Below are 61,426 nucleotides of genomic sequence, written 5' to 3'. Positions count from 1 at the left end.
GGATTTAAGGTGCAGCTTTAGAGTTGCTACAACAAGCCTGTGGTCAGTATTGAGGAACTGAGCACTCCGGTAGACCCTGCAGTTCTGGATCATCCTCCAACGACCGTCACTGAGGACATGGTCAATCTCCTTTGCCACACCGCCAGCGTTGGAATACCAAGTCCAGCGATGAGCTTGCGGGCGCTGAAACCATGAACCAGCCACCCTAAGTCCATGACTTCTTGCAAAGTCAAGGAACTTAGTGCTATTCTGGTTCATAGTTCCTGACCCATGGGGACCAACACACACCTTATAACCATCCCTATCAGTTCCAGTCGATGCATTGAAATCCCCCAAGACTAGAAGTGTATCTCGTCTGGGGCACTGATCAACCACAGACTCGAGTGTGGCGTAGAATGCATCCTTCACGGTGAGATCACTCGCCTCAGTCAGAGCATAAATAGAGACCAGGGAAATGACACCAAAGGAGTGGCGAATCCTTAATCTCATAATACGCTCGTTGACCGGTGTTACCTCAATTATCATTGGGGTCAGCTTATTGGACACAGCTACAGCAACTCCTTGGGTATGGTAACCATCAGAGCGACCAGACCAATAGTAGGTGTAACCACCCACCATTATCTCGCCGCAATCCGGTCTCCGAACCTCAGAGAGAGCTGCAATCCCGATGTCCAAACGCTTGAGCTCAGATGATAACAGAGACAGGTGATCATCCTCTCTTCGGGATAGGACATTCCAGGCACCCACCCGAAGGGACCGCCTCAGGTTAACCCAAGGAGACCGCCGTCTGGTGGACGACACCTCAGCACCACTCCGACACACTCTCCCGCAATCTCACCCAGGGATGTTACCCCGTGGTTTCCCTCCTATCAAAGATTGGGGGTCCCGAAGGCTTTGCCCCATCCGGTGATCCGGATCCTGTCATCCGGTGAGCTGCCCTGCGAAGGGAAGCTGCACAGGAGGTATTCCCACGGAGTGGGTTTTCAGATTTTTTGCGTTTTTGCGTTTTGCGGAATGAAGGGTTTTACGGTGGCCGGAGTGCAAATCCTGCCACCAACCTCCTAATAAGAAGTAACCCAACTGCAGGAGGACATCCGCAGACACAATTGGGCACTAGATATGGATGGCCGTTGGCTCACAAGGAGCTCCTCCGCCCTTTGACGGATAAGATGCGATAAGGGGCAATCTTGGAATGTGTCGTAGAGGAGAGGGATCTGGGGGTGGTAATAGATATGGGAGCGGGGGTAAGCAGACTGCGCAGTGCCAAGGAGGTAGGGCAAATAGGGTTTTTGTTTGTATTTACAGAGGGTTAAATTATAAATCAAAAGAGGTGGTTTGAACATTGTATCAGAGTTTAGTAAGGTCTCATCTACAATATTATGTGCACTTTTGGTCAACACATCTGAAGAAGGACTTTACTGCCTCAGAGAAGGGTCAGTGTACAATGACAATATTGATTCTGTGACTCGACCGACGAAGCTATGAACAGTGAATGAAGGAGACAGGAATTGAGACATTATAAAAGGAGATTACAAAGGGATCTCATGAACATTTTACTTGTTTTCTGCACAGGAGCAAGGTCAGGCTCAGACAAGAGCAAGGTCGGTTGAAGAATGGGACAAATCAAGGCAGAAAATAAAGAGAACAAGAGGAAAGGGAGGATGGGAGGACACACTGAAACGAGCAAGAAAAGATGGTTGGGAATCAGATAGGTCATTTATGCAGGAACAAAACTGGGCCCAAAACACTGCCTTGGGGAACTCCAGCCTCCATTGTAAGAGGGTCGGAGAGGGTTCCATTGATTTCAACCCACTGACTGCATAAAAGTCAAGAGTCCAGGAAGGAAGGTGGCCTCTGATACCAAAGCCAGAGAGCTGTGCAAACAATGCAGAATGACAGACTGTTTCAAATGCCCGAAAAATGTCCAGAGAGACGGTCAGAATTATAGATTTTGCACCACCAAGTGCAGCTCAGATGGGAGAAGAAGCATATTCAGAGTTGAGGGACCAGGATGGAATCCAAACTGATGGTTAGAGATCAAGTTGCTGAAAGCAGGGTGGACTGGACCACAGCAATAATGATGGATTCCATGACTTTGCTTGCAATTGTAAACAAGCTTACTGGCCATTCGTTGGTCAGGTCTGTTTTTATCCCTTTTTGTGGATGAGAGTGATATTTGCTGATCTTGAAGCAGAGGGGAGGGTGCCAAAGGAGAAGGACAGACTGAACAGTGCAGATAGAAAGGAAGCAACACCAGATTTGTAGGATTTGAGAACATGGCCACCGATGCCATCTGGACCTGAAGCTGAAGCAGGGTCGAGGCCAGAGAGCACTTTCTCTGCCTTCGCGGGTGAGTCGCGTACAAAGTCAAAGTGAGGGTTGGTATGTCGGGGTGCCACAGGGACAGAACAGGATGGGTTTGGGACCCAAGATTTGGAGGCAAAGACAGAGTTTGGACATTCTGCCCTTGCTTCAGCAGTTACACCAGTTGAGGTGATTGGGGGCATGGAGGGGGGGTGATAAAAGGGGAGCAAACACCAGAGAAGACTTTACAAAGAACCACCATGACTTTGAGGAAGGAGATGAGCTTGAGAGTTCAGCCTTGAGATTTGTAACTTCATGATTTCGAGCTTGGCCCAGGATGGATACATATATGTTGCAAGCCTGAAGGAATAAATGAAAGTTATCCTTCATCAGATGAACTTTCCAAACTGGGAAAGCAAGCTGTGAAGAGAGGGCAGATTGAAGTCCCATCGTTTGGCCAGTGAACAACCATATCCTGCATTGGTTGAGGTTGCTCCCTTATAATAGCCAGAAAATTATGAGCCTTGAAAAGAAAGTGAAGTTAAGTTGATAAACTGTTTGATTGAATAAATTGATGTGGTGCAGATGTTGTGCATGGTTAATGGACTGAATTTCCTCCTTCTGCATCAAAGTTCCTTGTGTTTCTTTGTTGTGTGTATCCCAGTGAACAAGATTCATTGCAAAGAGATTCCTCTTCAAGCAAGTCAATTCTCCCAAATATTTAGAAAATGTGATAAAACGATACGTTTATGACAATTGGAATGGAAAAGAATATCCACCTTTGAAAGTACATGCTTTAAGAGAGTCACAGAAAGGATCAAATTATGATCAAATCATGCGTGCACCAACTTCTGAAAATTACTTCTCAATTGTGACTGAGTTTCCCTCTTCCTGCTTTCATGGAGAAAACACGGCTGTCACCGAAATTAACTCCAAAATGGATAGTGGGTGAAATAGCGCCACCTCTGGTGGAAGTCGGTGTTACACATCCTGTTCATTTATCTTATGATTTGTTGTGATCATAAAAATTTCTTACAAAAATGACAAAGTGCTTTTTCCAAGACTGTGATGCTGTGCATTACCCACCCAAGGTGGGCTGAGAAGGGTACTCTGGCTCAAAGGGCAGGAGTGCCCACCAGTATTTCCAATTATGCATCCATCGAAAAACCTAATGAGAGCACGACTTACCATTGACGCCGTGACATTGACCGTTGTTTCTCCAAGGTGTTCCTGGGAAATTGTGACACCATGGGTGGTCCAATATTTCCTGAAGACAAAACATTGTGCAATAAAGTTTCGGAATCACAGAAATACACCGCATTCAGGGGCTGTCACACCTTGACGATTCATGAAAAATTTGCCTGATACGCTGGCACACGTCGAATACGTTATGGGTAGGTTTTGTATACCTCAAGAGCACGCTGAAAAACACTGCCATAAGTCATACTACACTGGCTTTAATCGTTGAACTTTGTGGTTTTTGTCAAATTTTCGTATGCTTAAAATTTTACGACGTACTCGGCGTTTGGCTCACACGTTCTGCTACGCTGGCCATAAGGTTTAGGAACGTTATGCGATCGTTGACACACATTATTTCTCTGTTACTCATATGTGAAAACACGTTGAGGTAACATTTGCGTACCCAAAACTTATTCAGAAACTCAAGGTAACGTTTTATAAGCACGCACACAAACGTTGTTCACAGCTCGCAACGCGCTACGAGAAAGTTTCTCCTGCATCGAAACACATCAAAGTAATGTTTAGGGAACCCATGACTTATTTATAACCTACGAGTAACGTGTTTGGGAATTAGTTGTCGAGCATGTCGTACGAACAAATACGTATGTAGATGTATTTGAAGTCTTCAGGATGACCACAGAACTTACTGAACGCGTTTCTAACAAACAGCTGACGTAGAATGACGTATTCGCAGCGATTTGGGGAATTGGTTTATAAAAAGGGCCTTCGCAGGAGGAACCCGTCTTTTTTTAGACTTCCTGGTGAGTACATGTTGATGTCATTCCGAGAGGTGGAGGATACGGCAAGGCTGAGACGACAATACCTACCTGTCCTCGAACATCAACATGACCTCATCGAGTTGACACTGCACCAGTTGGGTGCCAATAGAGCCGGGAGAAGAAGACGTGAACGGAGGAGAAGGAGCTGGGTCAGACCATGGATCGGGAGGCGACGCCATTACGGCATATATGACCAGCTCATGGTGGAACTCTGGAACGAGGACCATGCAACCTTCATCAACTTCCTGCGAATGCCCCCAGCGATGTTCGACGAGCTGCTAGCCAGAGTGGGTCCAAGGATAACTTAGCATTATTATGAAATCATTTCAATAGTCCAGTGGAAGCAATTTAACTCGTTCAATGGAAACGATTTCAATTGCCGAGCACCAGCGTCCAAAAACAATAGGCGAGTGACAGCAAGTTAACTCGTTCAATGGAAACGATTTGAATTGCCTTGCACCAGCGTCAAAAAAATCGGCGAGTGACAGTCGTTTATTAAAATAGTTTATTGGCAGTCAATGGATAGCAAACGTCACGTAATCATAAACGATGCGCTCCCACGTTATGCATGCGCTCGACTATCGTTGGGCATAGGCTGTGGACGCCTAAAACACGATAAGCAATCGTTGGTATAACTAATCTATAAGTTATCGAAGCGTTCTGTGTTCATTACTGTTACATTATGCATTTGTCAAAGTCTTTTTAATAATTTCAATAGCAAAACAAAGAAATATTTCATCTTCGGAATGAGGAAAAAAATTAGCCCTTTCAGAACATCGAACAATGGTGCAAAGTATTCTCCTATTCGTTGACGCAACGAGGATCCATCATCCCCCACAGCCTCCACATCACGCTCACATACTATTACTGACATAGACATACAGCTACTACCAATGCTACTACGACGACCACTACTATTATTACTGTCATACACACCTACTACTAGTAATAGTACTGCTACTATTGATACTACCGGTGTTCACGTCTACTCACCATGGAGTCTGGAACAATGATGGGTTTTTATTGTGAAGCCCATTTGTATATAACAATTCACCTAAACGCTGCCAATACGCCAGTACACGGTAGAAGTAAGTTAGAAACACTTTCAGTAAGTTCTATGGTTGTCCGGAAGACGTCAATTTAATTCGTCTACATACGACAATGTGCGTTTTACATACGTCACAAATAGGTTCATAGCATGTTACTCAAAGGTTAGAAGCACGTTTTACTTAGGTTCAAAACATGCTACTCATAGGTTAAATGCACATTACTATTACGTTCATAGCACGCCAGTCATTGGTTCAAGGCCAGTTATACATCGTTTCAATGCACGTTACTCATAGTTTCCAAGCACGTTAAACATAGGCTAAGCTGACGCTACTCATTTGTTCAAAGCACGTTACTCATCGATTAGAAATTTGGTTTCAAGTATGTTGGCCATTACCTTTACGTGCTTCGACTTATGAGTAACCTACAAGTAACGTGTGTTCGCCGTGTTTAAACGATCGCGGAACGTGTTAGGAACAGATGCCAACGCATGCGAAACATGTGAGCCTTACGTCGAGTACGTCTTAAATTTTTCAGCATGCTTGAAATTTCACGACGTATCAAACGGACTAGGTAATATGCCAGCGTACTTCAATGATTTCCAGCATACTCTAAACGTATACACAACTTACCTGTAGCGTATCTGACGTGTGCCGAGCATTGTAAACACATTTTTCATGGAATGGCATATGCTGGCAAAATCGTCAAGGTGTGACTGCGATGTTGATACTTCAAATTCTCAGGCAGTTTTGATTTCAATCGGCGTCCGGCAAGTTCTGAACTGGCTACGCCACGAGTTCGCCGGCGATACGTATAGCACGCAAAGGGGAAGTTAAACTCTCGTTTGTCATGGGTTTTGAACGCCGACCACAAGGTAAGCATTCGTTGGTATAACACAACGAAACGTTCTGTGCCCGTTACTAATATGTTATGCTAACGATCAGCACGTTATGAATACACCAAAAACTTTAAAAAAAAAACATCAAAATTTCAGCGTACACCAGCGTTTTACATACATTTTGAAACGTGGCCATTGCTGCCTAAAACGTCAAGGTATGACAGGGCCCTAACACTGCATAACATCTCAACCCCCGAAAAATACCACAGCAAGAACACAACACAAGATCGGCGGCCCAGACCGTACTGCTGAACTCGTTTGTGGATTCAAAATAAAATCTCCAAAACTGCTTGTCATTGTGGTCACCGACCTGCATGGAGATCCTCATTGCTGCATTCTCACAAATCATGGACGACAAGAGGGAAATGCATGATTTGCTCAGCATTGCTGGAGGGTGGTATGGCGTTAACGCTTCGAAGGGTGACTGGATTTTCTGTAATGAGATGGCACAGGTACCAAATTATTGATCGTCATCCATTGGGAACGGTCACACTCACCTTGAGCAACAAAAAAAACACGACACAAGAAGCCACATTCCAATGATATCCAAGATTATTTTCAAAGGAAAACATTTAATGTTCTCTTTCTGAAAAATCTTGGCTCAAGAAAAACTTCACTCAGATGGGAACAAATTGGGGAAATTAAAAAAATATATAATTGAGGAAATTAATCAAAAGGAAGGTGATAAGGGTTAAGGTTCATCCCACAGATCAGCAAGCAGCAGCCTCTTCACCCTCTGCAGATGTGGATAAAATCATAAGGTGGTCCAACACGTGGAACATGCCTTTCAAGCCTGAAAAATCTCACACTCTCACAATCTTTCTCTGAAAGGACCATCTGGAAGACCCCCCCCAACCCCTCCATCCAGTTTCTCAACAATGCTCTTGAAGAAGTCCTTTCATCAAGCTTCTGGGTCTCACGATCTGCCATGACCTTTCCTGGGAAAGCCACATTTCCAAACTGGCCTTCAAAGCCAGTCGCCGAATGGGCATCGTCCGTCGTGCAAGCTCCTTCCTTGGCATACCTGAGCTCTTGACTCCAAACAAACCTTTTGTCTGCAACCAGAGAGAGGACTGCTCTCCCCTCCAGGCTGGTGCTCCTGCTTCTCACTTTTCTCGGCTTCACGCTGTGGAAACCAAGGCGATTCGGATCATTGGTATCTCCCATGATGAGGCAGTCATTGGGCCTCTCACTCTCTCACCACAGGCAGGTCGGTGGTCTTTCTATCTTCTACCATCTCATCTCCAACCTTGCCTCCCACCCCTGCTCTGTCAGAGATATGATCCCCCCCCACAACCCTCATTTCTGCAGGGTGCTCAAGGTCTGCCAGCAACCCACTTCTGGTAAGGCAACCAAAATCAAGAATCGCTGCTCATATTCTCTTTCATTCCTTCTTTTCCTGGCTTTGGAAAAACTCCCACACTCAATTCAACCCCTCTCTTCCCTCCAGGTCTTCAAAATAGCTGTTCACCACCATCTCAAATCTTCTCCCATCCAAAACCACGATTTTTTCTCTCCCCGCTCATCCATCCCAAACCCACCTCCTTCAAATTCCCTGCTTTCCTTCCTGAAATTACCTGTCATGTGGGGACCTGAAAGTTCCTGTTGTGTCCATCTTGTTTGCCCTGTGTGCCCTGCCCCATCCCTCTCCCTTCCACAGATCTCCTCACATCTGTTCCCCACTGTGTTTTTCCTTCCCTCACCTTTCCCTCTTCTCTCCTGCTCCCCTTGTTGTATGGTCGGAGCATTTAGGGAAGGAAAGGGAATGCGGTGAAAATTTTGCCTCATTTTTGGAAAAATTAATACATTGGACAAGGATGTCTTGAAACATAATTTAATTCAGAACATTTAAACTTTAAATATACAAAGCAGAAACAATACTGCTGTTTGGGAATGAAGATGTTTTTCACGATAAATATTGCGACGGTTGGAAGCATGGGGGGAGGATAGTTGGGAGGATTTGTTTACACTTCAGGACTTGTCTCCTCAATCCACCACCACTGATATGATTTCAGCCTGGGAATTCTTCAACAGAAAACTGCTCTCTCTCATATGCACAGATTAATCCCATCTTGTCTTCAATTATCTTACCATCCTCCCGCTCGTGCTTCTCTGAATCCTTTGGTGAGGCCGTTGCTTTATTTAAAACAACTTGCCTTCTCCTTTTGGAAGGCAAATCCGACTGAATGCAACCTCAGATCAATCCACAAAGCCCACAACAAGTGTGTGTATACCCTCAGGAGAGCGAGAAAACAACATGTGTCCAATCTCGAAAATGAACATTCAAACTTGTTTTCCTCTAAAACCTGGTGGCACCTTGTCAAGTCTATCTCTGGTGTTTGCTCCCGTTCCTGCCCTTTCCTCTCTTCAAATGGCACCACAGCCGATTCCACTCGTGAGAAGGCTGAATGCCTCAAAACCTATTGTCCGGAACCTCTTCCTCTCTGAACCCAATGAAGATATAGCGTGTTAATGGGGATAAGTGTGCATAGCGAATGCGAGTCAGACCAAGTTCGTGTTCTTTCCTTCTTTGACACACCCATCTCGAACCATTTCCCAGAAAAGATGAACAAAGACACATCACGATGTCCCCACATCCTTCCTTTCATGGAGAAATTGTGGAGAATCCCGCACAATCGGCTCGAGTAAGGAAGAGAATATTAAGACGACGTGCCAGTTCCCCCCAAATGGAAGCTATCCATCCAATCTGACAGGTGAGCACATATCTCCTCGCCGCTCCTATTTCCTGGAAAAAATTGCCTGTAATGTTCGCTTCACAAATCAGGCACTCTCACTGGGTCGAAAGATAGGAATCGACCAATGACCATCTCGGAGGATCTTGAACACCCCGCAAGTCCTGCACCAATGAAGAGTTGTGAAGCCGAGGAGTAAGGGAGGGGTGGGAAAAGGAATAAAAAGGAAGGAATGCACAAAGCACAGAGAGAGAATTTTGGGTACAGTGTGGTACAGCTTTTCTCTCACAGACCCTCTTCCACACTTGAAAGAAAACTTTTCCTTACACTTCTCTATGTTTCGACTTTGCCAACTTTCATTCCTCCACATTCTTCCGATCTTTTTGACCTTCCATTCCCATCTTCCATACTTTCCATGGCTTTCACCCAGCCACTGACACACACTTCAAACCCGGCACAGATTCACATCATTCTGGTGTTGCCACGGGACCACCACATGAGATCGAAACAACGCACGAGATTCCTGCCGACCATGCCGTCCATCGTGTTAGATCGAGGGAACATCCAGCTACCCCCACGTGACCGAGACCCTGATAGATTGGAGGAAATAGTCCAGGAGGGAGTGTGTGGAAGGCAAGCCTGAACCCCTGAGCAGAGGTTGACCACAGCTTCAAAGAGGATTGCAGAAGGTGTGTAGAGGTTCGTAAAAGACCTCACACTCCTTCTTTCTCACCATCATTTCTCACCCTTTTCCTCGCATCATTTGCTTTCCTTGGGTGTCTGGATCCATTTCACATAAAGGTACAAAGTAATTGTTTCAGGCATCTAAGGGAGGGTATATCGCACAGTGGATAAGAGGTCGTGTACAAGTTCCTCTAAATTTCTGAATTTTGCTTGCCTTGCCTTTCCTGAAGTCTCCCACCATTTCCCCATTTGAATTCCCAAAACACCATTTTTCCCACCAATTTTCTGGTTGTATAACAAGTTAATGAAAGACATGATATCGTGTCCTGACTTTTTGACTGCTGGAGTTTGATCTGAAATAGCGCTCCTGGGATTGGACCAAGTGAATAATTGGTCTGATACACGCGAGAGTGTGGCACATAATAATCATTCGCTCAGTCAATTGGTCGTCATCACACAGTCGCAGTCGCGGTTCCCCATCTGCTTCATTCATCTCACAAGTACGGCAAACCAACCCTGAGCACAAAGATATAGCCGGAGTTGAGTGTTGGAGACGGTGTTCCTGTTCTTTTGATGGACACGTTGGGCTTTCAAAGTTTTCCGACCCATGTCCGTAACAACATAAAGGAGGAAGAAAATGGGTCAGTGACATTTGGGAGGTGGGGAGTTGTGGTGTGCAGCCAGCGTGGTTGTAATTTCTGTATCGTCTTTTTATTTTGAACCACCATTGGAGAGTTTTGGGGATCATTTACATTTCCAAACAATGTCAATGTCAATGTCAGAAAAATGTTTCTGGAAAATGAACAGAAGCTCTTTTTGTAAATGAAGGAGAGGGGGGAAGGGAGGGGAAGGGGGTGCAGAGATGTATAATTGAAGAAAATAAAAATTAATGAACGGAAGAAAGGGGTTTGGACGGAAAAGTGAAAATAAATCAAGGGAGGTGAGGGAGGGAAGATGTTTGAGAGGAGTTTTGAGGAAGAGAGAAGGGGAGAGGTCAGAACCAACAAAAATAATAATAATTTAAGTTACAACATTAATGATGGTAATGATAAAAAATCATGATGAGAGGAAATGTATAAATGCTCACTCGTAACTCCTTCTTGGAAAAGGGATATTTTTTGGTGAACATGAAGTGGAGCACGACTCCAGTTGCCCAGACGTCAATGGGAGGACCTTCATAATTTCTTCCTCTTAGGATTTCTGGAGCCATCAAAGTCAGTGTCCCTATTTTGCCTCGAAGCCGCTGACCCCGGACAAAACATCTGGCAAGACCAAAGTCAGCCACTTTTAATACTCCCACTGGGCTATAGAGCAGGTTTTGGAGCTGGAGAGAGGATAAAAACAGAGATGGCTTTGTTAAAGTGGTTCGATAACAATTCGTAAAAATCATACCATAACGATGAAGACATAACCAACCACAAACAGACACAACCCAGAGATTCTCTTTCACGGAATGTTGCTGAAGCCGGCAAAAACCATGTCAGAAAATTGGAATTTATCCAACACTTTTCAAAAGGTTGTGTGGCATCTTTCACATCTATAAGTAAGAGTTGGCAGATGGTGCAGCTCGGTTGAGTTCTCCTCTGAAATCACAACACCTCAGTGATGTAACACTCCTGGCAGAGAATTGGGTTGATAGTGTGAACGTGGATCCACTTCAGTCTGTGATCAAAGCTGCCTGGATGTCAGCTCAATTGGACGTATTGTTACCTCTGAGCTATGTTGTCAGTTCTTTAATTGAATAAAATTGTGCAGATTACTGTCCAAGTTGCTGTAAACATGACACTTTCAAAAAAGGGCGGAGGAGCTCCTTGTGAGCCAACGGCCATCCATATCTAGTGCCCAACTGTGTCTGCGGACGTCCTCCTGCAGTTGGGTTACTTCTTATTAGGAGGTTGGTGGCAGGATTTGCACTCCAGCCACCGTAAAACGCTTCATTCCGCAAAACGCAAAAACGCAAAAAAATCTGAAAACCCACTCCGTGGGAGTACCTCCTGTGCAGCTTCCCTTCGCAGGGCAGCTCACCGGATGATGGGATTGGGGCAAAGCCTTCGGGACCCCCAATCTTTGATAGGAGGGAAACCACGGGGTAACATCCCTGGGTCAGATTGCGGGAGAGTGTGTCGGAGTGGTGCTGAGGTGTCGTCCACCAGACGGCGGTCTCCTTGGGTTAACCTGAGGCGGTCCCTTCGGGTGGGTGCCTGGAATGTCCTATCCCTAAGAGAGGATGATCACCTGTCTCTGTTATCATCTGAGCTCAAGCGTTTGGACATCGGGATTGCAGCTCTCTCTGAGGTTCGGAGACCGGATTGCGGCGAGATAATGGTGGGTGGTTACACCTACTATTGGTCTGGTCGCTCTGATGGTTACCATACCCAAGGAGTTGCTGTAGCTGTGTCCAATAAGCTGACCCCAATGATAATTGAGGTAACACCGGTCAACGAGCGTATTATGAGATTAAGGATTCGTCACTCCTTTGGTGTCATTTCCCTGGTCTCTATTTATGCTCCGACTGAGGCGAGTGATCTTACCGTGAAGGATGCATTCTACGCCACACTCGAGTCTGTGGTTGATCAGTGCCCCAGACGAGATACACTTCTAGTCTTGGGGGATTTCAATGCATCGACTGGAACTGATAGGGATGGTTATGAGGTGTGTGTTGGTCCCCATGGGTCAGGAACTATGAACCAGAATAGCACTAAGTTCCTTGACTTTGCAAGAAGTCATGGACTTAGGGTGGCTGGTTCATGGTTTCAGCGCCCACAAGCTCATCGCTGGACTTGGTATTCCAACGCTGGCGGTGTGGCAAAGGAGATTGACCATGTCCTCATTGACGGTCGTTGGAGGATGATCCAGAACTGCAAGGTCTACCGGAGTGCTCAGTTCCTCAATACTGACCACAGGCTTGTTGTAGCAACTCTAAAGCTGCACCTTAAATCCTGGAGAATGGTACCATCCCAGCCTAGGCTGGATGTTGCCAAGCTCAGGGATGAGAGAGTAGCTGAGGAGTTTGCGAACAGGCTGAGTGGACACTTGGGGTCTGGGTGCTTTGGGGGTCCTGAAGAGTTGTGGAGCGCCTTCAAGACCACCGTCCTTGATGTTGCCGGTGGATGCCTTGGAGTTCACCGCAGGGCAAAGAAGAATTTTGTCTCTCAAGGGACACTGGATACCATTGACCAGAGTCGCAGGGCCAGGCTGAATGGCAGAGCTGAGCTGTTCAGGGAGCTGAGGCGTAAAACTGTACGTGCACTGAGGGTGGACAAGGAGGCCTATGTGCGAGGAATCTGTGAGGGGGTAGAGCATCACCTGTGGACAGGTGATTCTCGTCCCGCTTACAGGGGAATTCGCGCATTACGTTCATCCAAGCCCATCCCTCGGAGCACTGCAGTTCGAGCAGAGAGTGGTAGGCTCTTGACAGAGGAGTCTGAAGTGAAGGCCCGCTGGGCCGGTTACTTTGAGCGGTTGTACCAGGCTGATCCCCAGCTGTCGAGTTGGACGTCAAGGGTGTTACAATCCCTGTTGCTGACCCTCGAATCAACTGTGGTCCACCATCGCTTGTGGAAACACGAGCTGCGGTGAACCAGTTGAAACGGGGCAAAGCTCCAGGGATCTGTGGCATCCATGCTGAACTTCTCCAAGGCTGGTGGAAATGCTGCACTCGCGTGGGTTGCATGCAGTTTTGTGCTCTGCCTGGAACACAGGCATCATCCCAACTGACTGGAAGAGGGGCCTTGTTGTCCCTCTCTGGAAAGGGAAGGGTGATCGCCAAGACTGCAACAACTACCGAGGGGGTGACGCTGCTCTCAGTGCCGGGCAAGGTCTTTGCTCGGATAATTCTTGATAGGGTTCGCCACCATCTGCTTGAGCACCAGCGTCCAGAGCAGTCAGGCTTTACGCCAAAGAGGTCAACGATTGACCGTATCCTTGCTCTTCGTGTCCTCACTGAACGCGGGCGAGAGTTTCGGCCGGGGGGCTGCTTGCAGCCTATGTTGATCTCTGTAAAGCGTTCGATTCAGTGAATCGGGATGTCCTCTGGAGGATTCTTGGTCTTCGTGGGGTGCCACCGAAACTGATCGATCTGATGTCTGAACTCTACTCTGGTACTGAGAGTGCTGTGAAGTGTGGTGGTACCGCCTCTGACTTATTTCCAGTTGTTACTGGAGTTCGTCAGGGATGTGTACTTGCCCCCACACTTTTCAGCACTTGTATGGACTGGATTTTTGGGAGGATGTCGGAGAGATCAAGATTGATGCATCGTTTGGCAATGTCAAGATCTCGGACCTTGATTTTGCAGATGATGCAGTCATCTTTGCGGAGACTTTAGACATCCTCTTGGGGGCCCTCGAGGTGCTGAATGAGGAGTCGGAGCCGTTGGGATTACGGATTTCTTGGGTCAAAACAAAGATCCAGGCTTTCAGTGACATCTTGGATGCTGCTGTACTGTCTGTGTCTGTTTGTGGTGAGGATGTTGAGGTCGTGGAGAGATTCACTTACCTTGGCAGTGATATTCATGTCTCCGCAGGTTGTGAGCCGGAGGTCAATAGACGTCTGGGTCGGGCCTGGGGAGTCATGGATTCACTGGATCATGGGGTGTGGCGCTGCCGGTACCTGTGCGGGAGGACGAAAGTCCGAGTCTTCAGGTCCTTGGTACTTCCAGTCTTGCTCTATGGGTGCGAGACTTGGACTTTGACCAAGGATCTGAGACGGAGACTTAATTCCTTTGGTACCAGGTCTCTTCGGAGAATCCTTGGCTATCGCTGGTCGGATTTTGTGTCCAACGAGCGGTTGCTGAGAGAGACTCGGATGAGATTTGTTACCTGCATAGTCCGTGAGCGTCAGCTGCGGCTGTATGGACATGTGGCTCGTTTTCCTGACGCTGATCCTGCTCACCAGATTCTCTCAGCGAGGGAGTCTCATGAGTGGAGGAGGCCAGTGGGCCGACCACGTGCCTCATGGTTGCAGCAGGTTGACCATCATCTCAAGGAGATGGGGATGGGCCTGGCATCTGCCTGGGGGATGGCCAGACGGAGGCCCCTGGAGTACCGGCGGAAAGTGGACGCAGCGACGCGCTGTTCTGGCACATGCTCCCATACCTGACCTGACCTGGATGTCAGCTCAATTGGACGTATTGTTACCTCTGAGCTATGTTGTCAGTTCTTTAATTGAATAAAATTGTGCAGATTACTGTCCAAGTTGCTGTAAACATGACACTTTCAAAAAAATTTCACCATTCTGAAACTTGTTTGAGCTCGAGATCTATCCGATGAAGGATAAAAGGAGATATTACCCAGTAGGATTTACAAGCTGACAGGATGGCCTTGAGGTATGCACACTCGCCTCTTCATTGCCGAGCCTGGGTTTGAATCCTGACCGACCTTTCAAATGTCATCCCAGTGTTTCACTGGCAGAGTGATTCATCAATGTATGTGCTGTCCTTCGGATGGTCATAAAACATCAATCTCATCTGTCGGTCTTCGATGGTGGACATTAAAGACCCGCGGTGTCCTTCACAAAGAGTAGTTGAGCTATCGCTGCACCCGGAACAAATTCCAAATTCCTGCCCCAACCTTCAGAAGGGAGGGATTCAATCAGTGGCACAGCCATGTCCTCAGTCATGATGCTGCCCGGCAGCCTTGTGCTGGATATAAAAGAAGAAGGTGGATTTACAGGGTATCTCACCAACAGCTGCATGGTTTAATATGATCCTTATAAACTTTAATGTACATACCAGGCTACTTCACTGTGGTGTCAGATTTTCATTACATATCAGCACACTTAATGTTCAAAACGTTCCTCGAGCTTTTCAAATCGACCCAGAAAACATGCTCAATTTCCTGAACTCGTCATACCAGGGAGTAAAATATATGGTGTCATTGAATCATTTGCAGGACTGTGCAATGTCGACAGGTTAAAATTGCAAGTTCCAAAGTAGTGGAGAGGAAAGCAGACGTCTACGCATGTTTTTATCAACAAATATAAAAATACATTCAGAGAGTTGGTGAATTTTCATGTGAAATATGATCATTTTCACTTCCAAATAACATTACTACAGGAAGTTTCATTCCTGATCCCCTGAATACTTCAAGTGATAAAATCCATCGAATCAAAACTCGAACTTTGAAATGATCGATCAACATGTGACAAACGCTCAGAATTGGCCAGACTTGCAGAAGTGGATCTGGGTGGATGAACAATGCACCAGATTCCTCAAGGAATCGCCCACTCTCCGTGAAGGAAACCATCGGATCTTTAACGTCCACCAACTAATGGCAGCAGACGGGACCCCCAGTTTAACGTGCATCTGAGGGATGGCATGTACAATGATGAATCACCATGCTTGTGAAACACCACGATGAGAGATTATACCTGGGTTAAAATTCAAACCCAGGCGAGATGACTCAGAGGCTAAGTGTCGGTATCTCGAGGGCACCCTGCCAGCCCCAAAGAATATTGGAGTTTATTTAATGAATTCCTGTTGAAACGCAGCACCACCAAATACAAGGTTTACATTACGAGTGAAAATGTTCCACTCAATCAACAAAGATTAATGAAAATGAAATTTCAATGTTCAGATGATATTGATGAATGGTGAACTTCCAGATGTTGCTGTTGTTAAAAGTAACGTCTGTATGTTCAACATATGAACTTAAGTTTTGTGAATTTCTGTGTGTGTAGGAATCAGAGATTTGAGAAAAAAAATCCGTGAATTATGTGATGAAAATACAATCATGAAATGAACCGAGAAAAAAAAACATCTCGGTGTCTGGATTCTTACCTTAATGTCAGAATGAACAATGTTTTGATCATGGATGTGTGCAAGTGCAGAAACAGTCTGGAAAAGATCAAAAGCACGTGATGAGATTCCTTTTGAAAGTAAAGATCAAATTCGTTCACAATTATCTTGTTTCCTGTTCAATACAACATTTCGAACCGGACGTGTGCATCACACTTGTGAACACGATTCACTCACCTGGTATATGATCGGCAAAGCCAATTGTTCAGACAGAGGGTCATTTCGAGAGACGAAATCATGGAGCGTTTCTGCACACAAAACTCATCATGAAACTCTTCACAGAAACAAGTAAATACAAGGAATGTACAAGTTAATTTAGAATATACTGTATTCAGTGATTCTTCACCATTGAGTGATATAATAAGGGCAGAAACAACATCCACATCGAACAATACCTCAACAAGTTATGGACGAATTCAGACAAGACTTCGTGGATGAGTTAGGGAGGTGACAAGAACAAGCCGATTCAATTTTGGTTTGGTTCCGGATGTGGATCCGGCCGATCATTGGGATTCAAATTGTAAACGGTTCAGCCTGGCGTCGGTATGTCCTCTACAGAGTGCCGTTCTAGTTTCTTTATGTCATCCAAAAACTTCTGACGTGAACTTCAGAAACAATTGTGGAGAAATAACTCACAAAAACGAGTGAGTTCACAGAACATGATATCCCCTGTAGTGTTCAAGTATATTCTTCAATTTAAATAAAATAATGATTTGAAAGATCGTTTAAAAATCCGCAAGTTTATCACTCCTGAAGCAGTCTTACACATCACTCTTAAACACTGAAATAAGACGACATTGAGTCACAGTTTAGAATATGGAGGCTTCATCGATCACCATAGATTGGAGCATCAATCGGCTTCGGACACAGCCGTGTGACGGCCTCATCTTCACCCCCGATACTGCACCTCTCACATGCCGTGCCCTCATGCTGTGTATCATGTTTTTGAGCATGTTTCTTGGAAGTATTTATGAAGACAATTTGCATTCTTCGGTGTTCAAATATACAATTAAATTCCAATAAAGGTTCAGAGATGTTTAAAGGAAGATAAAATGATTAATTCTGGATTACACCACCATTTTACCGAGTATCGATAACATCATCCTGTCTGACATGTTATGTCAGTTCGTTGACCTTTTGTTTGTGTCCTTCATCATGTCCTTAAAAACACTAAGTTTCCTGTTTGGAATGATTTTCAATTTTGTTTGAGTGCCAGGCAGGACGGCAGAGTAAAAAAGATCATCTCACTCCTCTCGACACATGTGTGATCGGAACAAATTCAGAGCCAACGTTCGACAAAACGACAGACTTGTCTTCACATTGATGTTCAGATTCGTGTTCAAAATAAAACGTTCAATTTAAATGAGTTGTTCCTCCTTCATAAATGACGATCATAAACTGATGAGGCAGACAGATGGACGGACATGAACCAAATGCTTCACCCTGCTTTTCACATTTTGTGTGCACGGGGTAATTATTACAGATTTTAAATTGATTACGATGTTCAAGTGTGAGAAAATGAACACAAACATCACCACATAACAGAAGGAGGATTGAAAAAGCCTTACCCCCATCAACAAACTCCATTGTTAAGGCTGCGCAGTCACTCAAAACTTGAAAACGAAACATTTTCACTGCACGGGGACGGCGGGATGGAACAGATGAAAACAATGTTGAAACGGGTCATCAGAACACGAGACGAACTTGGTCCATGTTACCCTTGGTGTGGTTTATTTAATACCAGCAAATACAACCCGTCACGTTGCTGAGGGGGAGATCAAGTGGGAGGGAGTCAGGAGAGATGGGAGGGAGGGGATGGAGGATGGAGAGAAAGAGAGAGGGGAGAGATGGGGAAAGGGGAGGGAGAGGAGAGAGAGAGAGGAGGGTGGGGAGGGAAAGGGAAGGGAGGAAGCTGGGTTGAGGGAGGTGAAAGTAAGGAAAGGAAGGGGAGGCAGGGTGAGAAAGGGGGCTGCGGGAGGGATGCCTCACCAAACGTCACAATACACTCCGAGTAAGGGTGAGACGAGCAGGATGGCAAAGAGAGGAGGGGGAGGAAGTGTGGAGGGGTTTGGGAGGAGATATGCGTGAGGGGAGTTCTCGAAATGCATTTGATAGTGGGACTTGTGGAGAAGGGGGGAGGGGGTAGTCAGAATTGATCAACATGGGATACGCCAAAACAACACGTGAACACAGCAAGCGGAAACTACCGGGAGATGTCAGGGTAATGGGGGGGTGGAGAGGGGAGGAGGTTTGGAACCAGGTAAGCATGAGGGTAGGGGAAGAGAAGGCAGCGTGAAGAGAGGGGAAGAAAGGCAGGGTGAGGGGAAGGGAAGGTGTCATGGGGCAGGGAAGAGAACACAACATGAGGGGAGGGGTAGGGAAGGGTGATAAAATGTGCCCAAACAGCAACATCTTCTTTTTAACCACCTGGTTTCATATAAAACCAGGTGGGAGCATTGAAATTCCATTCTATCTCCCTGTGAAAGGTCTGCCTGAATGCATGCATGCTGACACATGCAGCGACCTTTGCACCCCTCCGGTCGGCTCAGTCTTATTCTGATTTGTGCACGATACATGGTGTGTGTGCCATTTTAAATTTAAAACTAAACCGACAGTCCTTAACAGTCTCCTGAACAGAGAGGAGGGGGGGTGGGGGAGCAGGGTGAGGGGTGAGAGTAGAGAAGGTTGAGAGTCGGGGAAGGGTAAGAGAGACAGAAAGAGGGGTGAGAGAGGGAGAGGGGAAAGAGAGGAAGAGGGGGAGTGAGAGGGAGAGAAAGGTGGGGAGGGGGAGAGGAGGGGATTATGGCAGATGTGTCGTCCAGTTTAACTTCCATCCAAGAGACGGTACACACATTGATGAATTACCTGACCTGTGATTTGAACCCAGGCGAGACAGCTCAGAGCGAGAGCATGGGTATCTCTCAGCTCTCCTGCCGTGATGTGGCAATTCACTGCTTTGTATAATAACTAAAAACATTTTTCACTCATTGTAATCATCTCATTTATTTTGGCTTCCTCACTCCGGAAATGTCCCCAAACAGAACCGAGCCGACAGATCACCAACAAAGCTTGAAGAGCGCTCACCAAATGCCAAAAACACTCGAGCAACGAAACAGTTGAAGAAACTTTTAAAAACAAAACAGTGTTTTATAATTATTTATCTCTGCTGAAGTGAAGGGTCGGAAATGAAAGAAGATGGTACAAATCGGGGAAATGTGGTGTAAAATAAAATTTCACATTTTCAGCAAATGAATCACCACCCGACTCACCGCCCGTGGCAATGTTCAGTCAAAACGCAGATGAATAAGCCCTCAACTGTGTTCAAGTTGATCGATATATTTAGTGACGGGGAGCACTCTGCAATACTCGCACGAAGTGGCTGAAGCACTCAAGCAAGCACTCCAGCGAAATGGTTGATGAGTCATGGCTGACGAAGCAAGCGATTTCCGAATGGTTGTGTCATCACCATGCATCCGGAGACGATTGGAATGTCAAGCGATGTCCGAATTGGACAAGTGAACACTTTTTTTATCAATCAAAACTGCTGTTGAAATCAATAAAAAAGTTTAAATTTTGAAATTCGGTTTAGATTAAGAGATTTTGGAGCTTTTGGCATGTACATAAATGAAATAAAGCCACGAACGTTTGCATCTCTGGGTGTTGACAAGCATTGCCATGTATCCATTGATTTGTAGGTTTGATGATCGGGCATTCAATGTAATGTGAGTGAGGAAAGTGAAAAAAAAAAACTTTCCATTAACAAATTGTTGCAGCCTATTCCAAGTCGAGGCATTGTTGAGTAGGACAAAAAATATGGCGGCTTCAGACTCTTGTGAGCTGCAGAGGGCTGACCAAGAAGGCACCCCACTATTTTTGTGAGGCTTATTTTGTTTTTTGTTGTTGTGATATTTAGTATTTACCCCATAAATTATCTTCAAAAGGGGTGTTTAAATTAACCCAAACACCCAATTTTCATTCATGTATTCCCTACAAGATCCCTTCGTGTGCATGCAAATTTGGGGCCGTGAGGTTTCATGGTTTTGGAATTATGGAGGAGACGGGTAGACGAACTTGTGAACACACACTGACATTTATTATTATAGATTATTGGTCAATGGTTCCTCAAACTGTGTGAACATTTGCTCTGTCATTCATTGGGTTTCCAGTCTCGACGACTCAGCAAGACCTGTGCTGTGTTAAGAAACAATGAGAACAAACTGCACAAGTCAGAGCCATCACCAAAATCGATGTAAAAGCTCAAGGAAAGGATGCAATGCACACACTCACCAATGTTTGGATGATCAACCTGCAGTAACATTCTCCCTTCATCAGAGAGCTGAAAAACAAAAACAAACATGGATCAAACTTGTCAATAATAGGCAATCATTTTTTCAATAATTTAATTTATCTCATATAAAGTAAATGAACCAGTTAAAAATTTACAGAAGGAGGTGCTGAGGATCCTCCGGGAACAGGAATCCCAAATATCGAAACTGATGATCTTTCGTGGCAGAGACTCAGAAACATCCACCATTTTGCTGCCGTTTCCGTTACCTCTGTACATTCTCACATGATTACGTGTGGGTTTAAACGTCACAAACAGCCTGTATAGTCCCAATGGCCGGTGGGGTTCCATGTAAATGGTCCTACATTCACCACATTCCCAGAAACTCACCATTTTCCAATTTTTTCTCTTCATGCACTTCACTGCAACCTGGGGAAGGAACAGCAAACATATGGAACAATTGCTTCACGAAAAAAATAAGTGACCACTATATTCGTTATTGTTGTCTGTCTGTCTGTCTGTCTGTCCCGAGCATAGCTACATGGGTTTTGATCCAATCTTGACAAAATTTTGGTGGGAGGTTTATATTATGATCCAGTTGTGTTTTCCTGAAAATAAGCATGGTGCGCTCATTATGGGTGGAGCCACGCCCAAAAAACATGTGCTTTTAGGGGGTAGCCGATTTCAATTTGCATCTTCTCCGAGGGGGTTTGTCGAATCCGGCAGGCGTTTCGCTATTTGGTTAGCCCCATGGCACCTGCATGGCCCTACGGAGCTCGATTTTTCATTTTCCTCCCAAGGTCAAGGTCACAAGGTCACGAACTTTGAAAAATCGCGATTTTGACAAAAAAATCCATCTTCTCCGAATGGTTTGTCGAATCTGGCAGTGGTTTCGGTATTTGGTTCGCCCAATGGCACCTGCATAGCCCCACGGAGCTCGATTTTTCATTTTCGTCCCAAGGTCAAGGTCACAAGCTCAACACCACAAGGTCACGAACTTAGAAAATTTCGAATTTTGACATAAAAATCATATGACCGCCCAAACTTTGAGAGCTCGGATGACAATATTTGTTATGCATAATCTTGAGGTCATTCCGCACCTAAAGACTTGAAACCATTTTGCTCTATCTCGAACACTTGGCCCGTGGCGCCCCCCTTTCAAGTTTGTTTTTACGCTGATTTCATCAAAGTATGGACAATCCGAGGAGTGTGAAATGCCATATAGCCTATATGACGTTATATTGTTCCTGGAATGTTCCAGCGGAAGTTTTGCACCAAAGGTCATAATCCTTGACCTTTGACCTTTGAAGGTCACAAAGGTCAAATTTTCAAAGTTGTGGGAATTGAACCGGGTTTTCGACCTTCTTCGTCGAACTAACTCCAATAAGCTATCGCACATATCCTCTTTCCTTATTTTAATGTCCACAACATTGTTTTGTGAGCTTTAAAGGTTTTGCAAAGGTCAAATTTTGAAAGTTGTTGAGCGAAACCGGGTTTTCGACGTTATGCAGTGAATAACCCGTCACTCATGATCAACATCATGTTGATCATTTTTTATAAGTTGGTCAAAAATTGTCACATTGTCTCATCCTTGACTTCTGAAACAATCTACATCGTCAAATACCGCTCGTGAACCATCGTCGTCGTCAGACTTGTCTCATGTTATAACCTTTCAACAGAGCATGAAAAAGCAGGAAACGAGCACAATGTTGGTCTATATTGACATACAATGATTGTAAATGTCCACCGTATGTTACGATGAATTGGATCAGATGATGTTATCCTTCCATCGTTTCAATGGTGTTGTTCAGTTTCAATCAGTGTTTGTTCCAGAATTAAGCAGTTTACCATTGCACACTCAAACATGCTCGAGTTGATGTAATCTTTCTTGCAACCATCGATTCGGACTCTGCTTTCGTGGAATGTCAAGTCGAGTGTCGTGGAATTTTGATGAAACACTTCTCTGTTATGATTGTGGTAACCAGTGTGATGTCACGAAGTTTGGATGAAAAATGCACATTAATGCTCCGCCCATGTCTTGACTCATGCATATTCATGTTTTGCTTCATGCACATTTACGCTCTGCTCATGTGTTGCTCATCTCTGCTGGGAGGAGCGTAGTGGTTGGCTCCTCCCAGTCTGGTGGAACGGTGGTTGTGTGTGAAGAAAGCACGATTTTTACCGTCACACTTGGAAGTTAACTGTTTTAAAATAAAGTTAAAAATTTTTAAACCTCTGAGTGTTGGAAAGCTGCCTGGAGCATTCTTTCTTCATGTAATCTCGATACAGAGGCCGTTCCAGGATAACCAGAACGGCACCCGGTGGAGCGCATCCCTCCGCCTGGCTGAACAGTTTACGTGTTGTATACCACTGATAGGACGGATCTGGATCTGGGCATGAATCAAAATCGAATCGGCTTCTTCTCGTCACCCAACCAACTCATTCACCAAGTTTTGTCACAATCCATTCACAACGTTTTGAGATATCGTGCTATATTTCATTTTTGGCCCCATCTGTCAATGGTGAAGAATCGCTGGAAAAAAAATTTCAAAAAAAAATTCTTGTGTCAGGATGTACAGTGCACCTCCGTAACACTCGGACAAACACCCCGAACACCCTCCCACTCCGTAACACTTGGACATACACCCCGAACACCCTCCCACTCCGTAACACTTGGACATACACCCCCAACACCCTCCCACTCTGTAACACTTGGACATACACCCCCAACACCCTCCCACTCCGTAACACTTGGACAAACACCCCCAACACCCTCCCACTCGGTAACACTTGGACAAACACCCCCAACACCCTCCCACTCCGTAACACTTGGACATACACCCCGAACACCCTCCCACTCCGTAACACTTGGACAAACACCCCCAACACCCTCCCACTCGGTAACACTTGGACATACCCCCCGAACACCCTCCCACTCCGTAACACTTGGACATACACCCACAACACCCTCCCACTCTGTAACACTTGGACATACACCCCCAACACCCTCCCACTCCGTAACACTTGGACATACACCCCCAACACCCTACCACTCCGTAACACTTGGACATACACCCCCAACACCCTCCCACTCGGTAACACTTGGACATACACCCCCAACACCCTCCCACTCCGTAACACTTGGACAAACACCCACAACACCCTCCCACTCCGTAACACTTGGACATACACCCACAACACCCTCCCACTCCGTAACACTTGGACATGCACCCCCAACACCCTCCCACTCGGTAACACTTGGACAAACACCCCCAACACCCTCCCACTCGGTAACACTTGGACAAACACCCCCAACACCCTCCCACTCTGTAACACTCGGACGTGCTCCCCCCTCTCCCCATGTGCTATGTATTTTTGAATGGCCCCTTTCCCCCGCTGTTCTGTCCATTTCGTTATTTTCCATCGGATGAGGATTATCTCTAATCTTCGTGGGGATCGTGTCGGCTTTCAATGTCTTCAATTTACTCTTCCCAAACTGGGAATACAGGAAGGAGTGGAACGAATCATCTTCAAACTGGGTGCTGCAAATTCCACTTCAACCAGTCTGGCCGTGCCACGTTCCTCTGCTCAGTTTCACCTCGGTGTCCAAATTCTCCTTTCAGTTCAATGTTTTGGTCCAACACGGATCCTCACAACATCTTTGATAGTTTTGCTACAACCAACAACAATACATCGTGCTGCCATTCTCAGTACTTTTTCACAGTTCAGAGCAGATGAACACCGCACGTAAATGTCGGTCCTGCAGGAAAAGTATCCTCGAGATGATGTGGCGTTAAAATATCCGTTTCAAGATATTTATTCAAGAAAAAAAACGATTAAATGTGAAGTGGAGACGTATTTATTTATTAAACCAAACTTGATTTTCTCATTCTGTGGACGGAACTTGAAGCACTCAAGTCAGCACTCCACTCCAAACCGTCCAGATGGAACGGCAGGCTTGGCAAGCGCTCGCTGGGAACTGAACACACCGTGGTTGTCCAGCTTTGTTCATTCCATTGTGACGTAGATTGACTGATTGAAAGATATCTTGGACAATCAAAACTCAACAAAATTACAACACGTGATCATTTGTAAACCTGTTTCATTAATAAATATCCGAATATTTACAATTCAATGTTTGTTCTGTTCATTTGACCTTTACATGTGAATTTACACCAATAAACCTCGAGACTCTGAGAGACATTTAGTCCAGTCATTTTAGCCTCATATTTGGCCAAACTTGGAACAAATTGCAACAGAATATTTTCCACCACAATGCATTTCTTTGAGGTCCCTAGAACACCATACTAAAAGTCCCAAAAAATCCCTATAGGGGAAAGACGTCTAATTTGCATAAATCCAAGATGGCTACCAAATTCAATATTTCAATATATTTTGGCCTCTAGGTGATTTATTTGATTTGTTTAAAGTTCGCCACTCCTAAAGTTTTGGTCCACTTTAGTTTTGGTTTTGGTGATTGAGTGAGAGGCCCAAAGACTCAGCCTCATTGCGGGAGATGCCAATGATCCGAAATGCCTTGGTTTCTACAGCGTGAATCCGAGAAAGGTGGGAGGCAGGAGCACCAGCCCAGAGAGGAGAGCAGTACTCCATCAGGCTGTAGACAAAAGCTTTGAAAGTGGTCACGAGCTCAGGTGGGCCGAGGAAGGACTTTGCACGACGGAGGATTCCCAGTCGGTGACTGGCTGCAGCTGCCGTTTATCACAGCCTTCGTGTTTATTTCCAGATAATGCAGTGGAAAGGAACAAACAGAACTATGAAGCCAGGAGAATGGGGCTGGCATGTCGTAGATGGTAAATATCTACCTAAGCAGACTGACAAATCTCCAGCACCAGCTGAATTACTGAATGTCATATGCTGTGGCTGCAAGACTCAATGCAGCACAAACAGGTGCACATGTCGTCACCACGGCCTCCTCTGTAGTGATGTGTGCACAGAATGCAGAGGAATAAGCTGCAGGAATTCTGAAGCACCAGACTTAAGTAACAATTGATAGATATTACCTGCACATGAGGTGTAAAGAACAGACATCCTACGGTAAGGGCAATCTAAAAACCAAAGTATAGTTACAGGGGCAGGACTTCAAGGGGAGCATCAGAAGTGGCTTGAATTAATAAAAATAAAATGTGGTATTAATAAATTATAATTTTTGTAATCCTTTTATTGCAATAATTCATAAAATGTGGACACCAAGCCCAGGTTTCATGTCTTTCAACAAGGTACAGGGCATACATTTAATTGATGTAAGAATGACTCAGAAAGAAAACAGTGACTAACTTTTTTATACTTAATTAGAAGTGACATTTTAGTTGATAAAGAGTTCTTTCAATGTACATCGATGCTTTATTAATCGATGTGCCCACTGTCCATGTTAAATATTGTATGATAACAGGGTGACTGATGATTCTACAATGCCTTTGTATGATTGCTGTTGTACATTCCACACCATACTTCGATATTTAATCATCCAGTAACCACCGAATCCATTCATAACATACAAAATTGTAAAATTTTAAATTCAAGTAAAAACAGTGTCGCACTTCTTTGGTTGAAATTTCTTTGAAATGATTGTTGTTAGTTTTCATAGAGTTTCCCATATTTAAATGAAAATAATTATGATTGCTATAGCGCTCTCTAACCCACAATATACTGAAGCTCCCCTTTAAATCAGATGATTATATCTTATTTCTAGTGGTCTCTTTATATCATCATGCCATGCAACTCTTTTGGTGCCATAATTTGCTGAAGTAAAGAGATTTTCTTTAACTAAAAATTAATTTAAAGATTATTTATAATTAAAACCAGCCTATAATAGGATCAGCATATGCATTCGGCGGCCATTTTGAAAATATGCTAATTAATATGCAAATGAACCTGTCATCAAATCAAATTGTAACCTTTTCCAAATGAAAGCCCAAGGGCAAAAACCCCACTCTAGAACTTTAAAACATTCAAATTGCCCTTCTACAAGTCACATTATACCAAATTATTGAATTTTGGCGGACATTTTGGATTTATGCAAATTAGCCATCTTTCCCCTATCAGGATTTTTTGGGACTTTTAGTATGTTGTTTTGGGGACCTCAAAGAAATGCATTGTGGTGGAAAATATTCTGTTGCAATTTGTTCCAATTAAAAGTTAAAATGACTGGACTAATTGGTTGGTTGACGACTCCTTGTATCTCGACCTCATGTCCTGTCAGTCATTGGAATGAATTACACCGGGGAACGAATGAATTACACCGAGGAACGAATGAATGAGTCAAACCGAACAAACCGCTCACATCCTTACCTGTTTCCCAGATTCCAGGTGTGTCCCTTTGTATACCGTCCCAAAGGCTCCTGCTCCAAGTATCTGGAAAATTTCCAGGTTCGGAACCTGCAAGGAAACATAGAAACCTCATTCCACTCCGAGAGGACTTTCTGTCACAGGGAAGGAAACAATAAAATATAAAAATAATATTTCACATTCTGTCCTTGTGGAGGATGAACCTGGGGGTTGTACACAAGGTGAACATGAACACCTGGGGAAGAGAATCAAGAGGAAATGGAACATCTGGTTCACCTTGGGCATCTCGTGGGGATAACCCTCTTCACGTCTCCAAATATTCACCTCCTGCTTGAAAGGAGATTTCTCCTCGTTTTCCAATGGAGACTGAAAACTAATTCCCTGAGGTAAAACCTCAATTAGTCTCATTGTCAAAATGCACTCGAGGATATTGGAAAAAGAGAGAGAACGTTGGAAACGTGTTATCACTACCAACGTCTTCACTCGAGTGAAACAAACAAATACAAAGTGACGTCATTCCCTGGGAGCGAATGGGAACGCCCCCTTCATTGTACGTCATCATGGGCCGTTAAAAATTGAATAACGGTTCTGGGGCGGGGCGAGACGGGGTGTGGGGCGGGGGCGAGACGGGGTGTGGGGCGGGGCGAGACGGGGTGTGGGGGCGGGGCGAGACGGGGTGTGGGGCGGGGCGAGACGGGGTGTGGGGCGGGGCGAGACGGGGTGTGGGGCGGGGCGAGACGGGGTGTGGGGCGGGGCGAGACGGGGTGTGGGGGCGGGGCTTGTGGAGGGTTTTTGAACTGGAAGTCGAGAAATCAAGGGAATGAAATCACCTTCATTCTGTGGGAGCGAAATTCTCGACTTCTCAAGGTAATAATTACATTACCATGGAGAGTATTATGTTATTTCCCTCCTCTGTCATGAAATAAACTGATGTGCGAACAATTTACATAATGTTAATCGCGGTAATGACGTCATGACGTAAATCAAAAGTCCATCCGGGTGAAACGAGGGAAGAATCGAATCCGCATATCGGAATAAGTGAATAACACCCCAATGTCCCACGGTTTGTGCTTCTGACGACGAAAATACGAAAACCTCCATATTTGTTGTTATTTAAAATAAAAAGGGTATTTCCGTGTTCATGTGGAAGAGTTTCACCCATGACCAAAGATTTCTGGTGATCTGAAGACGACGGCACTTCAAAGTTCTAACCAATGACAGGGGAAAATAATGTGACGTCAAAGGAATCGATTCACCACAGTAAATACAGTACCTACTGTACACTGCACTGTACAGTGTGTACTGATGGTAACTTGTAACAAGTAAGCCATGTCTGCTTTTACCAACACAGGTCCGGTGCTCAGTAAAGCCATGAGAAGGAGCGGCGGGAAAAAGAAACACAGAAAGGCTCTCGTACTATGTTCCATGTCGGTGTAATTAAGAGCAGTATCTCTCGTTCAGTGACAGGAGACGTCGTGTTCCACAAGTGAGGGAAACAATTTGTGACGAATCTCAAGGTGGTCCCGCGATTGATGATATAAATGAACAATTTCTTCGTGGAATTGAAAGTGAAGTTCAGAGAGATGGTGGATCACAATCACAAGGCCATCAACTCTCACAGAACATTGAGAGCCCCTCAAATTCCAATGTGTAAACTATGACGTCACCAAATCTGAAATTCCAATGAGTAAACTATGACGTCACCAAGTTTCTAAAATTCCAATGTGCAAACTATGACGTCACTCGGTCTCTGAAATTCCAACCCAGACAGAAGAAGAAACCTGTGAGAGAGAGAGAGAGAGAGAGGAGGCCATCAGGAATATCCGAAAGAACTTCCTTCTGATGGACAGGGTCACAAATTTCACACAAATATCTTCAGTTCCAAAATGTCGAACGGTGAAACTGGCCCAGTCCTTGATGAATATTATATTAATAACCCATCACTCCGTCTGTCTGTCTCGTTGGGACGTTGTGTGGACGTCACTGTCATGGCCGATTCTTGCCTCGTCCTCCGTTGTGCTGATTTGTGTTTCCACACTCCCCATTTCGTTCCTGTGTGTTCGTGTGTTTTTGTTTGTGAGGTTTCCCCGTGTTTCCCCTGTGTGTTCGTGTGTTTTTGTTTGTGAGGTTTCCCCTCTGTGTAGAAGAGAAAAAAAAGAGAAACAGAGAGACACAGAGACAGAGACAGAGACAGAGACAGAGACAGAGACAGAGACAGAGACAGAGACAGAGACAGAGACAGAGACAGAGAGAGAGAGAGAGAGAGAGAGAGAGAGAGAGAGAGAGAGAGAGAGAGAGAGAGAGAGAGAGAGAGAGAGAGAGAGAGAGAGAGAGAGAGAGAGAGAGAGAGAGAGAGAGAGAGAGAGAGAGAGAGAGAGAGAGAGAACGTCGCGCTGCAAGTCACGGTATCGTCGGTTCCCTGTTCGTCGTTTCGAAATTCAAAAACTTTTCCCTTGAAACCTTTATTTTCCTTTTTTATTTTGCTTTTCTTTCCTTATTTTGTTCAGTTAGCGCTCCCTTTCCCAAGGTTCCGGAAAGGTTGGAATATATTGGTAACTTCCTTCTCCTGAGTGAGGAAGACGTGGAGCGTCGTGTGTTGAAACATGGCGGCTGCTCGCTCGCAGCGATATGTCACCTTCAAACGGTTATCGCGCAAGAATGGCGTCACAAGCTCCCCACCGGAGGGTGTTTCGGTGAAAGCGATTGTTCTCGCGATCGGGAACATAATCGGGTTTGGTGAGGCACGTGTCGCGTCACGGATGAATAAACGAGTTATCGTGTTTGTTTCTGACGAAGAGCACGTTGCTCTCATCGTTCAACAAGGCCTGTCCCTCGACTCTGGAGATACTCCTGCTCAGAAAGTGGTTATCTCAAATGTTCCGCGATTCCTGAGCAGTAATGTAATCCTGAGAGTGCTGCAGCGCGATGGACACTGCGTGTCCCCCCCTAATAAATGTTACCAATTTGGAAGCTTGCTGCACACAACAGCCAGAGTCCGTGTTCCTCAGTGATATCGGAAAGTGTGTGTTCCTAGTTCGAAACCATCCCCTGTGTCTAACGGGAATTTTGAACGTGCGCTGTGGGTTATTTTATAGATCGGATTTTTTACATTTTACATCAACAACGACAACAACGACAACCCTCTGCCCGCGGCATTGTCAGCGCTCTTTGCGAGGTCCCTGGGATGTGGGTGTGTCTGGAATTCCATGCCCCAGGCCACCAGGCGGTGTGCGTTTCGGTGTGGATTTCGCACAGTATATGGGCATAAAGCGTTTTGCTTTGGCTGTACGCCAAATAAGGGTATGCGTCATTTTCTGCCCAATGGGCGACGAGCAGACCAGAGTCGGGGCGGTCTTTAACAAGAAGGCGGAGACGCGACACGCCATCGACCTAATGGGAGCAGGCCACGGGTGCAGACGGCCCAAAAGAAAAGCGACAAAGGCGATTGAATTGCGTCCAGTCTGCTCGAGTGCGCGTCTCTGTCCGGGTCTGCGGCTGACCGCATCGCGTGGATCCGAGGCGTCTCATCTGGCGCATTGCTGCGAGCGGTCGACCATCTCAACTTGGGAGATCATCTCGTGTCGCCTGAATGCGAGCCGGAGGAGCGTGCCAACAACCGACGCTACCCTCCGTCCCTGATGCTTGGACTGGCCTCGTGTTGCGGGTTCGAGTAACGTTACCCCAAGATCGTCGAGAATCACACAAGGTGGACAGGTCCAAGCTTGCTTCTCTTCCCTCAGCCTGTCTTCCCTCTGAGGTGACGGGGCAATAAAGACCACGACTTCCATCTCTTTCTGGGAATTTGTGTGTGCGAGTGTGTGTCCTTGGGCCCCGTCAAAAGTAAATAAATAAGAACAGAGTTCAATTTGTTCGACCACTTTATTGGCGTGGAACGACAATAATCAAACAAGTATTGAACAGGTTGAAACGCCCACAACATCTCTGGCTCCGGCTCAGGCTGCGCATGCGCACTGGCACAGGGGACCGTCTTTATGTCGAAGTACCGTAAAGTACAATGTTCTCGAGTAACAACTGTGTCAGTGCTTTCTTTTCTCATCGTACTTCGCATTTCTTACAGTCATGATAACTCTGCTCTTTGTGTGCTTCCCCTCCCCGATTATTGTAAAATAAATTCCCCTTTTGTTGAATGTCCCAGCGCGTCCTTGTCCTTTCTGCCATTGGTTTGCCACGGTGCGTATTGGGGATGAGGAAGGCTGTTGCTGCCGTAATTGTGCATTTGGACCGACGGACCTCGGTAACCATACACTCGGGTTTCGCACAGAAACGACTCGTTCCGCTCGAGGCCTGCCGAGGGTGTGGTTACCCTGGAGTTGGACTGCGTGGGTATTTCGGTATATTGAAGTTGCCAATGAACCATGCGACCCCATGCGGTCGATGTATTGGCGACCACGGGTCCTTTAATTGACCCGTCGGCTCTGGAGTTATCCGGGGTGACGACCTATAATTTTGGGTGCACGGAGCAGCCGACTCGACTGCTCCATCTTGCGGTCGTGCTCGCCACCGAGACCCGGCCCCACAACAATAATGCTCCTTTTGGGCTGTAAAGATGCACGTGCCAGTCACGTGATGGGTTTCCGGAGACAAGTATTAATGGTACTCAACAACAATTATCCCTCTCTGAACGTCATTTTAAAGTTCACTGGAAATCGTCATGACGACCAAGTAGATGTTAACACTGACTCGCTGAAGTGCTTTGGTTGTGGTTCAGTGAGACACGTGAAATAGTTTTGCCCTCTTCGAAAAACGCAGCTTTCCAGTAACAACGACTCACATATTAATGTTTACGTTTCTCTTTCAACGAACTTACAGGACAAACCGGCTGAACAAGTGGACACGCCCCCTCCCAATGACGGACAAGATAAATTAACTGAACAAGTGGACACGCCCCCTCCCAATGAGCCAATGGACAGTGTCGGTGATTGGTTCATTCCCTTCTCAAAAGTTGATAAACGTAAACTCCTTGCACCACGTGTGTCACCTTCTGGTAAAAGAGAAATCAGTGAAAATGTAATTAATGGAATTCCATGTAATAACAGATTTCCCTTTCTGGAAGAATAAAGTAATCCAGAATAAAGTAAAGGACGTTCCTTATGGAGACTGATCCCATATTCAACAGTCACAGGAGCAGGATAAGCTTTTACAGACTCTCTCTAAAAAAAAACAATGAATGAGACAAATAAGGACACCGAGGAAACAATGGAGGAGAGTTTAAATCCTCCAAAGGAGAGTGACACTCATGACCCGAGCCCCGTGGCCGTGTCACGGACAAGCTTGGGGAATCTCTTACATTCCCAAGAATCCCCAGACGTAACTCCGATATATAAGGGGCCGAAGAAGATTCCTTCATTGAAACCGAACAATCACGTGATGCTCACATTGAAACTGAAACACCTCTGGATTCCCCATGTGAGGAATCTCATGGTGAAGGTCAAGATGAGTCCTCTCAGATCCTAAAGGCTGAAATCAGACCTTCGGATGACGAGCTTCGGGACTTCTTGAGGGATTCCTATCGTAAGAGAAATATTGATCTGAAAGATCATTTCCCTGATCTTCCGGTGTTAATTCCGAAATTGAAAGAAATTGTGCGTAACCTTGTCACCCGAAACTTCACGGAGGCTCAGAAACACAGGTTAAAAAACATGATCCAGAAAGCTCGACAGGACCTTCTCAAGTCAGGTCCTCATGGTGAATTTCTCTTATTTATTTGTTTTTCTTCTTTCCCTTTCTAAACACATGAATGTTTATTTCGAAGTCTAAACATTAATGGTGGTGCTTGAAAAGAACGCAAAGTTCAGGTAAAAGATCTGACACGGCGTTTACACCTGGACGTCTTGTTATTGCAAGAGACGCATGGAGATCTGACTGCGCAAGCCCAATGGAGAAGGATCATGAAGGGTCAGTGGTTCTTCAGTGATATCAATTCCTTCACTGCCAGGATTCCTTTCTTTGTCTCTCCTTCATTAACGCTCCAACAAGTTCATTATAATGAAATAATTCCTGGACGTCTGGCTTGTCTTCAGTTCATTGCCAACAATCAAATCTTTATTTTTTTATAAACATCTATGCCCCCAATGAGAATGCTGAAAAGTATCTTCCTCCTTCTCCTTCTTCCTCCTTAAACTGGAGGCCTTTCTAAGCACAATTGACTTGAACTGTTCCTTTATAATGAGTGGTGACTTCAACTGTACCCTTGATCCTGCTTCAGACAGAAACAGTGTGGAGCCACATCCAAAATCTGCCAAAACTTTGGGAAAAATTATAAAAACTGTGGGACTCGTGGATGTTTGGCGTATCCAACACCCCAGACAACGTCAGTTCACTTGGTTAAGATGTGTGTCCCAGAGACACACTCCAGCTCGGTCAGACAGAATGTATGTCAATGCCACAATGTTTGATTAGATATTAAAATCTGATATCGTGCCTTCTCTTTTCTCTGATCATCTGGTTACAACATTCTCCTTTAAGCTTGCTCTGCAGTAACATGGCAATCCATATTGGAAGTTTAACGTCATGTTACTGGAGAGTGTTACTTTTTGTGAAGCCTTTGGACTCGCAGGGGTTCCCAAACTCGGGGTAATTACCACAACTGCTGTAAAAACTGCATTTGGCTGGGGTAATATCAGTGGCACAGTGAGGGGGCCCACCGTGTCATGCCCCCCCCCCTTGACGTCAGGTGAATCATCACGCTTCACGAAAGGGAGCGGGTCCCAAGTACAAAAAAAGCTAAGGCCCACACCAGTTCTTCGTCTACGTCATTTTCGCGCTTCGTTCCACACTGTACCAGAAATACAAGGAACCAATAGGAAAGCGCGAAGCCATAAGCACCAGTCGAGGTGTGTAGCTGATGCTAATCCATTTTTAAAATCGAATTTGTGCTCAAAACGAGTGCTTTGGCATTCTACGAGAGGTCAGCTCAGCTCAGGTTCGGTTATGTTAGTTTAGTTTAGTTTAGATTGGATGAGTTCTTTGCCGTGCTGATTCAGGCCCCATTTCTCCCGTGCGACTGCAGTCAAGTGCACATCTCCATCTCAGTGTCGGCATTCATTCCTGCACGGTAAGTCGACATGTCGGGTTTGGTTTTTTCACGCTTAGTATCCAGTCCCTCACGAAGATCATTGCGCCTTGGCAGTGGTTTTGCGCATGATGGTGCGGTGGTGTGGCCTCTATTAAAGTGAGGTTGTACATGACTTCGAGGCGTCAAGTTTGCCAAGTTTGGCAACACGTGAAGTATTCGCCGCAAGTTACCACCAGTGAGAGATTTATTTAAATTGAGTCAGTTTACTGTCCGTATCACTCCAGAAGCCACAGTGAATGGGTGCGTGTTGTGCAGTGACTCTGTGATTGGAGGTAACGAAAGCTTGATCACATTGTAATTTTCATAGCACCCAGAACTATATTGGTGAAAACAATGAGTTATGAGCTAATTTAAACTTCATTGAATTGATAAGAAATGTTTGTCAACAATGTTTGTTTATTTTTCAGCTGACAAGGAGATAATTTTTGTTTGCGTGTTTATTTTTCAGATAAGTAGGCCGAGTTGGTATGACCAAACACTTCAGCCCCAAGAATAAGACGGCATCGAATAAAATAAAGTACACACCACGTGACCGAAAGTATCTGGAAACATATCTGCAGTCTGGCTTCACTGACTTCAATGACAAGGAAGGGCGTGTGGCCACGGTGTGTGTTGTCCGGAAAGATCTTGTCAAATGAGAACATGAAGCCAGGGAAACTACGTGAACATCTTCGTAACGTTCAGCATGTGCATGAGGGTACAAGTTTGGAGGAATTTCGGAGACTGGAACGCACTCTCAAAGCTCAGCGGTTGGATTCCTTGGGACATTTTGCCGTCACACAAGCCAATACAGTCCGCGCATCTTACGAAGTTGCATATCTCATTGTGATCCAGAAGAAGCCCCACACTGCAGCGGAGGAGTTGATCATGCCTGGTGCTGAGATTCGTGTGTGAAACATGTGTGGCGAAAGTGAAACAAAGAAGCTTTCAAGAGTTTCTGTTTCTAACAACACCTTTCGGTGCCGGATAGATGACATGGTGGAGGATGTTGAGATGCAAGTTGTTGTCGAAAACAAAGCATCGATGCACAAGTTTGCCATTCAGCTGAATGAGTCAACTGATGTGTAATTGTGCTCCGCTGATCTGCTTTGCTCGCAATATTGTTGATGATCAGCTGAAGGCTGAATACTTGTTCTGCCTTCTGCTTGAAACAACAACCACGGCACAAGACATTATTGATATGGGATCAACCAACTTGGGAAAGCATGAAATACAGTGGTAAAAGCTGGGAGCTATTTGCACGGATGGGGCACTGGCAATGCTCAGAGTAAAATTCGGGTTTGTTGCATTGGCAAAGAAGAAAGCACCTTCGCTCACCAACGTGCATTGTGCCATTCACCGCCAAGCTCTCATGACCAAAACTCTTCATGACTCGTTCAAAGACGTGATGACCTGTGTTATACGAGTGGTCAATTTTATAAAAGGTCGAGCACTTTACACTCGTTTGTTCAGAGTGCTGTGTGAAGAATTTGGTTCTGAACACGTGCAACTTGTTTTGCACCCTGCGGTGAGATGTCTGTCTCGCGCCAAGGTTTTGGATCGAGTTTTTGAACTGCGATCAGAAATAGCAGACTTTCTTCCTGCAAAAGCACACCCTGACAACACTGCTTTTCGTGACGACAAGTTCATCGCACGCCAAGCTTATCCATCGGACATCTTTGGAGAGATGAATGTGTTGAATTGCTCTCTACAAGGAAGAAAATCCTCCATCATCGATGTCCCAGATGAGATGAATGCCTTCTGTCAACAAATAGAACTATGGCGCAGGTGAGTCAATGTCAACAACGTTGCTTTGTTTACCAGGCTAGACCAATTTCTTCAAAGTAGCGAGGTTCCGTGCCCGGCGACTGACATTGGTGAGCATCTTCTCAAACTCAAGACGTCAATGACAAAATATTTTCCCGAAAGCGAGGTTTTACAGAGGAACACTGCATGGAAAAGCAGCCATTTCTTGTTGCAGACGATGTCATTTCTGACGCCGACCCTGCAAAAGACGAATTCCTGAAGTTGAGAAATGATTCCGTGACCCGAAGCACATTTGACACTGTTGAAGATATTGCATCTTTCTGGCTTCAGCAAGGAGCAGTGGGATGCCCAACTCTAATGGCTCGGGCTATCAATGTACTTCTTCAATTTCCCATGACCTATATGTGTGAAATTGGGGTCTCGACAATGTACCACGTCAAATCCAAGACTAGAGACTGGCTTGTTCCAAGCTCAGATATGAGGCTGGTTCTGTCAAAGATTAAACCATGCATCCAAAATCTGGCGTCAACAAAACAACTTCATCCATCTCACAAAGTCGAAGTCTCGAACAGCACTGTACAGTAAGTGCTGAATTGTACTAGAATTGTGCATTTGTGTTTTGTATAATACACAATTTTACGTTGGAGTAATACGAACCTATCAGAGTTTAAATCAGGGTAAAACTGGAAAAAAAAAAGTTTGGGAACCACTGCGTTTGGAGTGTTTTGGAATAGCCTCATAGAACGAAAGAACAGTTCAAGTTACCCTAGATTATTGCGGGACTACGCAAAGGCACAGATTGCTGTCTTTTGCCAACAGTTCAATCACTTCTCATGTTTTCGTGCAAAAAGGAGAGGATTGTACTCTAAAAAGAAATAATGAAATTACAATCTGATGTTGCAAACAACCCCAGCACAACAAATAACCAAATGCTACTGGAAAAAAGGCCCTTCTAAATAAATGATCTTGTTGACTACCAAGTGAAAGGTGCAATGATCAGATTAGGATGGATCAGATTTATAATTTGGACTCGCCAATTAAATTTTTCTTTCATTTTGATAAAAGACCACCCGTCAAAGGCAAATTGAAACCCGAAAGCTCTCAACTGGGGACATTGTGACATCACAAGATAGCATAAAGAGGGAGATCTATCACTTCTTCTCAGACGTGTTTATGGCAAATGATGTTGGCAATGATGCGATCTGATATTTCACGTCTGATCTCCCCATGTTAAGTGCTGCTCAAAGGGATTAGCTTGATTCCTTACCTTCCTTGGAAGAACTTACACTCTCGCTTGCTTCTCTGCTGACTGGAAAATCTCCTGGACGAGACGGCCTCCCAGTCGAGTTTTACAAATCCTTTTGGTCTTTATTAGGTCCAGAGCTTTTGGAGGTCTTTCCGAGTTCTTTACAATGTGGAGAATTGCCAATGATCTGTCATAGAGCAGTAATTAGTTTATTACCTACAAAAGAGCATCCTCAGCTTATTGGCAACTGGAGCCCAATGTCTCTTTTTACTTCAAATATAAAATATTTTCCGAAGCTTCAGCTTGATGCATCTCCCCCCTTCTGGAATCTTTGTATCCCCTTCGAGAACAACACCCCCCACTTGGTTGTCTCAACCCTGGAAACATTCCCTCTTCCACAACAACAAACTCAGCATCAGAAGATTCCGACTCAGATATGTCCTCCTGATGAACGGCAGGATGTTTCTTCCCTAGATTCTCCTGATGAACAGTACACCTTCTTGGTCCTGGGATAGGTCCTGCACAGGCCCTCAAGTTCACCCAACGCACTCTTCGAACTGGCCCTCCACCCACAGGTTCAACGGCATTGGTTGTGCCCTGCATTTCATCCACCGAGTACACTGCAGGTCCCCAAGCATATTGAATTTTGTTCATTCTCAACACTCTATCTATTTGATAGACAAACTGATGTCGATACATTTTTATCATGATGGGTTTGGGGATGATAAAATATATTAATTGATGATAATTAAAACTTGATATTAAGATAAAATATTAAATCTGAAATCGAAATGTACTCAAATATGATGATTCTTTAAAGTGTGTATCCATTTTGGAATTAATATGATTATATTTCTCCTTTGTACGGAAAAATCATCGGTATATTAAAAGTGTAAACAGGTTGAACTTTGCCAGTAAGATGAATATAAAGAAGAATTGCCTGTCATTTTAAAGCTATCTTGAGGGATTTTCTATAAAAGACTAAAGTTGGAATGTGGATTTCAGAAGATGTCCAGATAAGATATTTTCGCTACGCTTTAGTCCTTCAAGAAAATATATCTTCCCAGTTTCGAAGAAGTCGAATGACCTTTTAACCTACATCGGATGGAAACTTGTTTTAATGGCCATTAGAGTTGGCGTTTGACATCATTCTTGCATTCTGTGCGATTAATATGTCCAGATTTGAATTTGTGTTCCAACCATTTAAGCAGGAGCTGTTTACGAAGACTGAAGATAAGGTTCACCTGGAAAATGTCAAGATCAGACGAACTGGCGCCAGTGCCAGAAAATGATAAACTGTGTCTCACTGAAAACGATATGAAGACGAAGATTCTCCACTTGTATTTGAGTGATCTGGAGTGAGTTTGTTTGTCCAGAACCTCCTGTACACGCACATGAAATATGTCTGTTTGTTCAACAAATGTTGTAAATTGTACTGAAGTCCTGTATTTGTTTCTACCACTGACCCACCTGTAAAGATGAGCAGTGCATCTTTTCCTTCTGTGCAGCAACCCTTTTAGCTGATTTCTTTTCAAAATACTCCCTTGCCTTGGTATGTGCTTCCCGCAAACGCTCCTGATGCCAAACTAGCCAGTCATGCCTCTCATTCACCGCTTCTTCCTGCCCAAACAAAGCGTCAATAGGAAGATGGAGATTTACACCAAACAACAGAAGGTATGGTGAGCAACCAGTAGTGGCCTGGGGTTTCACGTTGTACGCATGAAGCCACTCAGGCAGATGCTCGGGCCAGTGTTTCCACCAGCCTCGCCCCCTCCCCCCCCTCGGGGGAAATGTGCAGAGAAGGTCGTGGAGCATTCGGTTGAAATGCTCGCACTGAGCGTTTCCCTCAGGATGATGGGGAGTGGTGCACGTTTTCTTAACACCATACAGCTTATACAGCTCAGCAACAACATCACTGTCAAAATTCCTTCCCTGATCAGAGTGCAATCTTTCAGGTACATCATACTTCATGAACCACTCCCTGAACAGGATCTGAGCTGTGGTGTCAGCCTTCTGATCTCTTGTAGGAAAAGCCTGAGTGAATTTCGAGAACACATCAGTAACCACCAACGCATTCTCTCGGTCATCAGTACTTCGTTCCAAAAGAGTGAAATGTATTGCTACCACCTCCAATGGTCGTGACGCAGACAGTGTGCCCATGGGTGCGCATATCTTTGGCTGTGGCATGTTGGTCAAAATGCACCTTTGACAGTTCTTAACTGGTGTTCTGCATTATTGCACATTCCCACCCAAAAACACCGGTGTATCAACAGATTCAATGTGCACTCTATGCCTTGGTGCCCCATGCGATCATGCATACTTTCAAGCACTTGATCCTTCAAACACTCAGGTTGCAACAGCTGTCAACATTCACAAACGTGAACATCATTAATAACCCGGTACAACTCATTCTTCTCTTGTACATGGTCCCATTCTTTCAGCAATGACACAGTAGATTTTGAAACACCCTGTCTTTCCTCTTCTGCAGGTTTTCCCTTCACATCCCAAAACTTCCAAAACACAATGAGTGTGGGATCAGCATCTTGTAACCTACGCAGTTCCTCTCTGATGTAACCCGGAAAAGTTGGCGTGTTTCCCATTGGGACAGAACCACCATCCTCTCTGATCTCTCTGGTTCATCCTCCCCTGCCAACGGCTGCCTCGAGAGGGCATCTGAGGCAGCATTACGATACCCAGGGCGATATCTCATATCAAAGTAAAAAAATTGCTTCATGTGCAACCCATCTTTGCACTATTGCCCCCAACTTTTCAGTTTGAAGATGACAAAGCGGGTTACTGTCCAGAACCACTGTAAACTTAGAGCCGAAGAGGTACTCTCAAAACTTCTCTGATACAGCCCACTTCAGAGCGAGAAATTCAAGTTTCACACTGCTGTAATTTTTGCCACTCATCTCAACATTTCTCAACCTCCGACTGGCATATGCTCGGACCCTCTTCTTGTCCCCTTATTTCTGATAGAGGACTGCCCGAGACGCCAGTTGCTGGCATCAGTCTCAATGATGAATGAACGACCGAATTCCGCAAAGCCCAACACCGGCACACTGATCAACTTCTCTTCTAATTCCTTAAATTAAGCATGACAATCTTCATTCCACCGATCATCAAACACTTTTTTAAACTTTGCCGGATTTCCTTCTCTGAGACCCTGATTCACAAGATCATGAAGAGGACCAGCAATCGTGGAAAACCCCTGAAACAAATGCCTGAAGCAAGTACAGAATCCAAGAAAAGACCTCAGCTCCTTCAATGTACTGGGCACTTTCCACTTGCTAACAGGAGCAACATTTTGTGGATTATTCACAATACCCTTGCCAGAAATCTGATGTCCCAAGAACCAAACTTCCTTCTGTAGAAAATGAAGCTTTTCCAGCTTTCACTTCAGTCCTGCTTCCTTCAGTCACCTCAAGACAGTCTTCAGTCTTTCTAGGTGCTCTTGAAACATATTTGAGTAAACGAATGTCATCCAGGTCCACCAGCCAAAGTTGAAATGTCGTCATTCATTGTCTCATGCATGAGGCGCTGAAATGTGGCTGGTCTATTGCATAAGCCAAATGGCATGTGATGCGAGTATACTCAAACAAACCAAATGGTGTGGGAAACGCCATCTTATGCAGGTCTCTCTCATGTATAGCGACCTGATGGTACCCACTTGGGAAGTCAATTGTCGAGAAGAACTGTGCCCCGTGCAGTGCGTCAAAGGACTCATTAATCTGTGGTAATGGAAAAGCATCCCGTCTCGTTTTTGCATGCAGTCGACAGTAGTGCACACATAGACGCAAGCTCCCATCAGCCTTACGTACTAACACTTCAGGAGAAACAGAAGCGCTTGTGCTCTCCTTGATAACTCCTTTACTGAGCAGATTGGAAATGTGTTCTTTAACCTCCCTGTACTGAGTGGGGGGAATCCTACGAAATGGCTGAGTTCCCAGGATCTCGTCCACTGAAGGAATCTCATGATGTACCTTGTCAGTGTAACCTCGGACCTCGTCCTTCAGAGAGAAAAACCTCAGCATGTCTGAACAATAATTTTTTCAATTCGCTGTCTTGTTCAGGAGTGCCCCCTACATTGGCTCCATCGAGAATCAACCTGTGCTCCCCATCAGTCATTTGTCTTCTCGAGCTGTCGATGGTCACCTGCTCACACTGGCTGAGATGCGTTGAAACCGTACCTCACACAGGTGATTACACTCACACAGGTGTCGTGTAGCCCGAGACAGTACACCAAACTGTCTTCCTGGATGAAGCCAAACATCCTTCTGCAAAAACGTTGGCAACCTGCACTGGGAACAAATATTGGTGAGTCCCGATGAGCAACGGAATAACTAACAGCCCTTCCGCCAGTGGTGTGCTCCCTGGCTCCAATAACATCCTGTTATTGTCCCCTATCATATTGCCCAGTCCTCTTGCCATAACAAACACTATATTCTCTGCCGGTACATGCACAACATCCTTGCCTGCAACTCCAGCCATAGTACTCTTTTCAGCAAGCCCACACTTTTCTACCAACAGGAACAGGTCTCTCAAATCAGGCAAGAGTTCCTCCACATTTGAAAATGAGGAAGGGTTTGAAACAGCAAAGGGCTTACCTTGGGTAGCCTTTAATGGTTGCTTTATGCAGCTTCTTCAGCAAGAAAAGCATGGGAGGAGTCGATTTATTGATATAATGCAAGCCACCTGGGTTTAATTGCTGAGTTGATAGCAAATTGGTCATTCGCTCCATTAACAGATGAAAGATGTTGATCGGTCTACGTTTTTCATATTAATATATATATATATATATATATATATATATATATATATATATATATATATATATATATATATATATATATATATATATATATATATATATATATATATATATATATATATATATATATATATAAATATATATATATATATATATACATATATATATATATATATATATATATATATATATATATATATATATATATATACATATATATATATATATATATACACATATACACATATACATATATATATATATATATATATATATATATATATATATACATATATATACATATACACATATATACATATATACATATATACATATATATATACATATATATATATATATATACATATTGTTGTGGTTACCAGATTCGCAAACCACCATTCAGGTCCCTTTGGTGAGGTATCTCGGTAAGTGCATGTGTAGTTAGGCCCAAACCCGTTGTCTAGTGGGAATACATGTCATTTATACGTGCTGCGACTCTTCAGGATAGCCGTTTTTCTTTTACTATCTTTATTTTGGACCAATCGCCACCATCACAACCACAACAACAACCACCAACCACAACGCCGCTTCACCACAACCGCCATGACCTTTACCGTCACAACTCGCCACCATCGCATCACCGTCATCTCGCGCCACTCATGGGCACCGATGCTGGACTCGTGTAGGGCGCACGTTGAACAGCGTGTACAAAATCACGGATTTTCTGCTTCAAAAACGGATCAAAAACGACACACGCCCACTTTTTGCCGTCCAATCGGTGAGCGAGGGGCGATTTGGCCCCGCCTCCAGAACGATCGATATATGCAAACTTGTGGATCAAAAAGCCTTCACGCCCACTTTTTCTCGGGCCAATGGGGAGCGAGGTGAAAGGTCAAAGGGAGGGGGTCAAAGGCGAAGTTACGGGGGGATAAAAGGACGGTGTTCGTCAGTCAGAGGAGAGTCGCGAAGGAGAACGAGGGAGAGTCGCAAACGAGAACGAAAGAAGTCTGGAGCCCGAAGCCTGCAGTGGCTGGAGAAGCTGAAGAGAGTCGGACGAGGGGGTGCTCGCGTCGGTGCCAGGAGCTGCACGCCCGAGGGAGGCCGGCAGCGCGACCTGGCCGAGGTGGAGACGCACACCAGGGATAATAAAGATCCTCCATACCCCGAGCATCAGCAACCCCCTCCTGTTTCCCCCCGCGCTGAGATAGTGCGACCAAGGGGGCCCCGTTCCCACCCCCTGCCAGGCACTGTCCACGAGGCCCGCGGGTTGCGGGGCCATCGCCGCTCCGCGTCTCATCACCAGACGGGTAGGCCCGACCCGGTCTCGGCCTCAGGCCTGCCCCATTCTTGGGGGATTTCTTTTCCTTGGTTTTGGGTATGTGTTGTCGGCGCCGTCTGTGAAGTAGAATTGTATAAGTGTTGCCGTGTGCTCGGTAGTCGGTATTAGCTCTGCACTGTGTTTTCACTTTTATATTTGCTTTTTGTGTAAATGGAATTGTGTTTTCTTTTTTTGTGTGTGCTTTTGGTGGAATTGTATTTGTGTGCTTCCCGTGTGCCGAGAATAAATGTGCTTTATTGTTGAACTGTTCTCCCGCTTCGCTTCGTCTTTTCCTCCATTGAATCCTCATCTTGCTTCACGTAAAGGGTTGGTAGTGGGCTGAATACGCCCGATAATTAATCGAACCGTCGAGGTCGACGATAACACCGCTCGGTTATTCTGATAGTACGGAACGGGTCGCTTAAGTGGCCCGTGTCCGAAGTCGACCTGCGGCGAGGTGCGATCGCCCGGTCTACCCTCCGCGTGGGTACTTAGGTAGGTCGAATTTGGCGAGCAACCCTATCCCACGCGGGGGCTGATTGGCTCGATCGCGGTGAGACCGAAAGGTCCACCCGTGACTGGTTCCCGGCGTTAGTCCGAGAGGGTCACGACTGGATTGTCCGTCCGGTGGGCGACGTGCCGCGATTCGAGTTACGTGGCCGTCAGCACGCCGGCGGGCGCGAATCCGCAACAATATATATATACATATATATATACATATATATACATATATACACATATATATATATACACATATACATATATATACATATATACATATATATATATATATACATATATATATATATACATATATATATATACATATATATATATATACATATATATATATACATATATATATATATACATATATATATATACATATATATATATACATATATATATATATACATATATATATATATATATACATATATATATATATATACACATATATATATATACATATATATATATATACATATATATATATACATATATATATATACATATATATATATATATATATATATATATATATATATATATATATATATATATATATACATATATATATATACATATATATATATATATATATATATATATATATATATATATATATATATACATATATATATATATATATATATATATATATATATATATATATATATATATATATATATATATATATATATATATATATATATATATACATATATATATATATATATATATATATATATATATATATACATATATATATATATATATATATATATATATATATACATATATATATATATATATACATATATACATATATATATATATATATATATATATATATATATATATATATATATACATATATATATATATATATATATATATATATATATATATATATATATATATATATATATATATATATACATATATATATATATACATATATATATATATATATATACATATATACATATATATATATATATATATATATATATATATATATATATATATACATATATATATATATATACATATATATATATATATATATATATATATATATATATATATATATATATATATACATATATATATATATATATATATATATATATATATATATATATATATATATATATATATATATATATATATATATATATATATATACATATATATATATATATATATACACATATATACATATATATATATATATACACATATATACATATATATATATATACACATATATACATACATATATATATACACATATATACATATATATATATATATATACACATATATACATATATATATATATACACATATATACATATACAGTCAAAGCTCGTTACTATGCCACCCGTTGGCAACGAGCAAAAGTGGCATAGTAGCGAGAGTGGCATAGTAACGAGATTTTGTAAAAACGGCCTTATTTTCTCAAGTTACCCATCTGTAGTTAATCTTTAGACAAAATTTATTCCAGCAAGTAAAAGGCACGACTGTTGTATAAGCTAAGCGAACGGAGAACATACACACACTAACAGAGTTCACACACACATACACGACACACGTATATATAAACACACACACACACACACACACACACACACACACACACACACACACACACACACACACACACACACACACACCGGCTCATTGTGCTTGCCTCACCAGGCATCGCTACATTGGGACAAAACCGCCACATAATACAAAACACCTCACCGCCACATTATTAAAAAGACCTCATCACCATGTCACCACCATGTTATTAAGAACACCTCACCTCCACATCATTCAAAACAACTCCCACTGTGCGGTTCAAAACACCCCACTACACGTCGCGAGAGAGCGTCCAGTCGGTGTTTATTGGATGACCAGAAGAAAATGGATTTCAGACATTATTTTGTTTCCATCTTCACTGTTATTCTCTGCACAATCATTTTGATGAGACAGTGTGAATCATAATTAATGTTCCACCGCACGTCTGCCTTCCCTTCCTCTCACCTCGCACTGTCTTCTGTTCCCCCACCCCTCCTCGCTCCCCCTCCCTCCTTTCCAATCTCTCCCTTCTCCTCTCTTTTTCTCTCCCCCCCCCCACCTCCTCCATTAGTATTCCCATCAGTGAAGCGATGAGTGGTATTTTCTAGTACTTGAATAAAACAGTTATGTATTGTAAAGCTTCAGAAATGTTGATTTTTATATCCAGGTCAAACACGATTCCAATTGAAATTTTTTTTTTATGAAGAAGGGTGGATAATTTTTTGGAGAATTGAACCTTGGGGATATGCTATTGTTGCGGTTCTGCTAAACCGCATGCCTCCAAAGCAATGGCACCAACATACAGTGATCCAAGGATGTATCCAGGATGTGTATACAAGGATGAAAGAGTGGTGATTGGAGCAGATTTCAATGGGCAAGTTGGGGAAGGGAATAAAGAGGATGAAGAGGTGATGGGTAGGTACGGTCTCAACAAGAGAAATGTGGAAGGGCAAATGGTGGTAGAGTTTGCAAAAAGAATGGAAATGGCAGTGGTAAATACGTATTTCAAGAAGAAGGAGGAGAAGGAGGACGGGGAAGGCGAGTCCAGAGGCAGTGGGAGAGGGGGAAGGGTAGAAGTGTGGAGGTGAGAGTTGGAACTCTGAATGTTGGGACGATGACTGGCAAAGGGCGAGAGTTGGCTAATATGATGAAGAGAAGAAAGGTGGACATACTGTGTGTACAAGAGACTAAGTGGATGGGGATTAAGGCTAGGAGCATTGCAGGTGGTTTCAAACTGTTCTACCATGGGGTGGATGGGAGGAGAAATGGTGTTGGGGTAATCCTGAAGGAAGATTATGTCAAGAGGGTATTGGAGGTGAGAAGAGTGTCTGACCGAGGGATGAGTGTGAAGTTGGAAATTGAAGGAGTGATGATGAATGTCATCAGTGCATATGCCCCACATTTGGGGTGTGAGATGGAATATAAAGAAGATTTCTGGAGTAAGTTAGATGAAGTGGTGGAGAGTGTATCCAAGGATGAAAGAGTGGTGATTGGAACAGATTTCAATGGGCATGTTGGGGAAGGGAATAAAGAGGATGAAGAGGTGATGGGTAGGTACGGTCTCAATAAGAGAAATGTGGAAGGGCAAATGGTGGTAGAGTTTACAAAAAGAATGGAAATGGCAGTGGTAAATACGTATTTCAAGAAGAAGGAGGAACACAGGGTGACGTATAAGAGTGGAGGAAAGTGCACACAGGTGGATTACATCTTAAGCAGGAGATTCAACCTGAAAGAGATGAGAGACTGTAAGGTGGTTGCAGGGGAGAGTGTAGCTCGACAGCATCGATTGGTGGTCTGTAGGATGATTTTGGAGGTGAGGTTGAGGAAGAGAGTGAGGGCTGAACCAAGGATCAGATGGTGGAAGCTGAAGGACGAAGACTGTTGCGTGGAATTTAGGGAGGAGGCGAGACAGGTGTTGGATGGTGGTAAAGATGGGTGGGATGATTGGGCAACGACAGCAGAAGTGGTGAGGGAGATAGCTCGGAAGGTACTTGGTGTGACATCTGGACAGAGGAAGGAAGATAAGCAGACTTGGTGGTGGAACGAGGAAGTGCAGGAAAGTATAAGGAAGAAAGGGTTGGTGAAAAAGAAGTGGGATAGTCAGAGAGATGAAGAAAGTAGGCAGGAGTACAAGGAGTGGCGGCGAAAGGCAAAGAGAGAGGTGGCAAAGGCTAAGAAAAAGGCATATGACGAGTTGTATGAGAAGTTGGAATCAAAAGAAGGGGAAAAGTATTCATACCGATTGGCCAGACAGAGGGACCGAGCTGGGAAGGATGTGCTGCAGGTTCGGGTGATAAAGGACGTAAATGGGAATGTGCTGATGAGCGAGGAGAGTGTGTTGAGAAGGTGGATGGAGTATTTGAGGAGCTGATGAATGAAGAAAATGATAGAGAGAAGGTTGGAAGAGGTGGAGATAGTGAATCAGGAAGTGGGGTAGATCAGTAAGGATGAAGTGAGGACTGCTATGAAGAGGATGAAGAGTGGAAAGGCGGTTGGCCCAGATGGTATACCAGTGGAGGCATGGAAGTGCTTCGGAGAGATGGCAGTGGGGTTGTGAACCAGATTGTTTAATAAAATCTTGGAAAGTGAGAGTATGACGGAGGAGTGGAGATTAAGTGCACTGGTTCCGATTTTCAAGAACAAGGGTGATGTGCAGAGCTGTGGAAATTACAGAGGGATAAAGTTGTTAAGCCACACCATGAAGTTGTGGGAAAGAGTAGTGGAAGCTGAGATGAGAAGAGAGGTGACGATTTGTGAGCAGCAATATGGGTTTATGCCAGGAAAGAGCACCACTGATGCGATGTTTGCATTGAGAATGTTGATGGAGAAGTATAGGGAAGGACAGAAGGAGTTACATTGTGTGTTTGTGGATTTAGAGAAAGCTTATGATAGGATGCCAAGAGAGGAGTTGTGGCGTTGTCGGAGGAAGTCGGGAGTGGTGGAGAAGTATGTGAGGATCGTGCAGGATATGTATGAGGACAGTGTGACAGCGGTGAGGTGTGCGGTAGGAATGACGGACCGGTTTTAGGTAAAAGTGGGATTGCACCAAAGATCGACTCTGAGCCCTTTCCTGTTTGCAATGGTGATGGACAGGTTGACGGACGAGATCAGACCGGAGTCTCCATGGACTATGATGTTCGTGGATGACATCATGATCTGCAGGGAGAGAAGGGAGCAGGCTGAGGCGAGCCTTGAGAGGTGGAGGTACGCACTGGAGAAAAGGGGAATGATAGTCAGTCAGAGTAAGGCGGAGTGCATGTGCGTAAATGAGAGGGAGGGTGGTGGTATGGTGCGGTTGCAAGGAGTTGAGGTGGGGAAGGTGGATGGGTTTAAATACTTGGGATCAACTGTCCAAAGTAACGGAGAGTGTGGGAGAGAAGTGAAAAAGAGAGTGCAGGCAGGATGGAGTGGGTGGGGAAGAGTTGCAGGAGTGATTTGTGACAGAAGGGAAGCTGCAAGAGTTAAGGGGAAAGTATACAAGACGGTAGTGAGACCAGCGATGTTGTACGGTTTGGAGGCGGCGACGCTAACAAAAAGATAGGAAGCGGAGCTGGAGGTGGCAGAGTTAAAGATGCTGCGGTTCTCGTTGGGAGTGGGGAGGATGGACAGGATAAGGAATGAGTATATTAGAGGGACTGCGCAGGAAGGACGGTTTGGAGACAAAGTGAGAGAGGCGAGATTGAGATGGTTTGGACATGTGCACAGGAGGGAAGCGGAGTATATCGGGAGAAGGATGCTGAAGATGGAGCTGCCAGGCAGGAGGAGAAGAGGAAGGCCAAAGAAGAGGTTCAGGGATGCGGTGAGGGCGGACATGCGGGTGGTTGGAGTGTCAATGGAAGATGTGGAGGAAAGAGCGAAATGGAGACGGTTGATCCGCTGTCGCGACCCCAAATGGGAAGAAAAAAAAAAAAAAAAAAAAAAAAAAAAAAAAAAATAAGAGAAAAAAGAGAAAAGAGAAAAGAGAAAAGAGAAAAGAGAAAAGAGAAAAGAGAAAAAAGAAAAGAGAAAAGAGATAAGAGAAAAGAGAAAAGAGAAAAGAGAAAAGAGAAAAGAGAAAAGAGAAAAGAGAAAAGAGAAAAGAGAAAAGAGAAAAGAGAAAAGAGAAAAGAGAAAAGAGAAAAGAGAAAAGAAAAGAAGAAGAAGAAGAAGAAGAAGAAGAAGAAGAAGAAGAAGAAGAAGAAGAAGAAGAAGAAGAAGAAGAGGAAGAAGAAGAAGAAGAAGAAGAAGAAGAAGAAGAAGAAGAAGAAATGATATTGTTGCGGTTCTGCAAAACCGCATGCTTCAAAAGCAATGGCACCCAACATACAGTGATCCCCACGGAGTTATTTCATTGGTGTTCACGCAGTGAGACCTTCCCTTCATGTCTCGTGGGTTAACGAGATGAACTGCATTGCATGGGTCACCTAACTATATCTCTGTCTTCTATTCTGATTTCCATTTCAACCCTTTCCTTTTATCCATTGTCCAAATGAAATCAAGCAAGCAAGCACACACACAATATGAATAACAGCACCAAGCAGCCACCTGTGAAACACTCACAACATGAACAAACTCGCTGCCCGGCACGCACGTGGCGCGCCCTTTCATTCAAATCTGCGCGCCAATTTATAACGGCGTCTCACTTGGCTCAACCTTTGCTCACCAAAAACTCACCACCTCGACCACCATCATCTCCCGCACACGGGAAAAATCATCCCGTGCCTCCTCGCAACTCCGCAACGATACAATTCGCCACCAAACAGAGGCGTGCTGCACGGCCCAGGCCACTCGGACCGCGTGATGCAGCGACAAGACAATCATGTTAACAGCATCAACCGCATCTCGCCGGAGATGCCCTGAATGGGCACGTGGGACCAACACGAGCCTCGTCCAGTCACCAGAACACGGCGGGATGTGCGGCGAAGGATGGGGGTCGCGAGGAGGGGCGGGAGTTTAGTGCAGGGCCTTGTGGCGCCGGATGTGCGAATGAGACCACTTCCAGCCCGAGGAGCCTCGCAGGGCGGGGCTATGGCCGCCGTGGGCCAATAGGGAAGCGCGATCCGGGTCACGGCATGTCGCTTCGGGTCGTTATCCCACTCTTCACCCAGGACTAAAAAAAGGTGAATTGCAAAGCCGTCCACTCTCTTTTTCGCCCTGCCTCACCTTCGTCTTCGCCTATTTTCCTCGCCCCCTCCTTTGTCTCACTGCTCCGCCCTCGCTTCATTCCTTCTCGTTGTTTGCCATTGCTGTATCTACTCAGGGTTGGGGTGTGACAAACGTTCTTCTGGGATCAGTGCAGAGCACGCGTTTCCACAACCCTGGCAAAGTGAATAAGCAGGAGATAATGTGCCGACTCTTGAGGTGGGATCGCTCAAGCGGAGCGTCCCATGGAGGTACACGCCACACTCAGACCTATGCACGACTCGGCTCGGAATCCTTCACCTCACGCATCTGCATCTTCTTCATCCTCTCTCTCTCCTCCCTCCCCCGCCCCCCCTCACTCTCTCTCTTTCTTTCTTTCCCTCTATCTCGTCCCCTCTGGACACACAAAAGAGTATCCATTACAGATTTGCAATCACAGTTTCCTCTGGCACGACACCGCACCCACATATTGCACCACACCACACCTCCCACTCCCACACCTTGGACACCAATATTTCTTCCTCCTACCTCCCCCAAAGCGTACTGTGTTGCGTTGGTCAGCCGACCATGCCAGGTATTGCGAGGCCGTTAGTTCTCATCTGCTCTCTTTCCTTCTGGCTATCTAATCTTCCTCGGGTTTGTGTGTGTGTATATATATGTGATGGCGCCTGTTGTTGCATAAGTTATGATTGTAGAAGTGATAATGGGATAAGTCTGCTGTGTCTGCTTTTGTAAATTGCTTGCCTTTTGTTGCACCCCACAAATTCCTTTCTGTCCCTGCTACACATAATAATAAACCCATTCACTGTGCCACATACCTTTCCTCACATTATTGTAAACTAGTATGTGCCCGTACATGCGTGGCCGTACGTGCAAAAAAAATAAAAATCACACAGACACAGAGTTAATTAAAATCCAAATTTAAATCAAGTTTACCTCCCTGTCTTTGCTCGCCATGACATTCGCTGCCATTGACCATTGCCACTCCTACGCCATGGGAACTAAGGCACCCTTTCCCCCATCGGCCATGCCTACGCAGCAACGTGTCCTGTGATTGGTTTGGTAAATAAATGGCCATAACTTGGGAAGCACATGTTCGATTAATATCAAACTTTGAAAAGGCACATTCTCAGGTCCCCAGCAATAGAGCTGGCAAGTTTCAATTAGATCGGACCAGTGGGTGTCGAGAAACAGCGGTCACAGACAAACACACACACACACACACACACACACACACACACACACACACACACACACACACACACACACACACACACACACACACACACACACACACACACACACACACACACACACACACACATTTCTGGAATTTTAGATAGATAGATAAATGCTTTGTCTAGAAATGTTCCCAGCTCGTTTTTGTATTTTCCTTCATTGGTTCAGCCTGGTTAGTATCCTCGCTTCGTCAGGATGTTATCCCCCAACGATTTGTTTTTCTTGCCGGTACGTCCTTGGGCAGTTACGCTCGGCTGCATCTGATCTGGTAATTTGATCCAGTTTGAACAAGGCGTACCGAGGCCCTGTCCCCCAGTAATTAGATCACGTAACCATTCGGTAACCGGTATCCATGAGACGGATGACCCGAAGTCACCTCGTCGAGTTATTGGCGTTCACAGTCGATTAGCGGCTTGCCATGTCACGGAGTTATCTGTGTGCGATTGTTTGCGATTCCGGAGAGTCTGGTGAAAACCCAAGGTAGCTTCCCCCATCTTGGTCTTCTAGCCCCAACCCCAGGTCTGCAACACTGATTAAGGGTATCATTGGTCATATAAAATAAACCTACGAGACATGCAATAATTAAATCAGTCTCAGAAGAAAGAACATTATCCAGTTGGTGGAAATAATGAGATTTGTGGAAGCACCATGAGCAAACAACAAATTAAATAATTAAATAAAGCTAAAATCAATAACAGTTTCACCATCGTGTATGACTGTATGTGATGAAAACACAAAGAATAGGTTTCGACATCGTAAGTAAGAGAATACAAACTGATTTAACAACAGGAATATGGGGAGGTATTACCTGTCATCATTACTCATATTTCTGACACATAAATGACAGCAAAAAGCCTTCAAGAAAATCATCTTTACGGTGTTTAAGCACACCAACAAGAAAAGGGAATTCGGTATTTTAATAAATACAAGTCAGGAGACAGCGATGGTTCGCGAGCAATGTACACAGAAGTCGTGTCTTTCTGAAACATCTGTATTCTTGAATCTGAGAACGTAATACATAATACCCTGCCGAACACATCACAATTTCACCATGCAAGTTTGCATATTCATATCGTGAGGTATAACCAACGAACCAACGAACCAACGGTTGGTTCGATTTTACCTAATCATCATATTATGTGTTGGCCTATTGGGTTAAATGAAAGAATATATTACTGAACTGCAATACTTTGCACATTAAAAACATATAATTTTCATTTTCATCTTTCAATCGGGAAGAATTGAACAACTTCAACAATTAAAGATCAACGTACATAAAAGTTTTAAAAACAAGTGATCGGGTAATTGATGTCACATCCCAAAATTCGTTCACCAAAGTCCAGTAGACATGTCAAATATATTTCTCAAAAAATAATGCAGCAGGCTGAGGCGACACAGGCGTCGTTGAATTAATCGTAATGGTTGATTGTGACGCCATTTATGAGGACATATAATTCGGAAATATCGTTTGCATGAGAAAATGGAAAATATGACATGCAATCACAGACGGAGCTTATAATAAAATGTACCGAATTGTTGCACGCATCTGAACTGTTTTTATGTCACTTGCTTCAGACTCCTTTTGGCACACATCGGACAGGGGTGGTGACTGTAAAATTACAGATGCGATGATACATGACGTGATCCACGTTGAGATCGTGTGCAAAGGGCATAAATTTTCCACGGTTGCTCTGACCACAAGGGCGGGGTTGGATCCGATGTGGCGGCGGAAATGGGTAGTTTGGGTGTCAGAACATACCCACACCACTTATTAACTTAAAACACAACCGTTTTAACTTGCGTTAACATCCATATCAAGAAGTCCAATTGAATTCTTCGAAAATCGTAGGCTGATCGCACAATGGTCAGAATACAAATTTTTACAACGCATCAGTGGTAAACTGATGGGGAAAATGTCGAATTAGAATATGGTCTGGGGAGCTGTCATATCGGGTGTAGGTATGTAACACAGACTTCATGTCAATGTCGTGACAGAATCGTTCAAGTTGACGGACACCGCGGGGGGTTGATGAATCAATATTGAAGTCGCCCATCAGAATCTCGTCGTTGAGTTGGCTTTGGATAAATTTGAGACCTCTCGCTCCATGCAATGGGTGAATGCAGACGAATGTTACTGGTATGTTTTCAATTTCACATCGAATCATCTGAGTCCTGTTTTTCTGTCAATGTAGGATTTCACATTGGCCATTAGCGGTTTCGTTCAGTCGTTAGTGAATGGCATAATACCCATACTATGTGTTTCGATTGTTTTGTTAGGGTTAGATCGAGGAGACTCATTGTTTCGAAACCATCAAGTATTACTGAATCTGGGTTAACACTGTCAGACAGTTTCGTTTCCGCAATACAAATCACATCAGCGGTCATCAAATTATTGTCACATTTCATATCAGCTATGTGGTCAGCGTGAAGTAACCCATTGATATTTAAGTACACGATCTTAATGTCTTCACCTTCTTCGGAGTCATCATCATAAGCGAAAAGTTGGTCGGGAAGAAATTTCTTACATAATTTGTGCAAGTTGGTGGGTTTCGATAAGCAGAGCAGCTCCTTCTCAACAGGTTTGGACAGCGTGATGAGGGATGTATCGAATGCTTTCAGATAAAGGTTAGTCAGTCTCTTGACACGCGTTACAGCGACGTAGAACCAACCTGGTTGTACATTGCTAGGTTTACCCTTCGCATCGGTGAAATCAATGATCACTTCATTCTGGGTCATCCCTTGGCTTTTGTGACGAGTGATAGCGGATGCAAGTATAAGAGGAAACTGTCGACGCGTCACATTCCCGTTATTACTCTTATTGACCGTGAACATAGCATTCCTTCTCACAATAGGCACAGCACCTTTTACGCCTTTGTAACCATATTTTTTGCATCCCCGAGCTGCGACGTTAGCTCCGACATTGTCCGCAAACTTGACCCATATTATTTCTACCTTCTCCTGCTTCGGCGAATATATTGAACTTCAGGAACCCCACTCGACTACGCATCCTCATGCACCGTTGGTGAGCCTACCTGGTTTATTCACATTCACAGGAAGCATTACAGGACAATCAACCTTCACTTCAAGTTGATAGGGCAAATTGCCCGTCTTCTTGTAATTACCGTGTAATTTCTTAGAAGGAATCTTACAGACATCTTTATCAGGGTGTCACAGTGAATACTTCAGATGGACCTTGGATCAATTTTAGTTTCTCATCATTTATTTTTTCACGTTTTTCATTGCTGTAAACAATTATTGCTAAATCGCCGGTGTTGTTGGCTTCGTTGTTATATTCGTTTGGACATGGTATAAGCCGTTCTTTCAAATGGTCAATATCCAAGTCTGACATCGTATTTGTACCAATTTCATCACACACAGTTGAGAAATCAGGATCTTCTAAAGAACGCATCTTCTCTGTCAACTCGAACTGTTTGAAATATATCTTCCAATTGTGTGGGGTGGTGAAACTCGCCTTTCCCTTCTGGACATATCTCTCATAGATGGCAGAATCTACGACTGGAGGAAGTTGAAGAAAATCTCCACAACATATCACCGGTAAGCCAACAAATGGTTTGTCCTTTTCGAATAGTCGTTGGCATTTTGTGTGGATATTATGGAACTTCTCAGCACCGACCATCGATATTTCATCAATGAATAGACACTTTACTTGATCATATTTATACGACAATGTTGCTAACGAGGAATATTGTTGAATATTCTCAGTATTTTGGCCAGGCATTAATTCCAAACCGGCCTCTATAGTCTGACCATCAATGATATGAGCAGCAGTGGCCGTGGGAGCCAAGACGAGAACTGATAGTTTGTCAGGATTATCACCAGATTTCATGAGAAGAAATTTCGCTACTTCGATCAGTGTCTTCAATCGAAAGCTTTTTCCTGTACCAGCTCTCCCAGCTCTGTAAAGATGAAATTGTTCACCTGATTCGAAGCGTTCGATTACATCGTCTGTAATAAGTCTCTGATCTGGATTTAATTTAAGAATCATCGCACACACAAGTTGTCTCTCTGGGACATTTATTTCTTCGTTGCCAGAGATTTTCTTTTTGGATAGTTGAAAGAAATGATGTAGATCATCTTTTGATGTAGTCTCATATTTTGAAGATGGCAAATCGAAATCTGATTTGTCGTCATTTTCACCATCGCAATTATCATCATTGTTTTCAAAATCATCCATATGTTTCTGAATAAGTTCAAGGACATCTCTATTTTTATCGAACTCGCTGCGAATATTGTCAATATGGACTTTTGTCCTTGAAAAGTTCTTCGATGGATTTGTTTGGGTGAGCGTGAATTTCCAGGGTCTCGTTGCGAAATGGGGTCAACAATAATCGTAAATCTCTCATCCTTTCGGTCTCTCCAAGTCGAAATCGATCAATACGATATCGACCGACACACTGCCTACGTCGTTTACATATACGTCCTCGTTTTTTGTCCTTCAACCACATGGTTGGGCCGATATGATCAGATTGTCTGTCATCTGGTATAGTTTCCAATTCTTCGACGACTTTATCTGATTTTGATCCGTGGACGTGATCATAATCCCGAGCGAATTCCTCGAATGTCAGTTTGTTCAAACAGTCCGGACGGTTTACATAGTAATCGTAAATACTATTGAAGAACGGGTTATCATCATCTTCCATGTCAGCAATGTTCGGTCTTAGGAGACCATTCCAGTTTTTAGGTTCATTCACATTGATGAATTTGTTTGTGCGTGTACTCAAACACATTGGAAGACCGAACATTCGATATAAACCTTCTGGTCTCGAGAATTCTCCACCGTTGTCTTGAGCTCCTCCTTGTGCCTTCAATTTTTCATCAGGGGCCATGCCATACTTTTTCGCCTCTTTGTCAATTTGTTTCAAGAGTCTGCTGAGACCACTTTCACCCTTTGTAAGATAGCCAAGTATATAGGCCACACATGCATACTCATCGAGGATAAAAGACATGTAAATGTTAGCGCGATGGATACCAAGAATGTGTGAGTTATAATTGTTGGTAAATATGTCTTTACACTCTCGTTTGAGAAATACTTCAGATCCACCGCCTTTAGTCCCAACATACGGACTAATAGCACGGTAATAGTCTTCTTCACTGAGACCAACTGCTTCCAGGAATTGGTCAAATGTAAGTTCGAACAAAGCGTTTCGTTCAGCGGTTTCTTGACCTCGCTTTTCAACGTGGCATTGTCGTATTAGATATTTTCTTATTTTCTGACAATCGGATTTCATTTTGTTCAACTGATTTCCTCTTGCTTATGGCGTTCGGACAATCAGTTTTCCTCATGGGGAATTTGGGAAATTTGAATCGACAAGCTTCGACAACTAGTTTTGGACCAGATCGTTCATGGTCATATTTTCCATGTCCTTTGTTGGGCTTTATAATAATGGATGTTTTCTTGTTGCCTTTTTTGCATGTGAATGTATGGTCATGTGTCTGATAGAATTCTACCTTTTCGTGGAGAGTTTCGGATGAATCTGTAATTGACCGCTCATAAGCACATCAATGAATTCACAACATTTTTTTTGTCTCCTCAGAACCATCGAATCGTGGAGCTTTGTTACCGTTTTCATCTTCCAACCACAACTACGAATGAACGTGAAGTGCTCCTCTTTGTTGAAATTCAATTCGGTCGAAGTTTATCAATCAAATTCAATTCAACTCTAAATCTTGTAACTTGGTAACTGGTATATCTAGTAACTTGATAACTGGTATATTGAGTAACTTCGTAGTGTTACTGATCTGAGGCAGTCACCACCCCTCGACTGATTTATTTGTTAATGTGTTGTGTAAAACAACTGAGGTTTCCCCACCAGGAACCATCACCAATGATTGAATATTCGTTCAATAGTCTTCCGAAATCAGGACCGTTGTATGTCGATGTGATCTGAAGTGATGTTTGTCGTTGTAAAAGTACCTGCATCAACTTTCTGACAGAGCGAACTTCATGTGTTTAAACGTTAAGTGGACAGATTTAATACTATCCTCGTCAAATTCACTTTGAAGCACAAGCAAATTTGTATAAATCACAAGTCATGAAAGTTCATCTGCGTTATTGTGACGATTTACGAATTGAAGCAGGTAATAATAATAATGAAAGTTCATCTGACGATGACATTGATTTAAGAGTTTGATTGTTGCGTAATCAACACAGTTCATCATCAGATAAGATAGGCACATATAATCCCGAGAACAATAGTCAAATACGATGTGGATATAAATACGATCGTCGTTACAATACGATCGTAGTTACAATTGACAGCTGATGGTGGTTATGTAGTTCTAAATGATGAGTATAGTTTATTTATATACGTTTGTTTATATACATATATATAGGTTTTGGCGAGTCACGGATAAGGGGAGTCGGGGAGCAAGTTATAAGTTATATTGACGTAACTGCAAGATAAGACACAATCCGCACTCATTTTTGTTCAACAACGTCTGGTACTTTTGCAAGTGTTGCCACCGCAACTGTCAACCAGTAATGTGTTGTTTAGCAGAAAGTCAGTTGAAAATTGTCTTAGTATCCAGATCATTCCGGGCAGAAATCGACCGGTGTAAGATTGAATCGCAGTGATTATCAACCTGGACAATTTCACACTTTCTTTGCAGTTGCAATTTCGAACGCGAACCACAAATAATTAACAACTACAGAATATGTTCATTAGTTAACGAAGACGTCATTCGACTCAACAGAAGTCATGCATTAGAATAAGAATAGAATTAGAATGTTACACATTATGAGTATTATTCCATTTTCTTTCAAATATGAATCACAATTGTCTTTCTCTGACATCACATTGTATTCCTCTTACCATCAATCCATAGTCGAGGACACGGTCATTTCAATTGAGGACAGCGCGACCTGAAAAATGATTTATCAATTTATGAAATGATAAGAATGATATCAGTTTAATGTTTAAGCCATTGAAGTGGAGGCGTCAACATAACATGTCACCCGAGTGTGTAGACCAGTCAAAGACTTCTACGATATACACGTTCCATGTTGAGCGATAAAATCTGGTAAATCTGCAACGATAAAGAGAACAAATAAATCTGCAACGATAAAGAGAACAAATAACTCCGAGGGACACAGGTACAATCTAGATTTCAAATTCAAACGTCGAAAGACGCCAACATTGAAAGAAGATACAAATGAATGCATAATATATTATGATGTCAGTATTCAGTGAGCCACACAATACCAAAAATTCAGTTCGATTCAGACAACTTTGAAATTTTTCCCTATTGCACTTTTTTCGGCCGTTGCTTGACCAGCTGTTGGGGTTAGGGTTAGGGTTAGGGTTTGTTAGCCTAACCCTAACCCTAACCCTAACAAATAGGATAATTCCGTGATGCGGCGGGTCGCTTTATCGACCATGGATGCTCAAACCTCAACCGCGTAGCATAGGGTCTTCCTGCCAGATGTAATCAGTTTCCCAAATTAACCACACGGTTTCGACAACCGGGAAACCACGCCCTCGGTACGCCTTGCCCGAACCGGATCACTCTAACTACGGTGGAGTCCCAACAACCAACTCCGGATCGGATGCAGCCAAGCGGAACTGCCAAGGACATACCGGCTGGAATGAACAGATTATCGGGGATAAAGACCCGGATAAACTCAGATCCGAACCATGCTGGACCAATGAAGGAAATGACAAAAACGAACTGAGAACATTTCTGCAATAATTTATTTACACGAAGGCGAGAAAAATCATGTGGTTCAGGAACAGGTTTCTTGGTGTGTTATGCATGGGACAGAAGAGAGATGCAGTGAGACAATTTTACAGCAACTTACAAAAGAGGACACAGAGTAGACTTGTCATGAGAATAATACAGGCAAGATTTACAATGATCAAATAACTTATACACTTTTTACTTAATGGACAAGCACCACACATTCAGACACACACTCGGACAAAATAAACCCAGTTGAATGGCAAAGGACTTTTGTAGCCAGGGAGGGAGGGAGGGAGCTGAGGTCGCAGTTATTTTGGTTCCTGAACGTTCCGAGGGAAGGGATGCTTCGTGGTGCGGCACCCGACAGAAATCGTGCAATTCGGCCCACAGCCGCACGTGTGAAGACCGTGTCTGCGAAGGAGCCCGGGTGGAGAGTCGTGAAGTCCAAGGTAGAACGGGGCAGCAGACAGGACCCGAGTGACCCCGGTCAAGGTCGGGTAAACTCGGACCAGCACAACAGATGGGCCACAGAGGCGAGACGTGGGCAGGCACTCCGTGATCGTGACCTTCCTTCTTCAACCAACAAACAAGGGACCAACTCAACCTCCGAACTCAAGACCACCACAGAACTCAACCACTCAATTAACGACCTTCCTTTCTTTGCAACCACCCAAGGAACCCACCGAATCTCTCATTCTACTATGAGGTGGTGTCATAATTTATCGATCCCCCTGGGTGGGGAGGGGCCTTGGTGAAGTTGAAGGCACCGTCCACCCTGATTGGACAGGGCCTTCATGGGGTCTGCACTTTCTGGGCAGGATTTCGGCCAGGCGAGGAAAGCCTGCCCACTCCACGCGTGTTTGAGGAAGGTGGACGGTGGTTCAGCCAAGATTGAATTGGAACGTTTGGGGAAGCCGAAAAGGAACTGCGGACGTGAAGATTAGGAACTGCGGACGTGAAAAAAGAACTGCCTCCACTAGAGGAGAGTCCAGATTCTTCACCATGGAGTGATATAATAAGGGCAGAAACAACATCCACATCGAACAATATCTCAACAAGTTATGGACAAATTCAGACAAGACTTCGTGGATGAGTTAGGGAGGTGACAAGAACAAGCCAATTCAATTTTGGTTTGGTTCCGGATGTATCCCCTGCAGTGTTCAAGTCTTTTCTTCAATTTTAATTAAATAATGATTTGATCGATCGTTTAAAAATCTGCAAGTTTATCACTCCTGAAGCAGTCTTACACATCACTCTTAAACACTGAAATAAGACGACCTTGAGTGAGTTTAGAAGATGGAGACTTCATTGATCACCATAGATTGGAGCATCAATCGGCTTCGGACACAGCCGTGTGACGGCCTCTTCTTCACCCCCGATACTGCACCTCTCACATGCCGTGCCCTCATGCTGTGTATCATGTTTATATAACATGGTTCTTGGAAGTATTATGAAGACAATTTGCCTTCTACAGCGTTCAAATATACAATTAAATTCCAATAAAGATTATGAGAGGTTTAAAGGAAGATAAAATAATATATTCTGGATTATCCCACCATTTTACCGAGTATCGATAACATCATCCTGTCTGACATGTTATATCAGTCAGTTGACCTTTTGTTTGTGTCCTTCATCATGTCCTTAAAAACACTAAGTTTCCTGTTTGGAATGATTTTCAATTTTGTTTGAGTGCCAGGCAGGACGGCAGAGTAAAAAAGATCATCTCACTCCTCTCTACACATGTGTGATCGGAACAAATTCAGAGCCAACGTTCGACAAAACGACAGACTTGTCTTCGCATTGATGTTCAGATTCGTGTTCAAAATAAAACGTTCAATTTAAATGAGTTGTTCCTCCTTCATAAATGATGATCATAAACTGATGAGGCAGACAGATGGACGGACATGAACCAAATGCTTCACCCTGCTTTTCACATTTTGTGTGCACGGGGTAATTATTACAGATTTTAAATTGATTACGATGTTCAAGTGTGAGATAATGAACACAAACATCACCACATCACAGAAGGAGGATTGAAAAAGCCTTACCCCCATCAACAAACTCCATTGTTAAGGCTGCGCAGTCAC

At 44.0% G+C, this 61,426-nt stretch overlaps 1 protein-coding gene across 1 annotated transcript; it reads right to left on the bottom strand.

The window, feature by feature from the left end:
- Positions 1 to 1,060: 1,060 nt before the first annotated feature.
- Positions 1,061 to 38,643, bottom strand: LOC147007406 (putative sperm motility kinase W). The gene is made up of 10 exons (XM_085867177.1): positions 38,587 to 38,643; positions 27,032 to 27,118; positions 21,113 to 21,151; positions 20,725 to 20,773; positions 18,006 to 18,071; positions 16,615 to 16,685; positions 16,420 to 16,476; positions 10,732 to 10,968; positions 6,578 to 6,700; positions 1,061 to 3,571 (listed from the first exon to the last, which is right to left on the bottom strand). The coding sequence occupies exons 1-10, from the start codon at positions 38,605 to 38,607 to the stop codon at positions 3,473 to 3,475; spliced, it is 849 nt and encodes a 282-aa protein (XP_085723303.1). The 5' UTR covers positions 38,608 to 38,643; the 3' UTR covers positions 1,061 to 3,472.
- Positions 38,644 to 61,426: the final 22,783 nt, after the last annotated feature.

This window comes from Eptatretus burgeri, unplaced genomic scaffold (genome assembly GCF_056783735.1).
Source record: "Eptatretus burgeri isolate ZD-2024b unplaced genomic scaffold, Ebu_testis_v1 Ebu_testis_scaffold_198, whole genome shotgun sequence".
In the NCBI taxonomy this organism is placed as follows: domain Eukaryota; kingdom Metazoa; phylum Chordata; class Myxini; order Myxiniformes; family Myxinidae; genus Eptatretus; species Eptatretus burgeri.
The sequence above is the reverse complement of the archived record's forward strand: the minus strand, read 5'-3'. Positions and strand labels throughout refer to the sequence as shown.

Bases quoted from the DNA above. Each gene is read 5' to 3' on its own strand.
- LOC147007406 (XM_085867177.1), bottom strand. From the start codon at position 38,607: ATGCACTGCTCATCTTTACAG. The intron at 10,969-16,419 runs GTAAGAATCCAG...TCCTCTCTCCAG, and splicing joins TTGTTCATTCTGACATTAAG to CTCCAAAACCTGCTCTATAG. The intron at 6,701-10,731 runs GTGAGCATTTAT...ATCTCATTACAG, and splicing joins TTTCCAAGAAGGAGTTACGA to AAAATCCAGTCACCCTTCGA.